This window comes from Mangifera indica, chromosome 2, assembly GCF_011075055.1.
Source record: "Mangifera indica cultivar Alphonso chromosome 2, CATAS_Mindica_2.1, whole genome shotgun sequence".
NCBI classification, from domain to species: Eukaryota; Viridiplantae; Streptophyta; class Magnoliopsida; order Sapindales; family Anacardiaceae; genus Mangifera; species Mangifera indica.
In genome coordinates this window covers 14,313,187-14,384,273 of record NC_058138.1, presented here as the reverse complement: position 1 = coordinate 14,384,273, position 71,087 = coordinate 14,313,187, and the positions used below count along the sequence as shown (strand labels likewise).

General features: G+C 33.1%; 10 protein-coding genes across 13 annotated transcripts in view; 4 read left to right on the top strand and 6 right to left on the bottom strand.

Moving 5' to 3' along the window:
* The window catches only part of LOC123204072 (disease resistance protein RPP13-like), a 2,654-nt gene extending 939 nt beyond the window's left edge, over nt 1–1,715 (bottom strand). The window contains exon 1 of the mRNA XM_044620622.1: nt 1–1,715. This exon is cut by the window's left edge and continues 939 nt beyond it. Within this exon, the coding sequence (XP_044476557.1) occupies nt 1–1,684 (1,684 nt within the window). The 5' untranslated portion in view covers nt 1,685–1,715.
* A 4,100-nt stretch (nt 1,716–5,815) lies between these two features.
* Nucleotides 5,816–8,396, top strand: LOC123208576 (disease resistance protein RPP13-like). The gene is made up of 3 exons (XM_044626111.1): nt 5,816–7,608; nt 7,695–7,969; nt 8,119–8,396. The coding sequence occupies exons 1-3, from the start codon at nt 5,816–5,818 to the stop codon at nt 8,394–8,396; spliced, it is 2,346 nt and encodes a 781-aa protein (XP_044482046.1).
* A 4,650-nt stretch (nt 8,397–13,046) lies between these two features.
* LOC123204063 (disease resistance protein RPP13-like) lies at nt 13,047–15,975 on the top strand. The gene has a single exon (XM_044620611.1). It carries the CDS (start codon nt 13,197–13,199, stop codon nt 15,828–15,830), a length of 2,634 nt encoding a protein of 877 aa, XP_044476546.1. The 5' UTR covers nt 13,047–13,196; the 3' UTR covers nt 15,831–15,975.
* Nucleotides 15,976–22,752: 6,777 nt separating this feature from the next.
* LOC123208376 (ABC transporter G family member 15-like) lies at nt 22,753–26,949 on the top strand. The gene is made up of 10 exons (XM_044625848.1): nt 22,753–22,851; nt 22,942–23,244; nt 24,266–24,345; nt 24,544–25,005; nt 25,083–25,205; nt 25,295–25,426; nt 25,503–25,787; nt 25,863–26,135; nt 26,243–26,350; nt 26,473–26,949. The coding sequence occupies exons 2-10, from the start codon at nt 22,971–22,973 to the stop codon at nt 26,827–26,829; spliced, it is 2,094 nt and encodes a 697-aa protein (XP_044481783.1). The 5' UTR covers nt 22,753–22,851; nt 22,942–22,970; the 3' UTR covers nt 26,830–26,949.
* Nucleotides 26,950–29,983: 3,034 nt separating this feature from the next.
* LOC123208377 (protein TRAUCO) lies at nt 29,984–32,785 on the bottom strand. The gene is made up of 4 exons (XM_044625849.1): nt 31,644–32,785; nt 31,435–31,557; nt 30,654–30,963; nt 29,984–30,423 (listed from the first exon to the last, which is right to left on the bottom strand). Exons 1-4 carry the CDS (start codon nt 32,637–32,639, stop codon nt 30,158–30,160), a joined length of 1,695 nt encoding a protein of 564 aa, XP_044481784.1. The 5' UTR covers nt 32,640–32,785; the 3' UTR covers nt 29,984–30,157.
* A 2,984-nt stretch (nt 32,786–35,769) lies between these two features.
* On the bottom strand, nt 35,770–36,615 carry LOC123208574 (B3 domain-containing protein At5g24050-like). The gene has a single exon (XM_044626110.1). It carries the CDS (start codon nt 36,613–36,615, stop codon nt 35,770–35,772), a length of 846 nt encoding a protein of 281 aa, XP_044482045.1.
* Nucleotides 36,616–40,206: 3,591 nt separating this feature from the next.
* LOC123208573 lies at nt 40,207–40,920 on the bottom strand. Its single transcript, XM_044626109.1, has one exon. The coding sequence runs from the start codon at nt 40,918–40,920 to the stop codon at nt 40,207–40,209; it is 714 nt and encodes a 237-aa protein (XP_044482044.1).
* Nucleotides 40,921–42,846: 1,926 nt separating this feature from the next.
* On the bottom strand, nt 42,847–47,718 carry LOC123198219 (exosome complex component RRP45A-like). Of its 4 annotated transcripts, none has more exons than XM_044612895.1 (10): nt 47,515–47,717; nt 47,266–47,412; nt 46,481–46,690; nt 45,933–46,028; nt 45,704–45,818; nt 45,089–45,169; nt 44,789–44,977; nt 44,197–44,480; nt 43,959–44,017; nt 42,847–43,323 (listed from the first exon to the last, which is right to left on the bottom strand). In XM_044612895.1, the coding sequence occupies exons 2-10, from the start codon at nt 47,400–47,402 to the stop codon at nt 43,103–43,105; spliced, it is 1,392 nt and encodes a 463-aa protein (XP_044468830.1). In that variant the 5' UTR covers nt 47,403–47,412; nt 47,515–47,717; the 3' UTR covers nt 42,847–43,102. The 4 variants fall into 4 exon arrangements, 3 of the variants coding, with proteins under 3 accessions (XP_044468830.1, XP_044468822.1, XP_044468838.1); XM_044612887.1 differs by having other exon boundaries at nt 47,266–47,415; nt 47,515–47,716; XR_006497988.1 differs by having other exon boundaries at nt 43,146–43,323; nt 43,959–44,045; nt 47,266–47,415; nt 47,515–47,718.
* A 13,431-nt stretch (nt 47,719–61,149) lies between these two features.
* On the top strand, nt 61,150–66,086 carry LOC123198210. Its single transcript, XM_044612878.1, has 10 exons — nt 61,150–62,162; nt 62,232–62,353; nt 62,509–62,571; nt 62,700–62,789; nt 62,864–63,029; nt 63,203–63,389; nt 63,558–64,393; nt 64,853–65,461; nt 65,539–65,604; nt 65,718–66,086. Exons 1-10 carry the CDS (start codon nt 61,596–61,598, stop codon nt 65,823–65,825), a joined length of 2,814 nt encoding a protein of 937 aa, XP_044468813.1. The 5' UTR covers nt 61,150–61,595; the 3' UTR covers nt 65,826–66,086.
* A 3,052-nt stretch (nt 66,087–69,138) lies between these two features.
* The window catches only part of LOC123198202 (RNA-binding protein Y14), a 2,799-nt gene continuing 850 nt past the window's right edge, over nt 69,139–71,087 (bottom strand). Inside the window, exons 2-4 of the mRNA XM_044612865.1 lie at nt 70,612–70,748; nt 69,839–69,990; nt 69,139–69,532 (exon numbers count right to left, since the gene is read on the bottom strand). Coding sequence (XP_044468800.1) covers nt 69,487–69,532; nt 69,839–69,990; nt 70,612–70,748 — 335 coding nt within the window. The 3' untranslated portion in view covers nt 69,139–69,486. The remainder of the gene's footprint in view (nt 69,533–69,838; nt 69,991–70,611; nt 70,749–71,087) is intronic.

Here is a 71,087-nt window from a genome sequence, read left to right as displayed (position 1 = left end):
ACCTAAAACCTCTGCAATTTGCTCCGATGAGAAAATCAAATCCTCCAGCAGACAGAAAAATTGAACGCAGACTGGGGAGTCGAATAAACAAAACTGGCAAATTTTGACAATATAGTCGCCGGCATGATGTTGAAAAGACATTTGAATGAGCACTGTCAATGTAATTGTGAACAAAATTTAGCTCTTTGGCCTTTTCAATGGCAAGATCCCGTAAAAGATCATGGACTCGACATGTTTCAACTTTTCCATGATATATTCTCTCTATTTGAATCAAGCTTCTGTCAATCAACTCATCCAGATGATTTTTAGCCACATCTTCCATTACTTGATCTTTCTCTTGCGTTATGAAACCTTCTGCCACAAATAGCCGGATTAGTTCCTCCACCAAAATTTCAGTGTCCTCGGGGTAGATAGATAGGTAAAGAAAGCACAACTTCAATTGATAAGACAAATTACTGAAACTCAAATCTAATAGATAAGAAATATGAATCGAATCATTTCTCATATGTCGCCATATCTGATCACGTACCATATGCCATTCCTGTGGTTTCTTCGTAGACAAAAGCCCGCTTAATACAACTATAGCAAGCGGCAGCCCAACGCATTTTTGCACCATCTCTCTTCCCAACTCTTCCAATCCTTCATCTCTAGTAACATTTCGAAAGGCTTTGTCAGAAAACAGCTTCCAACTCTCATCTTGGCTTAGGAATCGAAGTTTGTGAACATGGGTTCTCTCGTCTGAACGCTCAGCAACATCTTTGATGCGAGTGGTGATAATTACTCTGCTTCCATTATTGCTGTCTGGAAAGGATCTTTTCAAGCTCTCCCATGCTTCCCTTTGCCACACATCATCAATCACCACCAAGTATGAGTGTTCCAGCAATGAATCATGAAGATGTCTCTCCAGATCTTCTGTATTCATCTTTTCTAACTCAATTGTCGAATAGCTAATCCGAAATGATTTTATAATTCTCCGAAGAAGATCTTCTGTTTTGTAATCTTGAGAAACGGAAACCCAAGCGCGACGATGGAATTTATTCACGACTGCACTGTTGTGGTAAAGCTTTTTAGCCAGAGTGGTTTTGCCCAAACCGCCCATGCCGTAGATTGAAATCACAAAACGCCTTGGCTCATCCTCAACAAGTTTACCCAACAATACTTTAGCATCATCCTCAAAGCCAATAACATTCTCTTCAACTACAAAGGAAGTGACTCTTCTTAGTTCTTTCAATTTCCCAAGATCATTGCTCGTTCCTTCTCCCTTGTTACAAATGTCCTCAAGGCGGTAGAATTCTCGTTTGCGTTTTAGATCAGTGATTCTCTTCTTAAGTGTTTCAATCTTCTTGCCGATGCCATACAAATCAATCTTTTCCTGATGGAATATGCAAGAATTTTTCTTGATTGAAGCGAGAAATCCACGGTTGTGACCTCGACTGCAATTGAGTAAATATGAATCCAAGACATCTTCAGTATCATAAGCAATGTCGCGGATATCAGACACCCATTTGCGAATCATAGCATCTTCAACTTGTTTTTGTTCAGCATCCTTGATGAAACATTGCATCCATTCAAGCTCATTCTTTAGCATCAGCACTTCATCTTTCACTTCTCTTAAGAACCCTGCTTCTTGGATGATGTAGTCTCCAAGCCTTTCTACCACAAATGAAACTACGGCATCAACCATGGTTCACGAATTTTGTTAATTTTTTGATAATGGATCTGTTCTGATCTCTGAGTTTGTGTGGACTGAACTTTTGTTGATCTGATAAGGCAGAAGTATGTCAAGTAACAAATGTTGTATGGCACTTTGGAAACTGCCAAGATATATCCTTCATGTTTTAATTTCTCTTGGATCTAAAGAGGCTGACCACTGAACACCCACTTGGAAATTGCAGATAATTTTCACAATATTTCACCATTGACTAGAAATTAATTAACATCAAGTTTTCGGTATAATAGTTGTAAAATTATTAAAATAAAGCAGAGACGAAAACATTGAAAACCTTATCTTCTTCTACACCTTTTGGAGATGAAGAAATCCAATGACAAAGAGATCTCCAGATTGTGATAAAGAGATCTATTCTAGATTGTTTTTCGTACGTCAACTAACAATTTAGGGTGAAGAGCGGAGGTCGTTGAAGAAAAAATTCGGGATAAAAAATATGACTTTTTAAAATTAGAAAACTTTAGACAGGTTAAAGTTATTAGTTTTTAAAACTTTAAGGATATTTTTTAATATTATTAATAAAATAATGATTTTACTCCTGTTTCAAACAAAAAATTTTAACGGCAATTGACTCATAGGTGAAACTTTAGATTTTTCAAATTTCGTAGGTGTGACTTTGAGAACGCAATTAAACTTGAATGGGAAACAACCCTTTGGCCTTATAAAAACATGGTTCTTACTCTCCTAATTCCATAAGAAGAAACTATAAAATTTCGTCTTTTTCTCCAAAATTCACTATTCTTTCTCGGATATGATTCAGTAAATTAGAAAGTAACTTCATATAAATTTGTATTCACTTTTGAGAGTATTCCATCAATTAACTAAAAGATGAGACATTTAATAATAAAATTACGTAGGGCACGCAGAATAATCAACAAGTGCCGCTCCTTTGCCAGAAAAACTTAGCACCAAAAAGATGAAGCTTGTCTTCCGCTTATATGTACCAACAGCTGCATTGTCTCTGCTCTCTTTCGTTTTGAATCTTTCTTGCAGCAAATTTTTGTTTTCATTTATTGCAGACAAGAAATTAAATGCATTCCTAAAAATGAAACAAAAAATAAAAATAAAATCCTCCCCCAATTTGAACGCTTTATCTCTTTTTTATACTTTTATGCGCGAGCCTTGTGATTATTATTTTTAAATACGGTTGACGCTCAGTTTGACTGTAAATAGGTAATGCAACACAATGCATACATAAAATCAATGCATCCATGAAGTTGTGCCAAATCTTGAATGCCTTTGTTAAAAGAACACAGGTTTAGAGGATGATCCAATGCCTAAGTTGGAGAAGTTGCAGAGTGTCATCTTTCTTGAATTACCATCCAAATCTTATGGTGGAAAGAAGATGGTATGCACATCAACGGGTTTTCATCGCTTTGAAAATGTGGAGGTTGATTTGGATGGGTTGGAGGAGTGGCAAGTAGAAGAAGGAGCTATGCGTATGCTTAAAAGTGTGGTGATAAGCAAGGCAAAGAATTCCAAGCAAAGAATCCCAGAGAGATTAAGATCAATCTCTTTCACAACCGGGAGATAATTGATTCAATGCTTGCAACCTAGGTAACACAGAAACAGAAACATCAAAACACATTTTTTAAAAAATATGGGAAACGGAAAGTGGAAAACATATAAATAATAAAAATACTAAGAATTTTTTTTATAAATAGCAATTTTTTAAATAAAAAATACAGTAACATGCATTTAAAAAAACACAACAATTGCATACTTTTTCCACTTCTTTCAACTTAGTTATTCTTTACAAATTCTTTTGGCATCCCTCCATTATAGGCCGGATTCTACAGAAGACTAGCAAACTCAATTTGATATAAGTTACTTGCCAAGATAGGAAAGCTCACAGATGCACAAGAGGTGGGTTGTTTCCACAGTGGCTTAAAGGAGCAACTTAAAGCTGATGTTGGTGGGATTATTTATTTAATTCTAATATTGAACCTACATATTAACAACGATACACATTGTATACTGTCAACGGTTTGGGTATTGTCGTTAGACCCCATTTTGTTGTAATCAAATAAAATTATAAAGTTTTTTGGGATTTAGATACATCTCATTGATATTGTTTTGATATAACTTTTGTAATGTGTAGAAATTATATTATTATATTTTATTATTTATGATGAGTTAATATAAAATATTATAATTTTAATATAAATGAGTTGAGGTTTCTATTTTATGCCGTAAATTTTTTACTTACATGTTTCGAGATGATTTCTCTGCAAATAGGTTTTAGACGTGGAAGACAATCAATCACATGACTTTGCACTACTATGGATTTAGGTATGCTTACGAAACTAAACCTTTCTTTATTGATTTGACGTAAAATTCTGGTTTGGTGAAATGGTTTAATCTCTCCATTAAAGATTCTAACAAATGTGGCTCAAAGACTGGCCACCCTCAATGATGCAATAGAACTTTCCAAGGTTGGGCTCCTTAGGTTAGAAAGGACTTCCATTGACAACCAGGGCCTGATTTTTTTGTAACTAACAATAAGTTTTAACTTTTAACATAAATTGGATGAGGGGTGACTATTTTCATTTTAAAAGTTAGCAAATATTACTTTGACAATCGGCTAAACTTTGTGTGGGAATAAGTCTTTTGGCCTTTAATTTACTCTAAAATTCAGAAGATAGTATCTTGAAATCATTGCAATTTCATTTCTCATTAGCTATGAACCCATCACATGGTTTTTTTTCCCCCTTTTTTATTTGTATTTGCATGAGTCCCAACAAATGGGCAGGACCAACATTTTTTTCATATGAACTTCCCATTTGAGTGCAACCTCTTTCCAATGTCATCGATGGTATTAATTGCATATGTTAATTTTTGAAGTTAAAAAAAGAAATTGCATATTGAAATATTTAAATTGCTCCATAATGAACTATATTCTATTGTTATCAATAAGCATGAAGTCACGACCAAGTGTGAACAAATGAAAGTTATCTAGGTTCTTGTTGTGAATAAAATAAATTTAGAATAAATTAAGTTAAAAATTCAAAGATAACAATGAAAATAGATGCTTTATTTCAATATTTTATTACTATAATACCAAATAATTGGTATTAATTAATTTCTAGTCAATGATTGCATATATTAATTCTTGAAGTTTAAAAAAAAAAAAAAACTAATGCATATTGAAATATTTAATTACTCCATAATGGACTATATTCAACTGTTATCAATCAACACGAAATCGCGGCAAAGTGTGAACAAATGAAAGTTCCTATTTGGGTTCTTGTTGTGAATAAAATAAACGTAGAATAAATTAAATATAAAATTTAAAGATGACAAAGGAAACATATGCTTTATTTCAATATGTTATCACTATAATACCAAATATTTGGCATTAATTAAAATCTAGTCAATGATTGCATATATTAATTCTTGAAGTTAAAAAAAAAAAAAGTATATTGAAATATTTAAATTACTCCATAATGGAATATATTCAACTGATATCAATAAACAGGAAATCTTGACAAAGTGTGAACAAATGAAAGTTTCTATCTGGCGTTTTGTTGTGAATAAATTAAGTAAAAAATGTAAAAATGACAATGGAAACACATGCTTTATTTCAATATCTTATCACTATAATACCAAATACTTGGTATTAATTAATTTCTAGTCAATGATTGTATAAATTAATTCTTGAAGTTAAACAAAAAAAAAAAAGACTAAAGCACATTGAAATATTTAAATTATTCTATGATAAAACTATATTCAAAAATCAAGACAAAATGGGAAGAAATGAAGGTTTCCAGCTAGGTTCTCATTATGAATAAAATAAACTTAAGAATAAATTAAGTGTAAGAATTTAAAAATGATAGTGGAAACACAAAATTTATTTCAATATTTTATTTCTATAATACCAAAAACTTGGAATTAATTAATTTCTAGTCAATAATGAAAATGATGTGAAAAGTATCGGCAATTTTCCAAGCGGGTATTCAGATCCGGGCAGTTTCCAAGGTCAAAAATTCAACATTTGTTACTGCTGCCTTATAAGACCAACAAAAGTTCAGTCCACAGTCCGCGCAAACTCAAAGATCAGAACAGATCCATTATCAAAATTTTTGAAGCATGGTTGATGCCGTAGTTTCATTTGTGGTACGAAGGCTTGGAGACTACATCATCCAAGAAGCAGGGTTCTTAAGAGAAGTGAAAGATGAAGTGCTGTTGCTAAAGAATGAACTTGAATGGATGCAATGTTTCATCAAGGATGCTGAAGAGAAACAAGTTGAAGATCCTATGATTCGCAAGTGGGTGTCTGATATCAGAGACATTGCTTATGACACTGAAGATGTCTTGGATTCATGTTTGCTCAAACTTGGTCGAGGACAAACTCTAAATCACAACCAAGGATTTCTCGCTTCAATCACGAAATGTTCCTGCATATTCGATCAGGAAATGATTGATTTGTATGACACTAACAAGAAGATTGAAACTCTCAGAAAGAGAATCAGCGATCTATCGCGCAAACGAAAATTCTACCACCTTGAGGACAATGGCAGCAGGAGAGAAGGAACAAGCAACGGTCTTGGCAAACTGAAAGAACTAAGAAGAGTCATTTCCTTTGTAGTTGAAGAGAATGTTATTGGCTTTGAGGATGATGCTGAAGTATTGTTGGGTAAACTTCTTGAGGATGAGCCAAAGCGTTTTGTGATTTCAATCTTGGGTATGGGAGGTTTAGGCAAAACCACTCTTGCTAAAAAGCTGTACCACGACAGTGTAGTAGTGAAAAAATTCCGTCGTCGGGCTTGGGTTTCTGTTTCCCAAGATTACAAAACAGAAGATCTTCTTCGGAGAATTATAAAATCATTTGGGATTAACCATTCGACAATGGACTTAGAAAAGAAGAATACAGAAGATTTGGAGAGATATCTTCACAATTCATTGCTGAAACAGTCATACTTGGTGGTGATTGATGATGTGTGGCAAAAGGAAGCATGGGAGAGCTTGAAAAGATCCTTTCCAGACAGCAATAATGGAAGCAGAGTAATTATCACCACTCGCATCAAAGACGTAGCTGAGCGCTCAGATGAGAGAAACCATGTCCACAAACTTCGATTCCTTAGACCAGATGAGAGTTGGAAGCTGTTTTCTGAAAAAGCCTTTCGAAATTCAACAAGAGATGAAAAATTGGAAGAGTTGGGAAGAGAGATGGTGCAAAAATGCGGTGGGCTGCCACTTGCTATAGTTGTATTAAGCGGGCTTTTGTCTACCAAGAAACCACAGGAATGGCATTTGGTACGTGATCAAATTTGGCGACATCTAAGAAATGATTCGATTCATGTTTCTTATCTATTAGATTTGAGTTTCAGTAATTTGTCTTATCAATTGAAGTTGTGCTTTCTTTACCTATCGATCTATCCCGAGGACTCTGAAATTTTGATGGAGGAACTAATCCGGCTATTGGTGGCAGAAGGTTTCATTTGGCAAGAAGAAGATCAAATAATGGAAGAAGTGCCTAAAACCCACCAGGATGAATTGCTTAACAGAAGCTTGATTCAAATAGAAAGAGTATATCGTGGAAGAGTTGAAACATGTCGAGTCCATGATCTTTTACGGGATCTCGCCTTTGAAAAGGCGAAAGAGCTAAACTTTGTTCACAATTACCTTGAAATTGCTCATTCAAATCACTTTTCAACCAGTTCATCATGTCGGCGACTGTCTTGTCAAGATTTGCAGATTTTGTCTTATCGACCCTCCAATTTGCGTTCAATTTTTCTGTTTTCTAGAGGATTTCGTTTTCTCACTGAAGCAGATTGCAGGGGTTTTAGGTTGTTAAGAGTGCTGTACATTCAGTATTACCGAGCAACGCCAATTGATTACAATAGCTTTCCTCAAGAGATAACAAAAATGATTCACTTGAAGTATTTGGGCGTCAGGAATTCTCGTATAACTTGTCTTCCACCATCAATCTCACATTTGCGAGCCTACAAACCCTGGATTTTTACAGTTCTAATTCTTGCGTCGACCTGCCAACTGAAATTTCTAAGTTACAAGATTTGAGACATCTGATCGGAAAATTCGAAGGTCGTCTACCGATTGAGAACTTGACAAACCTTCTGACTCTGAAGTTCGCAAGTTACGAGAGCTGGGCTAAAGTTAATCCTGAAAAATTGATTAATCTTCGAGAGCTGCACATTAATTCTTATTCCGTGAAAGATGAAAAGGAGTTCAGCTTCGATTCTATTGCCAAACTTAAAAGCATACGAATTTTATGCATAAATTGTACAATCGAGATTTTTTTGATTCACTAGAGCAACTGTCTCATTGTCCATCTCTGTTGGAGCTGAAATTAGATGGAAAGATGAAGAGATTACCAAAAGACATGTATGAACTTTTGCCAAATCTTGAACGCCTTTGTTTGCGGAATACAGGTTTAGAGGATGATCCAATGCCTCAGTTGGAGAAGTTGGAGAGTCTAGTATTTCTTGAATTACTATCCAAATCTTATGGTGGAAAGAAGATGGTATGCACATCAAGGGGTTTTCGTCGCCTTGAAAATTTAAAAGTTGATTTGGATGGATTGGAGGAGTGGCAAGTAGAAGAAGGAGCTATGGGGGTGCTTAAAAGTGTGGTCATAAGCAAGGCAAAGAATTCCAAGCTGAGAGTTCCAGAGAGACTCGGATCACTCTCTGTCACAACTAGGAGATAATCGATTCAATACTAGCAACACTCTTTTGAGATGTCATTGTGGATTATTGTTGTATCTGTTTGTTTCATTAATTTGTTACTAAAATCAATTGATTCATAATTGTTTACAATTTACTGTATTCTTACTGTTGGATTAAAGTCTACTTAAAAATTAATCATATATTTCAGTCGTCTTGATACAGTTTTTTAAAGAAATCGTGTTGAGAATCATATAGTTTTGTAAAATATTTTATGATAATAATCTGACTAGTTGTCTGTTGGGAGATGACTATAACAAAACTTGTTGGGAATTCAGTGCACTTTTCACTGCAAGATTCTTAACTATACTTGACGGGGAATCTAGCTATTCAAAAGTGAAACCAACTTTGCTTCTTTCTCCGGCCTTAACCAATGCCATTGCAGCTTAAAATGTATGGTTGATGCAGTAGTATCATATGCAGTGCAAAGGCTTGGAGACAGCAAGATTTCTACTCAACGAGCTCAGCAACGCGCAAAAGGATTGATAAAATACAGAGAAAGTAAAGAATTCACTGGAATTGGAGGTATGATGCTCAGCTAAAAACTCGCATGCTATTTCAGTAATTGTGAAGGTTATATATACACATTTCATAGTTATACATTAGGTGAATTTCTCGGCAACTTCCTCTTCTTGCTTCCCAATGTTGGCATATTTCCAAAGCTTGTTGCAGTCTTACCACTTGCCTAAGTTTGAGTCCTCTTTCACATTCCCCCCCAAACCAAAGTTTTTGGGACAAACTTTGAATTTGCTTCTAAGATAATCAAACTGTTCCCTAGATATTGATTTGGTGAGGATGTCTTCAATCTGTTCCTTAGATGGGTTATATTGTATATTGAAACTAGACTCTTAAGTGCTTGCTTTAGTCCATAGACTGCCTTATGAAGTTGCACACATAACAAGAATGGTAATCCATGAAAACATCCTCTAATAATTCCCTATTTAGGAAGGCAATATTGATATCAACTTGCCTTATTTCCCACTATAGTCATATTGTTTGACTTTGAAATGAACATGATAATATTAAACTTCATTGCAGAGTCGAAAGTTTTAAAACAATTTGCTCCAACAACAATTTACAAGCTCTTGGCTACTAGTCTAACTTTGTGTCTAACAATACAAATTCACCTACACACTACTGGTTTGATGTTTGATTCCGTAGGAACTAGAATATTCCAGGTCTGCTTTTTGAGTAATGTAGTATGCTAGTGAAATTGGGAGCATTATGTATTTCGGTCTATACACCAAACTGGATAAACATTAGTTGATAGTATCGTGAACAGTTATTTAGTGAATCCAGACCAACAACACTAGGAAGTTGTTAGGCGGATCCTGAAATACATGATAGACCCCATGGATTTACGCTTGGAGTATGGTAGGAATAGTGATACCTGGATAGATTTCGTTGAATCAGGTTATGCATGATATCGAGATAAAAGAAGATTTTTGATAGAATATGTGTTCATCTTAGGAGGACGTGCAATCAGTTAGAAGGTCACTCTTCAATCCATTGTTGCTCAGTCTACTATAGAGGCAGAATGCATTTCCATGCAAAGGTTGTTAAGGAGACAATTTGGCTAAAAAATTTAGTGAGCTAGTTTAGTTTTATGCTGACTTCTATTGATGTTTTTGTATAACAGTCGAGGTGCAAATTACTTGACCAATGACTAGCCGTATCATGAGAGAGTCCAACATATAAATATCAAATACACTATTGTGTTTGCCGAGGGGGATGTTTCCATAAAAAAGATTAGTACTACAAAAACAATCTAGCTGACATACCCACCCGGCTTTTGTCTATTGGTAAGTTCAAACATTACTTGAGCTCGACTGATATTCGTCATTGAGGTATGCTCTCCGAGTCTTTTGTGGAAGATATGGAGAATTATATTAAAGATTGAAGTTGATTCAGTTTGTATTTGCCAAAAATTCCAAATGAAAAACAGAAGTTTCAATATCAAAATGTGAGTTTTGGTGAGGTGAGTAGGTGTTCCACCTCAAACACCAATTTTGTGTAGAATTTTGGAACAGGGGTTTCATCAAATTGGATGGTTGTTTCATCTTGAACGGGTATTCAATCAAATGGAACGATTGTTTCATCACGTAAATAAATATGTTTTGTTTGCAAATTTAAGTTTTCGAAAGAAAGGTTTGAACGAGTTATTAGGGTATGATCGACCGTTTCTACAACATTCAAGATAACAATCAACCTCTTCCATTCTTTTCGCAATAAAATTCATGAATTTTTCTGTCCCCCTGCCCATAATTATTCGAATTTTGGGTTTTTATATAAATTTCTCGTGTTTTCTTTTGTTGTTCCATTATTTGTGGTTTATTCGCGTGCATTACTCTTTTCTAGGTAACAAGCAACATACTTATTAATATCCTATATAATATATAATACGTATCCTATGATACAATACGATACAAATGAAAAATAATATATATTATGAGGTGTATCAAATTAATATAATATAATAATATATCATATGATACGATACGTATTTTATAATATAATATATATTATTGATACAAATCGATATATTTTATAAAGAAAATAATAATATAATAAAAATATATATAAAAAATTTAAAATTTTCGAGGGTTTGTAATATTTTTTAAAATAAAGAAGTTTCAATTAAATTTGTTTATTATTTTTATTATTATTTTATTTTTTAAAAATTATATCATATAATATAATATAATATAATATTTAATATATAATATAAAATTTTTAATTTTTAATATATGATACAAAACACTACTAGAGTACCATAGCACGTAGGTTTATTCATTATTTTGGTAGTATTATCCAAGTTGTTTTGCGTTATAAATCTTTGGGACCACAATTATTTAGTGCATTATCGTCGCCTCTTTATTGTCAAAAATTTCTGGCCAAGTCTATGCCCACACAAGGTTTGCTAAAATCTCATATTAGCATTATTAAATAGGCCAAACGACTATTTCCCACCCAAGGTTTAGCGTTTTCTCAAAAGTCCCCCCTTTAACTATGGAAACACCAAATACCCACCCATGGCCGGTTAGATTTAACCAAACCCTAACGGCTGAAAATTTTATCTCCTTTTACCCCCCTAAACTTTAAAAACTGAAAATTTTCCCCCGCCTAAGTTTTAAAAAATGGCAGTTTCACCCTAGGGTTTGGTTTTGAAATCTCCGGCGACCTCTCCGGCTCCGTTGTCGACGGCCGCTCCCTCCCGAAGCAACCTCTCCTTCCGGCGATCTCTTTTCTCCCATTTGGAGGTCCGATCGACGCCCGGAGACGTCGTGGGAGACGAAGACTTCGTCGGGAAGACGAAGACGACGGCGTCGGCTTCGTCTGGGAAGACGAAGAACTTCGTCTTCCCGATGAAGTCTTCGTCTCCCACGGCGTCTCCGGGCGCCGATCGGACCTCCAAATGGGAGGAAAGAGATCGCCGGAAGGAGAGGTTGCTTCGGGAGGGAGCGGCCATCGGCAACGGAGCCGGAGAGGTCGCCGGAGATTTCAAAACCAAACCCTAGGGTGAAACTGTGATTTTTTAAAACTTAGGGTGGGGGAAAATTTTAGTTTTTAAAGTTTAGGGGGGCAAAATTAGATTCTATTTTAGTTTATTTTTAATATTATAGCCAAAATGACAATTTTACCCCTACCACCGTTAGGGTTTGGTTAAATCTAACCGGCCATGGGTGGGTGTTTGGTGTTTCCATAGTTAAAGGGGGGACTTTTGAGAAAACGCTAAACCTTGGGTGGGAAATAGTCGTTTGGCCTATTAAATATTAAAAACTCAAAGTCTTATATATAATGATTAAACTTGATTAAATCAATTATATTCAAGGGTAATATTATTATTTAACTAATAATATATTAAAATAATAATTTCTTAAAAAAAATTAAGTTTTAAAATGTCTTTTTTTTTTAAGATTTCATTTTTAATCTATTTTTCTTTAGCGATCAAAATCCAATCGTGATCTCTTTTCTCTACCGTCGACCTCTCTCTAGTGTCCTCGTCTTTGTAATGAAGACAAAGACATAGATGTTGATGATAAAGACGAGTCATCTGGACAAAAAATACAAACATCAACAACGAATTGGATGAAGATGATTCGTCTTTTGTCAAACATAAAGACAGTAAAGGGAGTCACAATCATGAGAGGATAAATATGATTTTTTTAAAACTTAATCCAAAAAAATTTATTAGTTTTTTAAGCAATGAGAGAAATGATGTAAAATTTTATTATTTTTAATATATTACTAATTCAATAATAATTTAACCTTTAGAATTAATTGATTCAATTACTTTTAACGGTTTATAAGTAAGTGTTTGGGTTTTAATACCCCATAGGTACTAATTCAGCAAACCTTGGGAAGGAATGGTCGCTTCGCCAACATTTGTTAAACAATCGTCCCAGCAATTTCATCTTCATCACTCGTCAGCATGTTGACTTCGAATATTGTGGGCCAGGTTCGAGAAGCCAAGTCCATTTTTGTACGCAATAAAGAAATAGTCCCCTCACCTCCCCTCCTACGGACAGGTATGGCTCCTCCTACTTGTGTGGAAACTGCATAGTAGTCAACGATGCAATTCAATGAATATTGACTGCTTCTTTCCCACTAAACTCGCGGCAATTTCCCAATGGAAACATTATCTATTTAATTTACTCGAAAATTCAAAAGTCGGTGCCTTGAAATCCTTGCAATTTCATTTCACATTAGTTATTGCTAAAAATTTGGATCACTCCTACTCAAAGATCAGATCCATTATCATCAAAGAAGAAAAACTGTGAAGCATGGTTGATGCAGTAGTTTCATTTGTGATACAAAAGCTTGGAGATTATATCATCCAAGAAGCAGTGTTCTTACGAGAAGTAAGAGATGAAGTGCAGTTGCTAAAGAATGAGTTGGAATGGATGCAGTGTTTCATCAAGGATGCTGAAGAAAAACAAGTTGAAGATGTTATGATTCGCAAGTGGGTGTCTGATATCAGAGAAATTGCTTATGATACCGAGGATGTCTTGGATAAATTTATGCTCAAAATCGATAAGGAAAAGACTCTGAGTCAAAAGCAATCGGATCTCTTTACTTCGATCAGGAAGAATTTCTGCATATTTTATATAGGCAAGAAGATCCATTTGTATGGTATAGGCAAGGAGATTGAATCACTTCAAAAGAGGATCACTGATCTATCTCGTAAACGGGAATTTTATCGCCTTGAAGATATTGGCAACAGAAGGGAAGGAAAGAGCAAGAATCTTGAGAGGTTGAAAGATTTAAGAAGAGTAACTTCTTTTGCACTTGATGAGAACATTGTTGGCCTTGAGGATGATGCTAAAATGTTGTTGGGTAAACTTCTTCAAGATGAGCCACGGCGTTTGGTAGTTTCCATCTTTGGCATGGGGGGTTTGGGCAAAACCACTCTCGCTAAAAAACTTTACCACAACATTGATGTCTTGAATAAATTCAAATTTCGAGCTTGGGTGTCTGTCTCTCAAGATTACAAAACTGAAGATCTTCTCCGACGAATTATAAAGTCTTTTGAAATCAAAATTAATGGAATGGAATTAGAGAAGATGACCGGAGAGGATTTGGAGAGGTGTCTTTATAAATCTTTACAAGGATGCTCATATTTGGCGGTGATTGATGATGTATGGCAAAGAGAAGCATGGGAGAGTTTGAAAAGAGCCTTTCCTGATGACAATAGTGGAAGCAGAGTAATAATCACAACTCGCATCAAAGCAGTAGCCGAGCGTTCGGATGAGAGAATTTATGTTCATAAACTTCGTTTTCTTAGGCCCGATGAGTCTTGGAAGCTATTTTGTGAGAAAGTCTTCCGAAAATCAGATGTGAACAAAGAATTGGGGAAGCTAGGAAGAGAAATGGTTGAAAAATGCCGCGGTCTGCCCCTTGCCGTAGTTGTATTAGGTGGGCTTTTGTCTACAAAGAAACCACGAGAGTGGCAGGCGGTGCGTGATCACATTTGGCAACATTTGAGGAATGATTCGATTCATATATCTTATTTATTAACTTTAAGTTTCAATGATTTGTCTTATCAATTGAAGCTATGCTTTCTTTATCTTGGAATCTTCCAAGAGGATTCTGAGTTTTTCATAGAGAAAGCAATCCGATTATTAGTGGCAGAAGGTTTTATTCGAGAAGCCGATGATCGAGTAATGGAAGAAGTAGCGAAAGGTAACGTGGATGAGTTAATCAATAGAAGCTTGATTCAAATAGAAAGCATACATCGGGGGAGAGTTGAGACTTGCAGAATCCATGATCTTTTGCGTGATCTTGCAATTCAAAAAGCAAAAGAGGTCAATTTCATTGACATTTACGATGGAATTCACCATCCAACTTGCTCTCCAACTCCATCAGCATCTCGCCGACTTGTTTTTTATCCTAAAGCAAGTTTTTGGTTCCCACATTGTAATTTTCTATCACGTTCCCTCTTGTTATACCATCGAGATAAGAACTCGTTCCATGAAATATCAATAGCTGTTTGCACAAGACTCAGGTTGCTAAGAGTTCTTTATGTTGAAAACTACGGAGGATCAGTTCAACTTTATAGCTTACCGGAGGAGATAGGCCAGTTGGTCCACTTGAAATATTTGACGATAAGGATTACAAAAATAAGTAATCTTCCATCATCCATTGTTAACTTGCGGAGACTGCAAACTCTGGACTTGTACACTCATTATCGCTCGCTCGAGTTACCAAATGGAATTGGCGAATTACAAGAGTTGAGGCATCTAATTGGAAAGTTTGGAGGGCCTCTGCCAATAGACAGTTTGACAAACCTCCAGACTTTAAAATTCATAAGCTATGAAAAGTGGATTAAAGTTCATCCAGAAAAGCTGGTTAATCTTCGAGAGCTACACATTCATCATTATGACGCTGAACGACGTGAAGCATTCATATTCGACTCTATTGCCAAGCTGAAAAACATCAGAATTTTATCTGTTGAACTGTCCAGTGTCCATTCTTTCACTTCACTGCAACCACTTTCTCATTGTCCTCGTCTCCAGGATATGACTTTGGATGGGAAGATAGAGGAACTACTACCAGACATGTACACAATCTTGCCAAATCTCGAATCCTTATCGTTAAGGAATTCAAATCTTGAGGAGGACCCCATGCCTAAGTTAGAGAAGTTACCAAACCTGGTAAGTCTTGAATTGCTGGTTAATTCTTACCATGGAAAGAAAATGGTATGCAGCAAAATGGGTTTTTCTCAGCTTGATAATTTAGATATTCTTGAACTGGATGAATTGGAGGAGTGGCGAGTAGAGGAAGGCGCTATGCCTATGCTTAAGAATCTGGAGATCAAGCCAGGAAACTCCAAGTTGAGAATTCCAGAAAGATTGATGTCAATGGCTGCACCAAACAGTAGATATCTTACTCGATGCTACTTTCCGTTTGTTTTTTAATATATAATTGTCAATGCTTTGTTTTTTTTTTTAAATTGGTATTAAGTTGTTTACTAAATATGAACAATAGTGAACTGTGGATGAGGTTTAAGTCACTTATTCTGCAGTTGTCACACATATAATACTAACCTTCAATTACTATCCTTGTTCATGTATCCTCTTTGCATCACCGATAGAAAAGTTCATTCTACATGCATGCAAGCAATATTATATGCATCTAGTTTTCAGCAATGAATTGTGAAGATATCTCTCCAAACCTTCTATATTCATCTTTTCTAACTCAATTGTCGAATAGCTAATCTGAAATCATTTCATTATTCTCCCAGGAAGATCTTGAGGTTTTTAATCTTGAGAAACATAAACCCAAGCTCCACGATGGAATTTATTCAGGACTACACTGTTGTGATAAAGCTTTTTGGCAAGAGTGGTTTTGCCTAAGCCTCCCATACCCAAGATTGAAATCACAAAACGCTTTGCTCATCCTCAGCAAGTTTACCCAAAAATACTTTAGCATCATCCTCAAAGCTAATAACAGCCTCTTCAACTACAGAGGAAATGACCCTTCTTAATTCTTTCAATTTGCCAAGACCATTGCTTGTTCCTTCTCTCTTGCTACCAATGTCCTCAAGGCGCTGGAATTCTCGTTTGCGAGATGGATCACTAATTCTCTTTCTGAGTGTTTCAATCTTATTGCCTATGCCATGCAAATCAATCTTTTCCCGATAGAATATACAACCATACTTGTTGATTGAAGCGAAAAATCCTCCGTTTTGATTCGGAGTTTCTCTTCGACCCCATTTGAGCAAATATGAATCCAGGACATCCTCGATATCATAAGCAATGTCTCTGACACCCTCTTGCGACTCATAGCATCTTCAACTTGTTTTTGTTCAGCATCCTTGATGAAACATTGCATCCATTCAAGCTCATTCTTTAGCAACAGCACTTCATCTTTCACTTCTCTTAAGAACACTGCTTCTTGGATGATGTAGTCTCCAAGCTTTTCTACCACCAATGAAACTACCGCATCAACCATGCTTCACGAATTTTGTTAATTTTTTTATGATAGATTTGTTCTGATCTTTAAGTTTGTGTGGAATGAAATTTTATTGATCTGATAAGGCGGACGTAACAAATGTTGAATTTTCGACCTTTGGAAATTGCCAAGATATTTCCTTCAGGTTTTAATCTCTCTTTGACCTCAAGATGCTGACTACTGAATACCCACTTGGAAATTGCAGAAATTTTTCACAAAATTTCACCGTTGACAAGAAATTAATTAACACCAAGTTTTTCTTCGTATTATAGTAAAAATATTGAAATAAAGATATTTCGTATTATAGTCAAACCAAAGTCCATTACAATGTGAGTCTTCTGGGCCGAGCCAACCCACCAAATAATAAAGGTATGTGACACAACCGACATTATAGTAGTCTGCAGTGTTGACTTTTAATAAGTCAATTCATATTTTTTAATAATAAAATAATTTTTTAAAATAAATTATTAAATATTACTAATTTATAATCGCTTTTAAATTAGTATAACTAATATCAGTACTTAAAAAATGGTGGATTGACCCTCTAAATTACATTTTTTTATTTATTTTCAAATAATGTAAATTATTTGAATATTTCTATTATTTATATTCATATTCTAATTAAAGAAAATTTTAAAATTTTACTCAAAAAAATCCAACTTTCTAATAATTTCAAACTTTCTTTAATATCTCAATCTCAAAGTCTCTCAAACAAATTTTAATTATGACTAACAATCCATTTTCTATTTTGTTTTTACTATTTTGTTAATTATTTATTTCCTTTTAAATATTTTGATAACAAAGAAACTTGTTATATTTTAAACCCGAAAAAGGTGTTTAAACAATTAAAATGAATTTATTTTTGTAAGCTCAAATGAAAATAAATGAGTTCAGAATAAACACGATAAAATAAACCTCATGAAAACAAGTAAAACTAAAATTAAACATCTCATTTACATATATAATTACAAAGGCATTCTAAGTTGTTAAATTCAAGTGAAGCAGTAGATAAAACAAAAGCGAGAATTGTCACTAGTCTAAGCACAAATTGTAATGCCTAATTATTCATTTACTGCAACTTGTAGCCCAAGTTTATTTTGTAATGCCTGGTAATTGTCTATTTATTGTCACTTTACTTTCATATGCTGTCTCTTAGCTATCAGTCAATATATTATAAGAAGAATCAATAAAATTTTGTACCAGCAGCTGCATTGTCCCTACTCTCTATCCTTGAATCCCTCATGCAATAAATTTTTGTTTTCATTTTTGCAGACACAAATTAATTGCATACATAAAAATGTGAAGGAAGCCAAAAACATAAAGAATAATACTACACATATCTATTTTTAATGTATAAATAAATATATATTTATATGTATCATCATATGATTGATTATTATATTATACTTAATTTAAAATTATTTAATTATAAAATAACATATATAAAGATATATTTGTTTGTATACTTAAAATAGGTACGTATAATTTTATTGAAAAATAAAATCCTCTCCTAATTAATTTGAACGCTCTGTCTCCTTTTATATGCTTTTAAACGTGATCCTTGTGATTATTGTTTTTAAATACGGTTGACGCTTAATTAACCGTGAACCTGTGATGCAACACAATGAATACAAAAAAAAATCAAGGTTAAATTACGAGACCAACAAAAAAAATCCTCTCTTAATGTAAATGATTTTTTTTTTAAAATCAATGTAGATGTTGTGATCAGTAATTTTTAAAAAATATCTAATGATTTTGTTTAGTGCCACAAACCTTAAACTCTAATTGTGCGAATTAATTAAGTCAATCAATCATATGAAATATCAATCGAGTGTAAGAAATAAAACAAATCTATCACAAACAAAAATAATTATGTGAAAAACCCTCTAGTGTAAAAGGAAACGACTATAAGCTAAATTTCAAATAAAATCAAATATAATTAATCTCAAGTTATTTATAAACTTGACATCAACTTTCAAGAAATACTTGAATTATTTTTCTAATCAAAACCTTACAATATTCTGTAATTATAAATTAATATAAGAAAAATAATTTATTTTAATAATTATTGAAATAAACTCCGATAATCTTGATAATACTCAATGATGAATCGAAGACCAAAAAAAAAATTTGACTTTTTATATCTTTGATTTCCGTAGGTAAAAAAGACAAACTCTCAAATATGTTATTCTTGCTTCGTCTCTATGTCACACTGTGTTAATCTCATAAATCTAAAATAAATATTTTTGTATCACTTTATAACAAGAACGCTAATGTAAATTTGTTATTATTATTGTTTAATATTATGGATTGAACCTTGACCATTAGAGCAACATAATTATAATGAGTTTGATTTTACAACTTAAAATTTGGATTTTTTTTTTTTTTTTTACATTGATTTTTAACCGCACTAATGATTTAAGAGTTGATGATGGAGTAAGAGGCAGCTAGTGGGGAGATTAAAATATGAATAAATGAAAGCTCAAAATCTTCAAGCAACCAAAGAGGCATTTATCTTCAGTATCCTCTAATCTTAATGGATGTTTTATCACATGATACCAAGTTTTGCAATAGTAATGCTATTTAATAGGAGAACAGCTCCTCATCATATCACGTAGTTGAAAGTTGCAATCGATAAATATTAAATTATTTTGACTGATATCATTAGATCTAAGGAAAATATCACGTTATCCCCTGGGGCCAAGATGTTCCCACGAATTTAAGAGGTTTATGTTTAGTTTTCTAAATATCAGTAAAGGACACTGATGAAAGAATATATAAAATATCAATAGAATTATCTGTATAAATAATATGTATAATTTTATATATAAATAATTATTATTTTATTTTTAATTTAAAATTATCTAATTATATAATAAAATATCATTATTTATACATATTATTTATATATATAACGTTCCTCATAATATATTATAAAAATAATAATCAATCATATTTTAATGTATGTATTGGTTTGTAGTATAATTAATGCAACTATAGACTTTCACAATAGGAAAAGCAGTCTAAACTTTTTTCATATTTAGTTACGAATAATACTATATATATTTATTTTGAGTATATAAATATTATATACTAGTGTGTTATCAGTGAGTGGGTATTGTTTAACTGTAATTCAAAATCATATAATCATTATAATACATATAGGTATGTATTCATTTATATACTTAAAATAGATCTGCGTAATTTTATTATTTAATTTTTAATGTTTAATATTTTTTATCGATGTTATGTATACACACTTTAAATACACACATAATACGTTATCATGTAATTAAATATTATTTTATCAATTATTCATAATCACTAAAATAATATTTACTCATATAATGATATATATATATATATATATATATATATATATATATATATATATATATATATATATATATATATATATATATATATATATATATATATATATATATATATATATATATATATATATATACCTACATAATTTTATTGATATTTTGTCTGAAATTAAACTTTTGAATGAAATTAATAATTACCGAGCATAATATTGAAGATAAAGAATTTGGGTTTGAATTATTTTCCATAAATTGAGTTCTCTTTTATCACATGAAAAGTATCGATTAAGCCTAATCCTAGTTGACATATTTAAGTACCCTTCGTCCTAGGCTCTAATTAAATGTAATAAAGAGTATTAAGGAATTAAAAATATTCTCGTAAGAATGTTTGGTATGCTCATATGTATTGTTCTTGTATTCATACACTTTGTGATCATAACTTAAAAAATATATTCTTACATTGAACTTTTCCGTCGCTGGATGATTTTTTTTTTTTTTGAAATGAAAGGTCTAATATTATAATAGGAACATGTGTCATAATCAGGTTTGCCAGAATTTAGTATTTAAAGCTGTCTAATTCTTCATTTTGTTCAACTTGAGCATTGTAAATTATTGTATGGTGTTTTGTCATTCTCGTTCTCTGCTACTTCTCTATAAGCTTGGTTGATCAGAACCTGTGGTACGATTCCTGGTTTCAAGAATTAGGGATTGAAGAGCTTTAAATCTTAAAAGTTTAAGGGCAGCTCAAACGATTCCAAATGGAAAGCTTAGATTGGTACACTACATATTTAATCATATACTTTAAAAAAACCTAATATTAAAAGCAAAATAATTTATGATTTTAACAAAGAGAAAATGATCGTTCAAAGTTTATTTTTCGTTGTTAAAAAATTTTAACTATGTTGCGAACGTTGTTGCCGAACTAAACACTGCCAGCTATCTTCCGACCTTTCCGTAGCAAACCCAAGGTAACTTAACATTGCTATTGCTTATTTTTCTGCACACTGCTCCATTGTTGTGGTCTTCTTGCTTGGGATAGTTGCTTACGTTGTGGTGGAGTATACTAGTTCTACTGCAGGTTGGTGGCCAGTTTGCAGGGTAAACTGACTGACGTCTTGTTGTGAGAGGATTCGGCCCAGGTATCCATTATACTTATCAACTTTGATTCATATAAAATTTGTTGCATATAATGACACTGAGCTTTCTGTTTAAGAACCTCACACTATATCTATTTGTTGCAATATGTTTTTTACTTTGTTTATCCTTATTCTGCTTATGGAAACTGAGCATGCTATGTCTGTTCTTCGTGCGAGTTGAATTATTCAACTTGAATTTTAAAAAGTTTTAGAGATTTTGTTGATGATGAATACAGGGAACATAATTTTGCATGATTATAATTATATTTTATTATAATTCCCCAAGTCATGTCCAATTAAATTTTATTATATGATTTAAATTATGCATGATTATCATCCATCAATTATCATTAAAAATATAGTGAATGATTTAAATTAATACAGACCTTCATATTAATTATCATATGAATTATCGACATATAATAGTTATCATATAATTATGTGTCTGTACGATTCGATCTTCTTTATTAATTATACATTATATGATAGTGATTATACGATTTTAAATTATTGCATGAATGTGATGAATTTCCTACATATAATATGATTATGTCTTTATATGATTCGATCTTCTTTAATAATTATGCATTATATGATTTTAAATTATTGCATGAATTATCTATATATGATAGTTATTATATAATTATGTCTCTATACGATTCGATTTTCTTTATTAATTATACATTATATAATACAACATTGACACTCTTATATAATAAAATAGATTAAGAGTGACATTACTCATTATTTAAGGGGTAGGCAGAAATTTTATGTCACGGAAGTGTGGAACTTCTATTTCATTATTTATTTTCTTAATTTTCTATTAAATTTTTGTGCATTTTTGTGGTCCATGCACTAATGGCATAATCAACATATGGACGACAACCATAATTTTGTAAATTTTATTTTTTCATTTGTAAGTATATATATATAAATATTTACCATTAAATATATATAATTATATATATTATAATTGATCTGTAATAATATTTTAACAAGTGTTTTATAAGGTTTAAATTGAAAATTTTGTATAACATAAGATTTAGTGTATAAAGCACATATAATCGGACATAACTTTTATAGATTTTTATATAAAACTAAAAATCCAATTAAATTGATTGGCCAAAATGATTCAATTAGAACCAATATTCAAAACAGATTATGCTCCGATCGGTTCTTAAAACCTTCTTACAACTTCCCTAACTCAAAATCTTGTCTCTGCCGCTGTATGGCATTGACTTTTGTAATAATATTAAATTAATCTAACGGTTGAGAACGACCCAATAACCTCTATCAGAAACTTGCTTACCAGTCTAATTACAGCATTAAAATAAAGGCTATATATGAAAACTGACAGGCTTCTTCATGACAGCGCCATGAATGTGTAGTTGGTACTGCCATCTCATTCATATTACATTTATTTCCTTCACTTGCCACCCATATCACTCTGATTTGTGTTTAAAGCCCTCTCTCTTTCAACCTCTACCACATGCCGGTAATATGACCCTCCCGCATTGATGGTTAGTTGTTTGTTTATTGTTGATCATCATAATCATCATCATCTACTCCACAGAAAGAAAACCATAATCTTCACCTTCAATATCTTTCAGTTTCAGCAGCTGCTCATCAAGTTGTGAAAATGGAGATAGAAGTGGCGAGTAGCAGCAGCGGTAATAATAATAATCTCAACAAGCAGAGAAATGTAGGTGGAGACGATGGCGGTTTGCATAGAGAGTTTCGGAGAGGAACTTACCTCGTTTGGGAAGATCTAAATGTTGTGCTTCCGAATTTCGGAAATAAACCAACCAAAAGGTTGCTTCAGGGCCTCTATGGCTACGCTAAGCCTGGAAGAATCATGGCCATTATGGGTCCTTCTGGTTCAGGAAAATCAACCCTTCTTGATTCTCTCGCAGGTTTGTCTCGCACTCCCACTGACGATGTTACCAGATTGATATTTACATTTAGACTCATTTCGGTTTATAATAAGTTGTCTTAATTGATTCAAAATTGGCTTTTGTTCTTTGTGGAGCGAAGAAACAAATATCGGATTTTAAAAAAAATATATATGTATTTATTTTAAATATATAAATAAATACATATTTTATATATAACATTAAGTGATTGATAATATTAAATTAATTATAAAATAACATTGAATGTTATAATAATATTATTTATATATTTACTTAAATAAGTATATATAATATTATTTTTTTAAGAGTTTCCAACCTGCGTATTGTCAGCTTTTCTTTGTATTTAAAGAAACTTTTAACTTTAACAAAGTCCTTAGCGAATCTATTGTTTTTCCTTTCTGATTTAAACTCCCATTGTGCTAATTTTCTAACTGATACAACTTTCATAAGTTAAGATCTAAGCTCTCTAAAGAATATATCAACAAGATATGCACTAGTTGTTCTTAAAAATTGTCAAGTACTGATGAGAAAAGTGATGGAAAATAAATAAGAAAAGATCCCTTTGTAGTCTTGTGATTTTCTTTTTATTCTGGAGCTGCGTTTGAGTCTTTTTAGTGGCTGTAATCTCGCTGCATCGTTGATTAAATTATTGTCCTGTTATGAACATAAAAATTAAATTAAATTTTCTTCTTTGAGAAGGCACTTACCTAACAAAGGATTATTGTTATCTGCAACATTATATTTATTTTTGATTTGATAGCCAACCAGAAACTGTGCCTGGAAGATGGCCCAGCAAATTTATGGTATTTGTACAGCTTAGCTGACAAGACAGATGAATCTGAGTACATCAATTATTTTAATTTATTAATATCGTTAGTAAAAAATAAATTATCAAAATAACTTTTGATAATTTGATCCAAACCCTTTTGAGATTGTGGGAAGAAAATGGCCTAATGATGTTAAAGATTAAACTTTTATTTCTCTCCTGTCTCCAATAATATTTGTTAATATCTTTCTACAGGTAGGCTCTCTAGAAATGTGATAATGACTGGGAATGTTCTTTTCAATGGAAAGAAAAGAAGACCAGAGAGCGGTGTTTGTGTAAGTTTGAATTAATTTTTATCGAATTGACCATAAATTATTGTTCAAAGGCATTCTGAATCCTGGAAGATAAAGTTTTTCTCAACTGGGTTATCGGATTGTAGTGCAAGAGTCGACTGAATTATATTCAAATGAAAAAGTTGCTTTTTTTTCCCTGTAGCTTGTAACTATGTTAAATGTGTATGTATAATATTTCAGGCTTATGTGACCCAAGAGGATGTGTTGCTTGGGACTCTGACAGTCAGAGAAACCTTAACATATTCAGCCCATCTGAGGCTTCCAAGTAACATGAGCAAAGAAGAGATTAGCAACTATGTAGAAGGCACAATCATGGAGCTGGGTCTCCAGGATTGTGCCGATAGGATGATTGGAAACTGGCACTTGAGAGGCATAAGTGGTGGCGAGAAAAAGAGACTAAGCATCGCTCTTGAGATCCTGACTAGGCCTCTCTTATTGTTCCTTGATGAACCTACAAGTGGCCTTGACAGTGCCTCAGCTTTCTTTGTGATTCAAACTCTCCGAAACATCGCTCGCGATGGAAGAACTGTTATCTCTTCGATTCACCAGCCGAGTAGTGAAGTTTTCGCCCTCTTTGATGATCTTTTCTTACTATCTAGCGGTGAAACCGTCTACTTTGGAGAAGTTAAGTCAGCTGTTGAGGTAAAATGTTATAAGAATTATTATGCTTCATTCTGTTTAGTGTTTTTGGAATCTAATGTTGTCATTGATTTCTGCAGTTCTTTGCTGAAGCTGGATTTCCATGCCCGAGTCGCAGGAACCCTTCGGATCACTTCCTACGCTGTGTAAATTCCGATTTCGATGCTGTAACAGCAACATTGAGAGGATCTCAAAGAATTCAAGTAAGTGCACATTTAGAAAATAAAATTCCAAAGATTATCAAACCATCAAACTCGAAATTAATTCACATTTTCTTATCATGTGATTCCAGGATGCCCCAACTTCTGCAGACCCTTTCTTGAACATGGCAACAGCAGATATCAAAGCAAGGCTCGTCGAAAAATACAGGCGCTCAACATATGTCAAAAGCGCAAGAGCTGGGATTCAGGAAATATCAGCAATTGTAAGCACTTTTAAATTGGCAACATGAACGAATCCTGAAGGAGTTTAATATTTATGAAGGAGTTTGATGATTGCAGGAAGGGCTCGAAATTGACGCAAAAACAACAAGTGAAGCAAGCTGGTGGAAGCAACTTAAAACGCTGACTAGAAGATCATTGGTGAACATGTCTAGAGATGTAGGATATTATTGGGCAAGAATAGCAATCTATTTAATCGTTTCCATTTGTGTTGGCACAATATTTTTCGATGTTGGCTTTAGCTACACAGCAATCTTGGCCAGGGTATCCTGTGGAGCATTTATCACAGGATTTATGACATTTATGTCTATTGGTGGCTTCCCATCCTTCATTGAAGAAATGAAGGCAAGTGATATATATGGACCATAATGTTGCTGCAGAATTTCCGGCTTCTGATTCCTTTGTTTTCTTATGAAACAGGTTTTCAATAAAGAAAGACTTAATGGGTATTATGGAGTGGCTGTTTTTATACTATCAAACTTCCTCTCTTCTTTCCCCTTTTTGGTATCAATTGCACTTATGAGTGGGTCAATAACTTACTTCATGGTGAAATTTCGATCCGGATTTTCTCATTTTGCTTTTTTCACTCTCAATATTTTCTTCTGCATTACTGTTATAGAGAGCCTAATGATGGTAGTGGCTTCATTGGTTCCTAATTTCTTGATGGGAGTTGTCGTTGGTGCCGGAATCATGGTAAGAAAATTCTAGCTTCACCTTACATGATCTTTTTTCCATATTTTCAGTTTTCATCAGCAGTTTAAGCTACACATTGTGGCTAAAATTTGAAAACATTTCTGCAGGGAATCCTGATGATGACCTCTGGTTTCTTCAGGCTGCTGCCAGATATACCCAAGCCCTTTTGGCGTTACCCCATTTCATATCTCAGCTATGGTGCCTGGGCAATTCAGGTACTTCTGTGAATCTTCTTATACATTCTGATAGTTTCTTGCGAAGAAAGATATGTCTGTCAGAAAACAAAATGTTTTTCAGGAAAGAAAAATCATTAGTCCCTTTATTCTTTGAAATACAGGGTGCATACAAGAATGATTTCATTGGCCTCGAGTTCGAACCATTGATCCCTGGTAGCCCAAAACTGAAGGGAGAAGAAGTCATCAGAACGATTTTCGGAGTAACAGTCACTCGTTCCAAGTGGTGGGATTTATCTGCCATTGTGCTGATTCTCGTATGCTATCGAGTTCTCTTCTTTATCATCCTTAAGTTCAAGGAAAGAGCCTCGCCATTGTTTCAAAATCTTTATGCCAAGAAATCTCTTCAACAACTCCGTGAAAGACCTTCCTTCAGGTCGCCGCCATCTTTCTCATCGAAGAGGCATCAAACCCCCCATTCACTTTCTTCTCAAGAGGGTCTGAACTCTCCTCTCAACTAATACTTTTTATGCGCTGTGATTGTCATTGTAGTTTTGTGTTACTTATGTGGCTTGATATTCTTGCTTATACAGTACAGAACACAATACAAAGTTTCTAAATAAGTTTTGTACACCGGGAAATCTTTAATTGTTCCTTTTTTCCCTAGTATAAATGAGATGACACAGATCATACTGAATACTCACAGTTCAGGAAAAAACACAAAACAGATCCCATTACTATCAAATCTACAGGTCTCGGACAATGACCAAATGGCTGCAAAGAAATCAAAGATTGATCAGGCCCCAACTAAACTGAGAACATTTGCAGGCTTTGTTGTGGTAATGGAGTCTTAACTGATGACCTTCTCTTTTCCCAGCTCAACTCAATTTGCTGCACTCAAATATTGACCAACTTTTAGGATTAAGTCTAGCCCTGCTTACAAAACAAGAATACTTGATAGTAGATTTTTCAGTATGGCTATGGACAAAGACCCTGCAACGAATCCAGTTAGTTTCAAGTAATGCAATTTTAAAATATCAGTTGGCAGAGAAACATACAGATTAAAGTTGTTCAACTCCAAAGTTTGTAGCTTCAGTAAGTTGACGATGGATGGTGGCAAGTCATACAAATTTGCACCCCATTAACCCTAGATATGTTAGCTGAATCAACTTCCCTATCTCTTTGGGCAAGCTATTCACAAATACCTCAACTTCCAGTGCTTTTAGGCACCTGAATTTGCTGCACAATGGTGTCAAGAGGCCACTTCACTGATTTTAAGTTATGCTTGATGATTTTGTTGATTACTTCTATCTATCCATTTGTTTACGGTCTGGAACCAATGAAAACTTTGTGTAGATACCAAGGTCATCACAGAAATTTTGGAATTCATTGTTGTCGAAGTGTTTTTAATTTCATTATCTTAAACGATTGGATGCCATATCCCAAAGGGACAATTTATCAACTTAAATACAAAGTCTTTTAGTCTCTTTGTGGTAATGGTAGTCAAGGCATCAAATTCCACTTGGTGAAGTAGTTGACTACCACAACTGTATATTTAAATCCACACTTAACTAGAATCTGTTTGGATCTCGGATATGAAAGGAAGGAAAAATATCTGAAAAAAGATATAATTGTTTTGTACACCACTCAATAAGAGATGCACTGTGTCTCATACAATTCAGAACCATCAAAAGGTTCTATTGCTCTCTAAAACCAGAAAATATTTACTTTACACTATACTAACTTAAGTGTTTACTTAATTGCTCACCTAATACATTGCCAACTGAAGTGGTATTTTAAAAAATATCTTCCACCGTTTGAGTCCTAGTAAACTCTTACACATCAACAATGCAGAACAATTTTGCATCCTGCATGGAGCATTTCCCTAACTTGAATAAAGAGCAACAAGTTTCCAGTTGTTGATGAGGTAGTGTTAGGATAAACTGCAGTGCTAGAAAGAACATAACCTACCAGTAACCTCAACAGATTGGAAACAAATCACAACCAGCTTGCAAAATAAATTAGTTGAAAACCAGTTTATCAGACCAAATTTTTCCATGAGCACTATTTTCCATTTGTAGACTGCAAACAACCAGTGAAAAAATTAGCTTGAAAAATGAAAGATCAAGCAACAAAGTGCAAGGTGTTCAAAGTTAATCAACATGCTTATGTTGTAGCCCGTATGAACATCAATATTTGATATATAACACAAGCCAATCTGATCAAAGGTAGTATTCTAAAAGCCTATTTCCCTAATAGCTTGGCTTCCCAAAAAACCAATCATAAAAGTTGCAAATGCATCCGAAGATGTTAGATGAACTGAAATTTAACCAAATTTGACTCTCAGAGAAAGCTTGTTAGTTGCATTCTTATTCCTAATAGGAAATAATCTGCGGTTGTGTAGTCTAAATCCAAAGCTTAACTGTTTTATTTTACTTTCAATAACAAAGTTAGAACCATCATATGCCAAAAAAAAGAATTTTCCTTTATAAACAGAAGCTTAATCAAACAAATACATACAGAAATTATGATGATTCAGAACATTAAAAATGCTTGTTCTCAAAACTTTGAAACTCTGCACCCAAGACAAAATTTAATATATACCAATTTGAGAATTCAATACACAATTAGGAAGGTGAAAAATCAGCCACTACCATACAATTCCAAAATCTTTACTGTCACTGCAACACAGTTGATTTATACTAATTCCAGCAAAGTAGCTGCAGCTGATATTGAAACCTGCACATTACCAGCCAACAATAATAGAATGAATGTGTTTCAACTAGATAAAATTTTAGGTGACTGTAAAGCTATCTATGCCCTCTCAAGTGAATGCAAATGATTGACCCAGATGCAGCAAATTAGAGCTTGGATTGTGCGTTAGTCAAAGAGGACCATGTTTTTACTCGCATCTCTTGCTGCCTGGTGGAACTCCAGTGCAGAAACAAGGGATGCCAGTTGTGAGATTATCATCTCTGATTGATTCAATGCTAAGAAAGAAACACAGAAACATTTATGAATAAATCACCAGTTAAAAGCGCTGATCAGCATAAAGTGAGAATGTATCTTTGTATAGAGACAAAAATGAAGCTAATGAAATTATATAGAGTAAGAACCAGCAAATTAATACACCTTTCTTTTCCCCCTTTGACCTGGTTGGACTGCAGAGTAATCCAAGGAAATTACAGTATGTATATATATTTTTGTGTGTGTTTAAGTGCGAGAGAGATTGGTCGAGGAAGAGAAGAGAAAAAGCAGATTAAACCAATAATGACACATGCATGTTTGATCCTCAAGATCCAGGTTAGCAAAACTAGAGCACAAGAGCAACTCATATAAAATTGCCCCCTTTTGTCAACCAAAGAGAAAAAACAACAGACAATCTAAAACATTCATTTCAGAAGAAAGGCATAAACAATCTGAAAGTTAACTTAAACTTTCTATTTCTAAAGCAAGATAAAAAATTGAAGCAAACTATATGCCAGCAAAAATTAACTTTAACCCATCTCTACACGATCAGTGCAGCTATTTTAAAGCATAATAATGAATTTGTATCTCTTAACAATGCGTATACAAAAAAAAAAAATGTATATATCAATAGCATAAAAACTAGGAATTACATTAGCTATATTGAAGAAACATATCAAACAAATCATACTTAACAACTCACAAGAAGAAAATCAACTACCTCTTTCCCTTCTTTCAAATAAAATCAAGTTTGCGGGTCTCATCAATAAATTTGTTAGTCCTAATTTAACAGTAATCAAATTACAATAGAATGCTGAACTTGGACCAATCTCCCAATTCAGATTCTCAATGTCAGATAAGGCTGAAAGGTACTGTTGGTGGCTAATTTTTCTTCTCATCAGACACACCATTTTCAGCTCGGCTGTCAAAACCATGATAAGGAACTTCAATCATCGGCCTGGGCAGTGGACGCTCACCAAAGTTCTCAGGAAAGCATTCAAAATCAGGGCCAAAGTTGAATTTGACTGAACAATTTGGTTGGTTGGGAAGAGTATACATTGAAGCAGCAGGGTAGTATCGACCACCATATAAATCCTTGAAAGCAACACCTTGGCATACCCCATTTTTGAAGAAAGATATCTCACTTCCTGCAAGGCAAAAACAATATTTGTGCACAATATAGATAATGAATTAATACAATTAAATGTCATAAAGCACACACTTGTTTTCTAAATATAAAGCATCAACAAATAAATGAATAGTGACATGATATATTCAGTGCATAAATATGCAGTTCATAATCCACAAACTTGATGACAACATCCAAACAACATACACAAGCAATCACCCATTAAAATCAGATAAACCAACAACTCACCAGGAACAACTTTTGGTGGATCCTCCTTGACATCGGGAGAACAAACATATCTCTGTCCCTTATACCAAACAAAATGAGGTGGTTTTGGTGCATATTGACCTCCCTCTGGCAAATTAATATAAAATCCAATGACATCACCTTCCTTGTACCCTTCCTCTCCATACTTCTCCCGCAAGGCCTTATGAATCTTACTTCCATCTATATCCCGATAGCCAAAACTATTACCATCATACCCAACAGGCGCCTGCAAGTCGCCCTTCTCCGTAGACCACCCTAACCGTGTGTGCCCTGTCTCACCTAATTGCACAACCTTCATTCAAAAGAACTTCTTATAAGACAATTTATTTTGACAACCAAACAGAAGAAAAAGTTTCAAACAGAGAGGTGGGATTGAATACACAAATGATAAAGTTGAACAACACAAGTTAAGGAAACCTTCATCTCCATCATATTAAAGAAAATTAAAGTCTTTTATATCATCACTTAAGTCATAATGGTTTCTTCATTAACCTTGTGATTAAATAATTTTATATAGATTTGGGATATTAATCTTTCAAAGTTTCATTTTAAAGTAAGGAGACATGATCAAATTCTAATCATAGTTGTACCTAATATGCACACAACTGCACTCAGACAGTCATAAGGAAGTCAATTAAGAAACTCTATAAGACCCATCATAACATAAAAGAGCACCTAAAGTTAGTGGATCATGAAACAAACTGTTCAAAACGTCACCATTATAAAGCTATCGGATCAAGAAACAAACTGTTCAAAATATTACCTTAATTTCATAGTACCAAGCTCCCTCTGCAACCCCTCGAGTAGCTCTCACCATTCTATACCCTTTTGTGCTCCCTGCACTCATCCTATCTTCACTTAACTCCACTTTCTCAGCTTTATAAACCTTAAACCACAAACAAAAAGTCAGCAACATAATACTCAACAAAAACACAAAGCCACACCAAAAAATCACATAAAGTAAGACCAAACCTTTGATAAACAAATCTTCATTTCTGGGTTATCATCTCCTTTATCAGGAAATCTTGGAACCGGCGTTATCAACACAGTATCCTCATTCGAGGCTTGGTTCTGTGTGTTCGCTTTGCTTTTCTTTTTACCTTTCCTCGTCGTCTTTGAAACCCACACATTGTTATTCTTCTTCTTCGATTTCTTAGCAGTTGTAGTAGTTGTAGCCGCCATGGATGGACTTGCATTTGTCTTAGAAGCTACACCATTATCCCCAACTGGAATTTTTAGCTCCTTTCGTTTCTGCGTTTGTTGGTGTTGTGTCTCAGTCGTCGTAGTTAAAGACGAGAGCTGTTTCTGCTTCTTTGGTGGTGGGTCCTCCTCATCTTCTTCCTCCTCTTCATCCTCGTTTTGAGAAGCGCCATTGATACGTTTCGGCGACTTCTGTGTATCGTCAGAGGCAGTGTGATCATCTTCCGATACAGAGTCTGACACCATGGGATCGGTCTGAGTTTCTCGTTCAGCTTCAATTGCGCTGTTGTTTCGCGGTTCATTTACTACTTCTTTATCGGATTCAATTGCTGCTCCGTTTTCGGGTTCAATTGCAGCGTCAGTTTGAGGTTCTTCTACAGCGTCATTGTCACAGACCATCAGTTCGGGTTGAGTTTCACGTTCACGTCCAATTATGTCGTCGTTCTGGGGTTCCGGTACGGCTTTGTTCTCGGTTTTTTCTGCAGTATACTTTTTCCTGTGGGGCGCTGAAACGATGTCCTTCTTAGGTTCTTTAGCGGTATCGTCATCGTTCTGGGTTTCTGCTATTGCGTCGTTCTCGGCCTCTCGTGCAGCATCGTCACCTTTGTCGGTTGCCGGCGCCGCGTCGTTCTGGGGTTCTTGTGTGGTGTCGCTTTGGGGTTCAGCAGGCGGATTTGTGGTGGGCGAGGGGAATTTGCTATGGGGCTTTAGGGTTTGCGCTGAATCTTCGTCTTCTGCATCTTTGTAATTGGATTGGAGAGAATTCATTGTGAAGAGAAGAGAAAGGCTTTTGATTATTTGAAGAGTAAATGGTTTAAGTAGGGTTTCGAACTGGCACTTTGAATGGGGAAATAAAGACAGGAATTCCGGGTTTTGGAGAGCAGGGAGGAGAGGAGAGACTGAGCGGTGGCTTCAGAAGATCTGTTTGGTTAATACTCATGAAGCCCTCAACTTTTTTGTGATGTACCTGAAGATCCTATGGTCACTTCCCTGAATTATTTTGCAATTACATATATATCCCATACATTATATGGTCCGTCTGTTATCATCCTTACCATCGGCCGGCCACTAGCTTACGAGTGCATAACAATTATATTTATAATAATTAATATTGATATTATATATATTAAAAAAAAACTTACCATAAAGATATTTAGTTTATATTTTTTTTAAAGTATTTTCTATTATAATAAAATTTATTTATTTATTTTAAATATATAAATAAATATAATGTTGATATATGTTATCAAATATTAGTTATTTTATATTAAAAATAAAATAATATTTAATCATATGATAACATATATCAAATATGTACTCAAAATAAGTATATATAATAATTTGTTTATTATATTAATGTTAGATGTAAGTATAATAAATTTCATCTCATTTGTATGGATTTTTTTATTTAAAAGATAGTATAATAGAGTTCTCGTTTAAGATTCGGAGACTCATAAATTCTCACCTTTTGAGTTTTTAAACTATAAGTTTTAATCTAAAACTTAACTCTGTTATGACCCAAAAAAATAATAATTGGAGGGTATAAACGCATTTTTTCCTTCCAAAATTTTGTAAAATTAAAAAAAATAAATAATTTCAACTGTCAAATTACACAATTTTAATATGATTCTAACTATCATATTCATCTTGATTGTCAACTACTATAATTAGGGACAAGTGACAATTTTAAGAAAGTTAAACAGGTAGAAATGAAATGGTTCTTTACCTTGTGATGGACTGATACTATATCATAGAATATTTTTTTAACAAACTAAGATTTTGGGTAAAAACATAATTTAACAATTTAATGGGTGGAAATTTTGACTAAAATTTTGGTGAGAATAATAATTTACTCTTAAAAAATTACCTTACCTCCACGGTATTTCTGTTGAGTAAATATCAAATTACCTCCTGTGTCATTCTTTGCCGCAGCGGGGAGTTTTTGATTTTGATGACTGCAAGTTTGTAAGTGTGTTGTGCATACATCCTGTCCATTGGCCTCTGCATGTTGTTTTTTTTGTAAATCCGGCATAAAACCCAATCGTCCAATTGGATATATATAATTAAAAAGAAATTAAAATAATGCATCGATCACAGAATATCTTCAAGAAGATGAAGATGAATTCATTACATATTCTTAAGAAAGCTTTCTTGTTCATGAATATTGGTTGGATGCTCACTCGTAAATTTTGAAGAATATTCAATTTTATCTGTTAGGATAGTTTGAGTAGCAAAAAATGAAATTTCATGTGTAAGAGAGCATGGGTTAAAGGTCAATCTCTTCACTTCTCTGATTCAATGATTATAAAGTTAGTTGTTAGACTCAGAGTTTGTCTTACTTGAATTGATTGGTTTTAGTCTAATGTAATGAATGATCTGACTTGGATAGGATTTCTCATTACCCAAAAAAATAATATTCAATTTTTATCTCATTAACGTGCTTCTTCACTCGAACAAGCAAGGAGTAATCTTCATCCCTCATCGCTTGACGAGTGAGTGCCATCACCATCAATCACCAAAATGTGAACTACTTTTGTTTGAAACGCAAATGGCTTCACAAACTTTAGTGATAATTGTCTAGTGTTATGAGTATTTGATGAAATAACTTGATTCATTCTAAAAGGAACAAAATAGAAAAACACCAGAAATGGAGTAAAGAACAGAGTTTCGAGAGAGAAAGCAAAGGTGATAAGTATTTTTTGGGTAAAGTCCAAGAACAAACAACCTAAGCTCATCCTCGACGAACAAACAGGATAGCGAAAACTCTAATGATACATAGGCCGTCCCATGAAAACAACTAGGTACAATGTCCAACAATTTAAATTAAGCCCAATTCCAATCAAAAGCAACAGAAGGCCCAGATTATAAAAGCCGAAAAGGTGGAACATGCAACATCTGCAGCCCATCTATATGCAAGGACAACAACCCAATTTAGCTCTACGAGAAACAAAAGACCAAGAATGGCATTTTTATAGGAGATTTATAAAGAGCAATGTAACACATATATTTTTAACATATAATTTAAATATATAAATAATATATTATTATTTGATTGAGTATTATTTTATATTTAATTTAAAAATATCAAATTATATAATAATATATCATCTGTGTATCCAATTTGTGTATTAAATATGTATACTTATAGTTTTATTATTTGTAAATATATAAAAGAACAATAAAACTATATGTATATATTTTATATACATAAATTATATATTAATTAATTTTAAATTAAAAATAAAATAACATCAAATCATATAATAATATATATAAGTGTATACTTATTTATATATTCAACATCGCAAAATATTACTCATAAAAATACTGTTAATTTAATCAATTGAAATATTTAATAAATGGGTATTTGAGTTTTTCAAACTCAACTAACCTTAGGTGGTAAATAACTTTTGCCCTGACATTTTTATCCAAAGTCTATTATACATACTATGACCATTAACTATAAGTTCCTGATCAGTAAATTTTTCGAAATAAATATTATATAAATCCTTTAATCATGTTAAAATAGATATAGATCCGAAAGAATTTAATTATGATTTGAATACTAACAAATAATTCTACTTCGATAACGTATATCATCATATGATAAAATATTACTTTATTTATCATTTAAAACCACTAAATCATATAATGATATATTATTGTTCGTGCATATTATTTTTGGTATATCACTGCTCTTAACACAAGATGCTGATTTAAACTCAAAAACGAATAATTGTTTACACAGAAATCTAACTCTTTAACAATAACCTATTGTAATCGAACATATGACATTAATGTCTTAATACAAATAAAAAATATACTAACAATAACAGACAAGCCTAAAAATTTTTTAAGTAGAAAATTAAAATGGATTACAACACCAGCTTATGATGAGTTAGCTTCTCCGAAGAATGACAAGGGCAAAACAAAGCTTTTCCGGGGTCCTGAACGACCAGATTTGAACTTCATCACCTGCTTTCAGCTTACTCCGATTTTTGACATTATTCCATTCTTTTATTAGCACATACGAGTTATTCCATTTGGCCAAAACGATTTCACAAAAATTAAGTGAAGGCTCAACTAAAAGCACTTCCAGTTTGCCTCCTTTCTCAACCATCTCCTTTTCTTCTTGAGTCAAGAACTCTTGCTCTACTTGTCTCAATGGAATGGACAACCTGTTATGATAATTCGAAACATCGGAAGAGTACAAAGATTTCTGTATTACCCGCATAATACTCGTACCTTCCCAGAACTGTTGGATATATTTCTTCAAACTTTCTGAAATATCAATCTTTAAGTTTGATTCACCTTTCACATTCTCCTGCAGCTGCTGATGATTTACCAACTCCTCGCAGTCGAAAACTCTCTGGCTTGTCATGGCATCGGCAAGAAGTTTCCGACCGTTTCCAGACGAAGCACTTGGATTTTCCTTCTCTTCTTTCGTGGGGTTTTCGCCGGCTTCTTCTTTGAGCAATCCTGCTCTCTTTTCATCAGCCATGCTAGTTCCTGGAACATTCTTGTTTATGTTTTTTCCTTCTTCAACTTTCAAAAACCCATTACGTTCCGCAGGCGGCTGTAGCTTCTTCTTCTTCTCCAAGTGATCTTCCTCTAATTTAGAAAAAGCTACACTTGCAGCCACCAATAAAGCTTGAAGGGCAGTCCACCTTCTATCAATCTCGATGCACCTTTTCTCAAAATCTTTCACGCTCAAGTATGAATTGTCATCTTCCTTCTTTCCCATCTTCTGTAGGGTTTTTTTTTTTCCTTATTTTTTTGAAAGACCAGTAATATTTAATTGTACAAGGACTTCGTATCCTCTTCGGACACTGGGTTTCCTGATGGTATACAGATTAATATCCTTTCCAGGGACTTGCTTTCCTGATCATTTACAACTCCTTGATTGGTATCGGCTAAAACCTGAAAAGGACAGGAAAATTTAAAGATAAAAATCAATTTTGTGAGTTTACTAGCTTATCAAAACTAACTTAATATAGTGACATCTTCCATCGGCTAAAGACGTGAAGAATTTAATGTCAGAAAAGCTTTTATGTGATTAAATAAAAATTGTTTCGGCAGAAAGCTCAACCCATAAAGCAAGTGTACGTAATTTTGACTTCAATAACATTATATGTACAATTTTTATACATAATTTTATATATAAATAACAATATATTATCATATAATTAAGTATTATTTTATCGTTAATTTTTAACTGTCTAATTACAAAATAATAAGTTATTATTTATACATAAAATTATACATATAGCATTACCCTTTTTACTTTACCATATCTTTTGTTAAAATCAAATTTATGTAATAAACTAAAATTTTAAAACTTTTTATTTTTATAGAGGAACAACTTTTTTTTTTTTTAGGTTATTAAAAAATCTCAATAATTTGAGAGAGTTAATAGTTAATGACCAACTCTTAAAAGACTAAACTTTTCTGACTAATAGATTGCAAACTAACAAGTTGAATGCCTCTATTAAACCTTGTTTTCTGTCATCCATCAACCATTTTCAAAATACTAGCCAAGTTTCTGCCAAAAAAAAAAAAAAAAGCAGCCACATTCACCCTCCAAACTTTAGAACGCATTTTCCGCAAGGTTTTTTTTATACATTTTCCATCGTCATTGAAGTTAGTCATAGACGTTGCCTCCTGACATTGCTGTCGAGTTTCTTCCCCTCATTTCAGCAATATTTTAGCAAAGACGTGGAAAGATGTCAAATTTTACAACTTTGTGCAATAATGTTACATTTTAATCATGATCATACGTAAAAGTGTTAATCTTGATTGCTTTGTGTTTGGAAGTTTTTGTTTTAGAATTTTGCATCGAATTTACTCTTTTTGGGATTTTTTTAAGAACAATATTAGATGTATCCACTTTGAATACATAAATAGATATATATTTATATGTGTTATTACGTAATTAAATATTATTTTATCTTTAATTTAAAATTATTTAATCACATAAAGATTCACTAAATATATATTAATTTGTATACTCAAATGAGGCACACATAATTTTATTGTTTTTTAGTTGGTTAAGATTTGAATTTGTAAGTGATTAATTGAGTATGGAGTTTATTATGTCAAATTATTGGCCAAAAAACCAAGTTAGTGTTAACGCTAGGAGAGTTTAGCATGAACGTCAAACTTTAAAATGACGAGATATTTAAAAACAAAAGCTAAAGGACTTTACAGTTGTTTACCATGTAACGATATATAATAAGAATTGGGGATGCATGTGTAAATATTAAAGGCTAAGAGGGTCAAACAATCTGTTACTATGATGTTTAGGGCTCGAAGCGAGATTTAATGATATAAAGTTTGGTGTTCATGACAAACTTGCTATTTGGGGTTAATTGATATATGTAGAAGATATGAGGTCATATTGTCAATTTCCTTTGCAGTGTTAGTCAGTTTCATTTGAGGGTATAGATGTAAACTTGAAAAAGCTAAGGGACAACCCATCTAATGCTACTAGGGGAAAATTATAGGGAAACCTTGTAGCTTATTATTATCCCCATATCCAAAGTTTGACGTGGGTGCAACCCCGTATTAAAGTACGGCATAATGGGTATATGTGCAAATTTGAAAAATCAGGTGGCAAAACACTAGTGCTACCCGGGGAATTTACGGGAAAATACCATAGCATATATATTTATTCCCCTGTATTCAAAGTTTGGCATGGGGTGTATGTGAAAATTTTAAAACCTAAAGGGGTCATAATTAGTGCTCAGAGTAAAATTATCATAAGATCTCAGAGCTTATATATCTATTAATTACCCCACACTCGGAGTTTGATGTTGGAGTATATTTGTGATTTACAAAAAGTAAGGGGGCAAGAAAATTTCGTCAAACCAAACTATTAAAAGCCCAAGAGTCAACATTGATAACGTAATTTATGAAAAAGTTTAGCGTGAGGAGAAATGTAAGAAATAGGTGGGTTGATGAAGTTTTTTAGGATGCATGTGGAAGATTTTAATCTTTTATGGGTTTATTGATGGTAATCATAAAGTCAAAATTTCTTGATTGTAGCATGTCATTAACGGAAATGTAAATACTTTTCTAAATTTTTAATAATTTTGCACACAGATTTTTTAATTGAATTTGAATTTGTTTAGTTTTATGTGATAATCGAATTATTTTTATGTTTTTTTTTTAAATATAACTTCTAGGTGAAAGAGAAGATTTGATAGCTATTTTTCACAATCAAATCACTCTTGTGAAACTTATCATGATGCTTACCATTTCAAAATGTAGGTGACGGTTCAGGCTTAAAAGGTTATCACAGAGCTACATTTGAGAGTGAGTCACATTCAACAAAGGTTGTTCATGCCAAAATGCCTTGGACATTTTCTTGATTGTGACCTCAACCAATTCCGCAATATTCAAATACAATCAGTCCAACTGAGGGAAAGTGAGAAAGGAATCTTAAGGGATGAGTTTCCATTCCAAATTAGCAAGGTAGACATTGGATTCAATCGATATTAGTTTGCCCTAATAACATAATTGTGGTTTAGTCAGATGACATACATTCCATCCTCATTGAGAAAGAGGTTAAGGAATTTCTTTTTAACAAAAAGGAAGCAAGTCAGGTACAACGACTTGATAAAGGTCTTTGCAGCACAGGCATAAGGTGATGATGAAGAAGATGCAGTGAAGCTATCAATCCTTTATTGTCTGCATGTTTTAATGTTTATTGTAGACAATCAAAAGGTTATCAACCGGGATGTGCTTCAGCTAGCCGATGACCTTCCATGTTTTAATGAATACCTGTGGGGTGTTTTCATTTGGAACCTTACCATTGAGCCATTGAGCAAGGCAATAGGCCCTTGTTACGGTGAGGTGGTGCAGATGCATGCATAGAGATGGAATGTCATCCCTTTGATAAAGTACATTCTCATGGGTTTTTCATTGGATTTCCAAGTATGAACTTGTCTTATGGATTACACTTTTTCATGACTTCATGTTTTTTTCAAAATACTTAGCCATATTTAATTTTGATGTAGAAGCTTGGATTTAGGAGACAATGGACAACTCGGAAAGATTTGGTGAAGCTAAAGATGTCTCTAATACTAACAAACTCAAAAACGAATAATGGCAGCACTCTGATCAGCAAACACAACAACTATGTAAAATAGATTTAATATTTACACAAATTTAAAAAGAAAAAGAAAAATTACATATGGAATTTGTATTTATTTATAGCATTACTCATTACACAAATAAAAAATATACTAACAATAACAGCCAAGGCTAAAATTTTCTAAGTAGAAAATTAAAATTGGTATGATCGTACATCGTCAGCAATATACCTTCTAATGAGCTAGCTTCTCCGAAGAATGACAAGGGCTAGACAAAGCTTTTCCAGTGTCCTGAATGACCATATTTGAACTTCATCACCTGCTTTCAGCTTACTCCGATCTTTAACATTATTCCATTCTTTTATCAGCACATACGAGCTATTCCACTTTGCCAAGGTGATTCCACAAATATTAAGTGAAGGCTCAACTAAAAGCACTTCCAGTTTGCCTGCTTTCTCAATAAACTCCTTCTCTTCTTGAGTCAAGAACTCTTGCTCTACTTGCTTCAATGGAATGGACAACCTGTTATGATAATCTGACACATCTGAAAAGTACAAAGATTTCTGTATTACCCGCATAATACTAGTACCATTCCGGACCTTTTCGATGTGTTCCTTCAAACTGTCTGAAATATCAATCTTCTTCTGCAGCTGATGATGATTTACCAACTCCTCGCAGTCGAAAACTGTGTGGCTTGTCATGGCATCGGCAAGAAGTTTCCGACCGTTTCCAGACGAAGCACTTGGATTTTCCTTCTCTTCTTTCATGGGGTTTTTGTCGGCTTTTTCTTTCGGCTTCTTCTTTTTCTTCAAGTGATTTCCCACTAATTTGGAAAAGGCTATACTTGCAGCCACCAACAAAGCTCGGAAAGTAGTCCAGTTTGGATCAATCTTGATGCCCCTTTCCTCAAAATCTTTCATGCTCAAGTATGATTTGTCGTCTTCTTTCTCCTCCATCTTCTGTAGTTTTTTTTTTTTTTTCCTTATCTATTCAGGTGATGGATTATTAATAACTGTGAACGAAAGAGCTTCATATTATAAGGGCTAGTTTCCTATTTGTAAAATGAATTAGTATCCTCTTAGGATTAGGTTTCCTGACGGTTTACAAATTAGAATCCTCTTCCAAGTACTAGCTTTCCTGATAATTTACTTATTAATTGATTGGTTGATTAGAATCCTCTTAGGACAGAGAAGAATGTAAGAATTTGAAAGAAGTGAAGTCCTGGCGGAAACAGAATCATCCAAGCATTGTGAAACTCAAAAGAACTGGTGAAGGAAAACGATGTTGTACACTTTATGTTTGAACGCAAGGATTGCAATCTTTACGAATTTACGAAACAACGAAAGAATCTCTTCTCTGAAGCCAAAGTTCAGAGGTTGTGTTTTCAAGTTTTTCAGGGTTTGAATTACTTACAGACGGGATATTTCCACCGAGACCTGAAGCCTGAGAACTTGTTTGTTCTGAAGAATTAAATCAAGATAGCTGATTTTGGTCTACAGATTTCCAGAGTTAACTGGTGTTAATCTGTGTGTGTTGATGCCTTGGGTCAGTGATGACGCGGTCAGCCTTATGGCTTCGCTTTGTATCTGGGATCCTTGCAAGAGGCCAGCCATTGCAGAGGCCTTACAGCATCCTTTCTTCCAGGGATGCTTTCATATTCAGTCTCCGCTTCATTGGAGAGCAGTTGACAGGGAATTATTCTTTGCCTTCTCAAGAGCTGAATGCTCCTTTTTAGGATAGGTGTGCAACAAAAGCTGAAAACAACTAATCAGATTCAAAACTCTGATAAGAATGAAAACTTCATGAACAGATGTGCCAAGCAACCAAAATATTCAATTAACAATTATAGAGCAGCAATTGGAATTCCGGATACGGCGGAGGAAGTAGCAAACATAACTATTGCTGCATTTTCAGACTTTTGGCTGTTTCTCATATGCCAGAAGTAGGTTTCTTTTATTGTGAAGTGGCTGGGAAGCTTGGCTTACAGGTTCTGATCTACGAGTTTTTGCAGCTTGTTCATGCTTGCATGAAACCTCGTAATCATAAGTTCAATTGGTCCTTTCAGTGGCCATCCCTGTAACTTTTATTCTTTTTCTCTTATTTAGAAGGGACAAAAACCCACTTAATCAATGTTTAATTTCACATCGGATAGAAATAAATTGACCCTCGAGTAATAGACAGGTCTTGTATCTAATTGACAAATGTTTTGTCCAAGGGAAACAGCCTGTCCAAATTCATCCTTCTTCGACTTCTATAAACTAGACATCGTCAAGTCACTTGACGCAAGTCAAAAGATCAACAATACATTTCCTGCTGACAATCAATAAACCCATCTGGAAAATCTTGTATAGCACTAATAATGACCAACATTACTTCAAGGAATTCACCGGAAACTACATTCGTAGATCCATACACGTCCCAGATAAGATAATGCTTCCGTGATATCACACTTAAATGGAAACTTTCTCAGATTCTGCATCAAAACAACCTGATATAAAGTAACATCAACAGTTCTTACAAATAAATATGGAAACAGCCAACAAAACAGCCATTAAAAGGTTGGTACAACAGGCCTAGGGTGACAACTGCCAAACCTCAAGTCTCTCTTTGTGGTTTCTTTTCGGCACACTGACTAATAATTGATCCTTTCATTTCATCTGAAATTAATATGTATGAAATCTCAACTTCAATTGCCCCCAAGAAAGGATGAGCATCCACCAAGAAACCGCAAATGGGTTCTAATTGCTATCCCTTCCAAATGAACAATGCTAACCTAATTCAATCAAATAATTAAGAACCAGTCAAAATAATAGGTATACTGTTAATCCTTATGAAAATTGGGAAAGCCGCATCATCCCTTGACTACATTAAAATTCCCAAGATAACACAGAATAAATATGGTACAACTGTTATATCTAGTTTCAGGTATCCTGATCACCAATAACACAATCGTCATCTATGTCATGCTTCTGATAAAGATATTCAGAAAATCGGCTCAAAATTGATGACTGATTTCAGCAATTCCAAGATAATTATACAACTAAATGTTCAAAAATAATAAAAAATAGAAAAACTTAAATCACATTAACATGCATGCAAGGAGAAACATTTCTACTGATTCCATTGGCCAAAATTCATCTAAGTTGCACCAGCAGTGGAGGATGCCCTCTTTTTTCTCTTATGCTTTGGCTTCACAGCATCTTTCAAAGTCTTCTCTCTATCTTTTTGAATTCCAGTTCCAGACGCATCAATAGCCGAAGAAGCTGAATTAATGTCTTCAGGTGGTTCCTCTGGCTTGACTTCACTAGGCTTTTTATCACCTGCTAAGGCTTGTTGCTTCTTCTTGGGTGTTAATGTTCCTGCATAGTTCAATGTGTTACTGGTCAGTTTGTAGATCCTTAGAATCCTAAAATAAACTCACCAAATTAGACTGTCTATGCTCCAATGCCCCTTGTGATATCACTTCTCCCGAAAAGGAAGAGGATGAGTTTGCATGTCCATTTCTCCTTGAGTGCATGCATGTACTTAAATGAAAAATGTAGATAAAGTTTGCATGTTTGCATGACAGTCATGCATGACATCAGGGGCAGACCCAGGGGGTCAACTGACCACCCTTGACTTTGAAACCTTTAGTTTAGTATATGTAAAATATCAATATAACCCCTAAAATTTTACATTGACCTCCCTAGATTTCATTATTTTTTCATTGACTCCCCTTATGTTTTACTTTATTCAATGATGATCTTCTTAAGTTTTATTTCTGAATCCGCCAATGCATGACATTCATGCATATGCTGTTATCCCTGCATTTATTTCCAGTCCCCCAACGTCAAACATCACTTTCCTTCAAATTCCAACACCTAACTCCACTAAACACAACCACATAAACCCAATGATATGGAAGTTTACACTTCAAAGAAAACAACTTTAAAAACTGAAAATTAGAAAACTACATAAAACAGCCAAACAAAAAGGTATTTAAATAGGTGAGTACCATGCGAAGCTAAAGACACTTTCAGGAAGTCCAGATCAACACCCTTTGAGTAAGGATCCCTATCAGGAGAAAGTCAAAATATCTAAGCTGAAAGGAAAACAATTCCATAAATTCAAGCAAAAAGTAAAAGACATGCCTTGTAAGGTCTTCCTTTTGTGCAGAAAGCTAAGGTTTTACAAGTCATATGCCTAAAATAGGACACAATTACATCTAGAACTTAGAAAGTAAAGCACCATACCAACTTGCAGGCTGCCCAACAAAATTTGCAGTGCTATCATTTCTTCTGCTATTTCCACCTAGTCCAGATGATTTGCTTTCACCATCACCATCATTACTTTGACTGGAACTTTTCCCGGACACAAGTCTTGAGCTTTCCATATGGTTTCTGGGCAACTCATTTGCACCCTTATGGCCAATAGATCCCTCTTGTTTTACTTTCACGTTAGCACTACCGTCTAAGGTAATGGAAGTAGGGTGACGCTTGATCTTACGTAATGCCCTTTCTGTGTTGTATGCTTCAACCTGCATCAATTTTATCATTGAAACATTTTTCAAGTTTTAGAATGTAAAATTTTGTGGACAAGATGCTACTATGTGTGAGCTACCAGGAGAAAAAATAAAAACTATTTCACATTATAATAAATAAATCATCAAGGCCACAATAGTACAGTAAAACCAGCCTCTTTGGGTTCCTGAAAGACTGGAAGTATTTAAAAGCAAAGGTTGTATCAAACATGTGATCCTCAGTGTCTAAAAATGTAATTGCATAAAATCAACATGGTGTACCCTGTAATAATTTATTCCCTATGAAAAGGGACCAGGGAACTCACTGCGTCTTTTATCTTCTTTGTTATATCACTAGCCGTCCGGGAAGCAATTCGCAAACACTGCATGATAGCACTTTGCAATAGCCCCTCCCCTCCAGGTTTCTGAATAGCACAAACATCTCCATTTGCATTAAGTGTGGCTGTCATTCTTCCTGTCATAACAGCTTCTTCATGGTGGGTTGGATCTATTACCTACAGGACATTTTACCACATTAGAATGAGTGTCGGTAATGAACTTTACTTCTGCATGAATTTGCATAATTGAAGATTACAGAAAAGCTTCATAGGACAGTATTTGCCAACCATGATACTCTCACTACTGAAAAATCCAAAAGTAACTGCTACAGGAAGATGATGTACAATCAAGGGCAGCGGTTCTCTTTCCTGCAAAAATGTTAACACTAGTAAACATGTGTCATAATACATTGTCAAAAGCTATTAAAAGGAATAGCCTCTCGAAGCCAAGAACAACATAATAGCATACATGGAGACAATTAAAACAGATTAGAACTTTTCATCTTCATAAGTGTATCACAAAATGGCCAATTCAAATAGCTAGTTTAGGAGTGGAGGAACTACTGGAAAGAAAATTTGGTCGCTTCATTTTTCACCTTATTTTGTTCTACCATATTGAAAAACAACTGTGAGATGACTTGATTTGGATTTCTAAAGTATTTTACCACTTTATATTACCAATCAATATCCTCAAATCTCATTTTTAAGGTATAATATCAAGCCAAATTATGTTGTTCAGATAATTAGATGTCAAAGAGATAACATAAGAAAATTGAAAAAAAATAGAAATAGAAACATCAATATATGAGTCCCAAAGCTCACTAAATGGTTACCTAATGTTATAAAGCAAAACAAAGTTGTTTAACAGATACTTAAATTTAAATCCGCAGTTCTGGATCTAACCTCAGGAGAATGTATTATCACTTCCTGGCCATTCTCCCCTCCAAGTGAGCATTCAGGCCTTCGGAATGTCAAGAGAGCAGCCAAAGCTGCAATATTGGCAGCATCAACTAAATTTCTGCTTCCAGTCCACAAGGATAAATGAATGAAACAAAAAATAAACATTAAATACGACTTCAACAAACAAATAATGAGTGTGCATATATTTGTGTGTGTGCGCATAGCACCTTACCCCCCATTATCTAGAATGTGGATATCAATACGGATAGCCCATACTAACTTCCCAGCTAGAACACAGAGTGATTCTGTATCAACTGCCCTGCTTTCCCTGCAAATTTATATAAACATTCAAATACGGTACCTAAATGCAGAACCTACAGGTAAAACTTTGTTTTCCTCTTAAGGGAAAAAGATTTGCTTCAAATGCAATCCCCACTCTTTCTAAGATGCCGCAACTTGATTTCCTCCACATTTCAAGAAAATCGGTTCATCTTAACAATTGCAGAAATCATTAAAACATCATTTTTAATTTAAAGTCTATAAGAGATATGTGGCATGAACACTGTGTAGTGTTCAAGCTCACTGAACAAGTATATATCATAAAACTCAGAAGAAAGTTCCACATCATAAGAGAACAAGTATATTTCATAAGACATTTACACTTTTAGATTATCAAAACAACTGAAAAACTAAAACTATATTAAAAGCAAAAAAATGTTGGTCAAGACAATTTTTCTTTCTTTCAATATAGATTTGAAGGGATAAGTTCATCACTATCACCTTAAACCACGATCTATTATTCGTCCCAATTCAACTGCAAATTCTCCAGGGCGACCTGGCTCAAATGAGGGATCAGCCATTGGAGAGAACTCAGTAAAAATTGAAAGTGACCCTTCGTTAGGTCGGTCCCGATAAGGTTGAACCAGTTGACCAGTGACAAAACCCATTACATGAGTATGTCCTAGCTGCACTTCTGAAGAGCCATCTTCTCTGAACATTCATCAAAACATTAACAGTAAAAACCAAAATCAGAAACAAAAGACATTAAATACTGATATCTATTGACAAGCCACTAAAAGAACATTGCACATAACACAAATCATAATATCTATTAGATTAAGCTCAACTGCACATACTTAACGAAAGAAACCAAGCACTTACAGAACAATACCATATCAACAGGGAAAAAAGATGAAAATGAAACCTTCTAGTAAAGTCAATATATGGCATGGACAATTATAGTACAGTTAAGTATACGGGAGCCAAAATTAAGGTTTAGCATAATATGCTGAAGCTTTATTGAACCATGTTGATTTGCAGCAGTGCTATTTAAGCCCAAGAAAAGCTCACATGAAACACACCCCGCTGCTCTCCATCTCACCATCATTAGAATCAACAATTTCCAGAAAGTCACAACATCATATGGTAACCCATAACTCCACATTTGTAACATTTAAAGTCAAATTAATAGAAGCCAGAGTAACTTCAGTATTTGGCCATATAGTAATACACTATCATCTATATCAAGAAACAAGAAACCCATCAGATTACATGTGCAAGCTTGCCTGCCAAACTTGATGGAAAGTTTACGAAACTCGTAAGGGTTGCGGCCATCAACTCTAATACCAGAAAGCAATGCAGACTCTATAAATTTCTTCTCATTAACAGTTAACCTCCACGTATTTGCTAATCTTGCATCCATGTTGCGACTCCTTCTAAAATAAAACGAAAGAAGAAATCTGATTGGGCTCTCTAGGCATTTCAACAAACATGTGGTTAATAAGCAATTAAGAAACTAAAAATCAAACCCTTACTGTCATGAAATGTTCTTCTCCAAAAATGAGTTGTGGGAAATCAAAAGAAACGTTAAATTGAAGCCAATGTTGTTTGAATTCACCAATTAAACAAGAAGAACAAACAGCAGCTGGAAGATGATAATCCAAAACCCTAGGGTTTTGTTTTATTATAAGAGCAAGCTTAAAAATATAAATAAAATTCCGTCCAGTATGGTAAGGCAGGGTTTGCGTCTTATGGTTTTATTTTAGGTAGTTAATTAAAAGCCTAATGTCTATTTCTCACCTGAACCTTGATAAAATTACCTTTCTACCCTCTTAGTTTGAGAAGTACATTTTCCCATCTGACTTTTAATTTGTTAATAAAATTGATTTTGTTGCAGAAGGTGGATTTTCCACCACGTGAGAAGACTTTGGCTAAAAGGCAATGGGAATGCATTAAATTAGCTTGGAAAATTGGCTATGTTTACAGCCATATTTGTTGACTAATGGGGCAGCCAAATGTCTATAAATACTGCCCCCTTACTCTTCATGAAATATATACAATTCTTCTTCTTCTTCTCTTCATCCGGATATGAAATAAAATTCTCTCAGTTGTTTTCTCTCCTTCTCAATTCTTCTTTATTCATTTTATGTTTGTGTATTAAATTTATAACACGTTATCAGCACGATCAGCTCAGGTATATTATATCTTTATATTATACCGTTATGCTGTTTAAATATTATAAATATGGATATCCCAGTTGTGATGTCCTAGTTGACTTTTAATTTCTGTTATATTTCTGCTTAATTTTTCTTTATAATTATACAATATTTGCAACCCGAAGTTTGCAAAATTGTAAATCTAGACCTGAAGTCCTGAAATTCTTGAATCTAGACCTGAAGTCTGGAATATCATAAATCTGAACCTGAAGTTCTGAATCCTATTTGTAACTTGAAGTTTACAAAATTATGAATCTGGACCTGCAGTCCTGAATATCATGAATCTGGATTTAAAATCCTGAATATCATTCGTATCCTGAAGTTTACGAAATTATAAATTTGTGACCTGAAGTCATAAATATTACTTGTAACCTGAAGTTTACAAAACCAAGAATCTAGACCAGAAGTCTTGATATTATTTAAATGTTTATTTTTATTGTATTCTATTTATTTGAATATTTATTTATTCGCATCTTTATTTATTTGAATATTTATTTATTCGCATCTTTATTTATTTGAATATTTATTTTTATTTATATCCGATTTACAACCTGAAGCTTCTAAAATCGTGAGAAAATCATATATATGGGCCCGAAGTCCCGAGTTTTACGATTTACAACTTGAAGTTTGTAAAATCATAAGAATACATGTTTATGGGCCGGAAGTTTCCAATTTCATAAATATGGGCTGGAAGTCCCCAGTTTCATCAAAGTCTTTATTTTAATAATGATATCACCTTTGCAACCTGAAGTTTGCATAAAGTGTGAAAATTATGGACTTGAAGTCCAAAACATAATCAGAATATATATTATAATATTGTAAATATTAATTACAAAACCAGAAGTTTTGTATATATGGGATAATATATGGACCTGAAGCTTCCAAAATTAATCCCAATATTTCTCCTATAAAATCAGCTATTTTGTACATATGAGATAATATTTGAACCTGAAGTTTCAAAGATTAACTCATATATATTATACAAAACCAGAAGTTTTGTAAATATGACAATAATTGAACCTGAAATTCCCAAATTTAGATGGATAATATTAAATGGGCTTTTTACATGAGTCTCCACCTAAAATTTGTGAGCCTTGAAAAACTAACTAAATAAAATATCCCAGAAGGATAAATACAAGGCTATTATTTTTCGGCATCATATCCCTGAAGGATTGCAAGCCGAAATATGGATATAATAATAAATCCATTAAATTTGTGGAGCAATTTAGTACTATTCAGAATCTTTTCTTGAATGTGGAAAATAAAATATTCCCCACATTTTATTTTTGCTCATGTAGTAGCAATATCAGAAAAGAAATTCTGAATTAATATTTTCTTGTTATACATCGTTCCCTGAAGTGAACGCAACTACCAGAAGTAGTTATTATGAGTATGAAATGCCCAAAATTTTTATAATTAAATCCATCATATATATTTATTTTGGAGTCATGCATATTATTTTATATTTTATGGTCATGTTCTCTTCCTTTCAATATTTTGTGTACGTTATAACTAACGTAATTTTTAAATGAAAGGAAATGGACTCCAAAATTGAAGCGTTGACTTCAAAAGCTGATGTGGGAGACATATGTTTGGTGGACAGTGCAACAACGCACACAATTCTTAATGAAAAGAAATTTTTCTTATCTTTAGCATTAATTGAAGCTAAAGTAACCACCATATCAGGATCAATTGATCTGATAGAAGGCTCCGGAAGAGCCACAATTATGTTAAACAATGAGACCAAATTAAGCATCAATGATGCATTATATTCAAGTAGATCCAGAAGAAATCTACTAAGTTTTAAAGATATAAGAAAAAATGGTTATCATCTTGAAACCATGAGTGAAAATGGTGCAGAATTCATCTGTATAACTAGTAATGCCTCCGGAAGAAGGCTTATACTAGAAAAATTGTCTGCTTTATCATCTGGATTGTATTATACAACCATAAAGGCAATTGAGACCTACGCAGTATCGAACCAGAAGTTCGTTGATCCAAAAGCATTTATGCTTTGGCATGATCGTTTAGGCCACCCAGGATCTACAATGATGCGTAGGATTGTTGAAAATTCACATGGACATACATTACAGAATCATAAAATTTTATTGTCTAGTGAACAATTCTGCACCGCCTGTACTCAAGGCAAATTAGTAATAAGACCATCTCCCTCCAAAATTGGAGGTGAATCCCCATCATTCCTGCAAAGGATTCAAGGGGATATATGTGGACCCATTCATCCACCAAGTGGGCCATTTCGTTATTTTATGGTCTTAATTGATGCATCTGCACGATGGTCTCATGTTTGTTTATTGCCTACTCGAAATGTTGCATTTGCTAAACTGTTAGCACAAATTATCAAATTAAAGGCGCATTTCGCAGATCATTCGATCAAGTCAATACGGTTAGATAATGCTGGTGAATTTACATCTAAAACATTTGATGATTATTGCATGTCTATGGGGATTGAGGTTGAACATCCAGTCCCGCATGTCCACACACAGAATGGATTAGCTGAGTCTCTTATCAAACGACTCCAGGTAATTGCACGTACTTTATTATTAAAAAGTCAATTACCTACTTCTATGTGGGGACATGCTATATTACATGCTGCAGCGTTAATTCGCTTGCGACCTTCTTCTTATCATCAATATTCTCCCCTACAATTGGTTCTTGGTCACCAACCTGATGTATCTCATTTGAGAATTTTTGGTTGTGCTGTATATGTCCCTATTGCGTCCCCTCAACGCACAAAAATGGGACCCCAACGTCGTTTGGGAATATATGTTGGATATAATTCACCATCCATTATCAGATACCTGGAACCATTAACAGGTGATCTTTTTACTGCACGATTTGCAGATTGTCACTTTGATGAGACAACTTTCCCATCTTTAGGGGAAAAGAAAATGCCTCCTGAAGTTAGGCATGAACTTACTTGGTATGTACCTACCATGTCTCATTTAGATCCTCGCACATCCCAAAGTGAAACTGAAGTGCAAAGGATAGTGCGATTACAAATTATTGCCAACCAAATGCCCGATGCATTTGTGGATACGGCAAAAGTGACAAGATCACATGTTCCAGCTGCTAATGCACCAGCAAGAATCAATGTGACTGCTGAACAGTCCATTCGAGCCGTGACTGATCCATCTACCTCACGCCAGAAGCGTGGTAGACCTGTTGGATCGAAGGACACTGTTCCTCGAAAAAGAAAGGCAAATAATCAAACAAATATTCCTCCAGAAGAGGTTATAGTCCCTGAAGAGACTCAAGCCCCTGAAGTGGCACAAGCCCCTGAAGTGGCACAAACCCCTGAAGTGGTACAAAATCCTGAAGAACAGGAAAATGAGAATATTGAAATATCTTTAAATTATGTTCATACACAAGAAATGTGGAATCGTGAAACAATTATAGTTGATGATATATTCTCATTTGCAGTAGCTACTGAAATTCTGAATGATGATGATTTTGAACCACGTACTGTGGCTGAATGTAAACAAAGACATGATTGGCCTAAATGGGAAGAAGCAATTCAAACAGAATTAGCTTCCCTAGCAAAACGTCAAGTGTTTGGGCCTGTAGTTCCAACACCTCAAGACGTACAACCCGTTGGATATAAATGGGTATTTGTGAGAAAAAGAAATGAGAAAAATGAAATTGCTAGATATAAAGCCAGGCTTGTAGCCCAAGGCTTTTCCCAAAGGCCCGGTATAGACTTTGATGAAACATATGCACCTGTGATGGATATAATTACATTCAGATATTTAATTAGTTTAACAGTCTCTGAAGGACTGGATATGCGTCTAATGGACGTAGTTACTGCTTATTTGTATGGAAATTTAGACGCTGAAATTTACATGAAACTCCCTGAAGGATACAAATTGCCTGAAGCAAAAAGTGTCAATTCAAGAGGCTTGTACTCAATTAAATTACAACGATCATTGTACGGATTAAAACAATCCGGACGTATGTGGTACAATCGCCTTAGTGAATATTTGAAAAATGAGGGTTATGTGAATGACCCTATATGCCCATGTGTCTTTATAAGAAGGTCAGAATCGGGATTTGCTATTGTAGCAGTTTATGTTGATGATATGAATTTAATTGGGACTCCTGAAGAGCTCTTAAAAACTGCTGAATATCTTAAAAAAGAATTTGAGATGAAGGATTTGGGGAAAACAAAATATTGTCTCGGCCTGCAGATCGAGCACAATTCAAATGGAATACTTATCCATCAAGCAGCGTATATTGAAAAATTATTAAAACGCTTTAATATGGATATCGCTTATCCTTTAAGCACCCCAATGGTTGTTCGGTCTCTTGATCCAAAAAAGGACCCATTTCGTCCTAAAGAAGAAGATGAAAAGATACTTGGTCCTGAAGTACCATATCTTAATGCCATTGGAGCCTTATTATATTTGGCCCAATGCACGAGACCGGATATATCCTTCGCAGTTAATTTATTGGCTCGATTTAGCTCTGCACCAACTCGTCGCCATTGGAACGGAATCAAACATATACTCCGTTATCTTTGTGGAACTAGAGATTTGGGATTATTATATTCTGTCAAATCCCCTAAAAATCCTAGTTTGGTTGGGTATGCAGATGCTGGTTATCTTTCTGACCCCCATAAGGCCCGTTCACAAACAGGATATGTTTTCACTTATAATGACACAGCTATATCATGGCGTTCCACCAAGCAGACCTTGGTTGCAACTTCTTCAAATCATTCAGAAATTTTAGCTCTCCATGAAGCCAGCCGAGAATGTATATGGTTACGGTCTGTCATCCATCATATTCAGAATGCATGCAGTCTTCCTTCTACAATAGACATTCCTTCCATATTATATGAAGACAATGCAGCATGTATAGCCCAAATTAGAGGTGGGTACATCAAAGGAGACAGAACCAAACATATCTCACCGAAGTTCTTTTACACTCATGAGCTCCAGCAGAGTAAAAAGATTGATGTCAAGCAAATCAGATCCAGTGAGAATCTTGCAGATTTGTTCACTAAGACACTACCGACATCAACATTTGAGAAGTTAGTGTATAACATCGGTATGCGGCGGCTCAACAAGCAACCAAGTTAATCCTACTACAAAGAGGGGGAGCGTTCATCAGGGGGAGCGTTCATCAGGAAAAATTTTGAAGCTTATCCAATATTGGACAAAAGGTGCACTGTACTCTTTTTTCCTTCACTAGGTTTTGTCCCACTGGGTTTTCCTAGTAAGGTTTTTAATGAGGCAGTTTAAGCACGTCCAACGCCAACTTACAGGACATTTTATAATTATGTTCATTTGCTTTGGTTTTTATCCCACTGGGTTTTTTCTTAGCAAAGTTAATATAATTATCTGTAAGTGGTGAAAATCCAAGGGGGAGTGTTGCAGAAGGTGGATTTTCCACCACGTGAGAAGACTTTGGCTAAAAGGCAATGGGAATGCATTAAATTAGCTTGGAAAATTGGCTATGTTTACAGCCATATTTGTTGACTAATGGGGCAGCCAAATGTCTATAAATACTGCCCCCTTACTCTTCATGAAATATATACAATTCTTCTTCTTCTTCTTCTCTTCATCCGGATATGAAATAAAATTCTCTCAGTTGTTTTCTCTCCTTCTCAATTCTTCTTTATTCATTTTATGTTTGTGTATTAAATTTATAACAGATTTAACATTTTCGTAAAAATGGTAAAAAAAACAAAAATACTCTATATGTACTAAAGTTGAATAACAGTTTACCCTGAAAAGCTATAAAATTTCTCTCCATCCCTACTTCTCTTGAGATTCTAATTTACGTGTAAATATGAGTACACACTTATACATGTCTAGTTTTTTATAAGGTTGTTTATATTGGAACGATTGGTCTTTTTTCTTTTTGCGGGATTGATTGGGAACTACTGAAATTGTTACATTATTTGATCTCGAATTAATTAGTCTAAGTTTTTTCACATTAAAAAGAAAATATACTAATCAAACCCTAAACTTTTATGAGAGGATCATTTTATTTAATCATTTAATCTAATCCTTGAAGTCAAGTGCATTGTGGATTGCCTAGAACAAATTGTCTATACAACCTCTAGCCGACAACTCCCATTTCTAGATCCATTGCTCCTCTAGTATTTTCCTACTTGTAAAAACTAGAAAAGAGAAGTTAAAAAAAAGGTGAGAGAGATTGGAAGAGAAAAACAAAATATAAAATAGTTATGATAAAAATATAATTTATTTATAATATTATAATGTAAGTAGTATATATATATATATTATAAAATGATAAAAATATCTTCAAATTGATATTAATGAACTAGTGAAAAGTGTATTTTTCAATCTTAAAGGGTTGAAATTTGTCATTTAATCAAAGTTCAAGTGGAATATAGTCATTCAACCTTAATTAAATTACTTTTATTTGAAGTGTTACACAATTTTAGTTGACACTTCACACGATTATTTCATAATAAGTAAATATGTTAAATAATAATAAGTCTACCCTTATCTTTAAACTTTCAACACTTCTAAATACTTTGCACTCTTCATCATTTGACCCTCACTTTCAACAAACTTATTTCAAATTCTCATCCCAAAAACACGTAATCAAGCAATAAACTTTTTTAAATCTAGGTCTTTAAATCACTCTATAAGACTCTTGGGTTGAATATATTAATGTTGACTTTAAAAAAAAAGACCCTTTTATATATTGGGGTAAATTTGGTTAACCCTAGTCTAATAGTTATATCTACATAACCTCTAGATTATTGACAAAAATTGTATAAACCCCTCAAATAAAGTTAATTTTATTAATTACCGTATATTTTATAATATAAGATACTAATTATATTAGAGTGGATTTGTGAATATAACATAATAATTTATTTAAATAAATATGATATTTTTATTCTAAGTTTTAATAAGATTATTTAATTATTTTGAATTTTTTTTCGTACTTAAATATTTTTTCTTCTTTTCTTCAACTCAATTTAGTTGTATAAATGAAAGAGTTATTAGATACTTCCCCAAAGTGTACTTTTTCTTTCTTTAATCTAAAATCTAGTTTATTCGAATTCGAATCACGGATAACGTTCATGTTCCCTTCTAAATGTATTATTAATAAATAAAAATACCTTTATAATTATCTATTCCAATCAAAAGTTAACAAAGTACTTTTGGCGAATATAATATCATTTTTACAATTATTATTTGTAGGTAATATGTTCAAATTAAAAAGAAATAAGACTTAACTCAAATAAGGTTCTTCATTAACAAAACAAAATAAAAAATTATCCCAAAGTCACAAAATATTTCTTTTATACAATTTCTTACTAAAAAATATTATACATATCTACTTTAAATATATAAATAAATGTACGTTTATATATGTTATCATATAATTGAATATTATTTTATTTTAATTTAAAATAAATTAATTATATAATAATTTACATTATATATATATTTATATACTAAAAATAAATATGTATAGTTTTTTTTTCTTGTTAAAATAAATAAGATGATTATGTATTATGTCATTGCTTCCCAAAAATGAAAACCTAATCCTATTTTCAGCCTCATTAATGGGCCTAATTTGGGCTCCTATGGGCTAGGCAGGTATGGTCCTAACCAAATAATTAATACAATTAAATCTATCTTATACAAAAAGTCAAGCCGATTTGTTCGATATAATTGTCAACATTAGCTCACCATATATACATACGTGTGTATACATACATACATATATATATAATAAAAAATATTAAATATTAAATCATGGTGGGGACAAGAATAAATCATTTTGGCAGAGAAATTTTTTATTTTTAGTGGGCAATTTGACACACGATGAATTTTGGAATTTGTATACTCTATACAGGATCATAAAATAATTTTATCTATAATTTATAATAATTCTTTTTTTTTTTTGGGATTTTAATGGTAAAATTACAGAAATAACCTCCTTGATGAAATAACATCACCTTCCAAAGGGTTGGAGATATTAACGTTGAAATTATTGGACATTTATGTCATAAAATACTTTTATATGGTTGACATTAATGCAACAAGAAACTACTTGAACACATTCTAACCATGTTCTTGACTTGAAAGATCTACATATATATTAAATTAAATTAAATTAAACAAAAAGTATTTAATTCACATTTTAAGCATGCGGATGCCTCGACCTTTGGTCGCTTGATCAACAAACAAAAATAAACAAAAAGTCAAATTAAATCTACCCTTTTCACGAGGATAAATCTATTTCAAAATAATGATATATCTTTTTTATTTATGGGAGTAATTTTCTATATATAAATTAAAAATTGCGTTGGAATGACCACCCACTTTTTATTATTTGTTTAACTTATTTTTCATATTGGTCGTTGGTCGACAATGATATCTTTAAATTTTTAATTAATATCAAATATATAATCCATTTAAAAGATTTCACAAATTTATAATTTTTCTGGTTGCTCTAAAATCCACAATAATGACAATTAAATATAATTAAGACTAAAGCGACCTTGTATCTTCCAACAAGTCATAATATTTAAACAATATTTATTGTAATTAATAATAAAATTATATATATTTAATTTTGAATATTATACTCAGAAAATAAATTATTATGTTATTAAATAATTTTAAATTAAAATAAATTAATTCTTAAAATTTTATTACTCGAGATTTATTTTTAAATTTTTTTAAATAATAAATATCCAAAGATTAAAATAGTATTTTAGTTTTTTCCTATGAGATTGCTTAATATTAAAGCCATCCACTTTATCACTAAGTATTAAACACCTCTCTTTCTAGTGTTTTACTTTTTTTTAATTTATTCAATATTTTGATACTTTTGCTAGGGTTTTAATATTTTTAGTGAACATATGAACTAATTTTTATTTTTCTTTTTCTCATTTTGATTTTTATATTACCCATAGATATAATCTCGAATAGATATTTATTTGATATGTGTGATCATATAACTAAATAATTTTGAATTAAAAATAAAATAATACATACGCTAACACTTGTTGTCAAATTCAAATATAAAGTGAAAAGGAAATAGCTATTTATAATATATATATATATATATATATATATATATATATATATATATATATATATATATATATATTTTTTTTTTTTTTTTTTAATTTTAATCAAAATTGTCATCTTCTGACTTTTAATCGCTTCTTCAATTTTATTTTATTTTCCCAACTCATCATGCCCAATTTGCTTCTAAATGGCAACAATTTTCCAAAAATTTGTGTTAGAAAATTTATGATTTAGGGTGAGAAAAAAATAAAACCAGAACCACAACTTTGGGTATTCGACTTTTGGTTCCAATTTTTATTTGAAATCGACTTACTATGGGTAAGTTTCTGTTCTAGTACCTATTTTAATTTCATCTTATAAAAATTTGAAATTAAAATCGAAACCGAAATCTTAATATTAAATAAGTTGTAGGGTTAATGAATTAATGACATCGAGAAGAGAGGGTTTTGATCAAAATATTCCTTCTCTTGAAGTTGATGTAGATATTGCCGATCTTGCCAAACCAGATAAGAATTAGAATCTATAAAATCGATTTTGGATATGAATCAACTTTATAAGTTATAGATTCTTATTCATGTTCCAATTTCAATTTCACAAATTTTTATAAAATACCCAAATCACCCCTAATTATAGGATGGCTTCAGCTATAACCACCAACAGGCAAAAAATTTGATTATTTTGATATATATTTTTAATTTTCATCGTCCCTAAAGTGTGACATCGGGAAATACTAAGTATATGCTTTTAAAAGCGGATTTTCTTCTCAAAAAACAAATTAAAATGATAAATATTAATGTGGCCCTAATAAATAATTTAAAGCCAATTTAATTTTTTAATATTATTAAAGATTTTTTAGAATCTTTATGAGAGAACCACACAAAACGGTCAAGATTCCCTGGGAAATCCACGTGGGCGGCCCAAGATTCTGTTTTCAACAAGGACCCACCACCCTTCGATTCGGAAGGGAATTCTGATGAGGGTGATAATCATGGTTCTGATTTCAAAAGGCTATCATGATCATCGGTGGGCCATGCCGGTGACAACGAAACAACTTTATAACAAAAGGATGTACGTACATTCAATCCACCAAATCACCCAACTTGTCTCAGCAATAAATGAACGTGACATCTGATGCAAGAAAGATTCTGTCGAATCAAAGAATCAACATAATATTTAATTTTTTTAATCTTAATTTATTAGTATAATTATGGTCGAGTCGGCAAATTAATATATTTTTAATTTTTAAATTAAAATAATATATAAAGAAGGTTCATTTTAAAATTTAGAATGTGTCGGACGAATTCAGTCTTTTCAGAATTGAAATTTTGGTTAATTAACGTACAGGCAATCAATTATCCTAGTCGTATTGGAGACGCAACAAGTCAAGTTTGGAAAAACTACTTTGAAATTGAATTTTTTTTATTGGGTATATTAATATATAAGCATTGACTCAAGGGTATGATTAGTCTAATTTGGTATAGTTTATGAATTTTTTCATACCAAACTAAAAAATAAACAATAAAATTATATCCCATCAATCAATAAAAATTATTTGAAAATCTAAACGATTTGTTTGAACATCATTGTCCAAATAATTTTTGTTAATCAGTAGTCGAAGAGAGACTAAGAGGTAAAGATAAAACGGAAGAAAGGACGGTTGACGATTGGAGACAATGGATCCCACCAGAGAAAAGAAGAAAAAATTTTAGGAGAAAATTGTCATTTTTCAAACTTTTAAAAAAAATTTGGGAGAAATCGTGAGATTTTCAATTTAAGAGAGGAAAATGTGATAAAAAAAAGTTTACTTTTTTAAATTTTTGTTAAATAATAGTTTTACCTTTAACTTTAACTAAAAATTTTAACATAAATTATCTTATTAATGGATATTTAAGTTTTTAAAAATTAGAGAGTATGAATTTGAAATTTCACTATACCTAGGGTGGGAATAAGTCTTTTGGCCAGAAAAACCAATAAAACTATGTACCTAACTTTATATACAAATAATCATATAACACCTTATGATTGGGTATTAATTTATTTTTAATTTTTAACTATCTAATTATATAATAACACATTGTTATTTGTACACCTAACATTACAAAAAAAAAATATTTTAAAATTTTTTCAAACAAAACCAAATTATTTTTAATTTTAAACTAAAATTAAAAAAATATAATTTGAATTACAATTTGAATCTATTAAGAATCATTCATTTTCTAATGTTTTATATTTAATAAATAACAATTAAATTATAGTTGTTTAAATATGAAATAAACATATAAAATAAATATGAAATTTATATAATAAACATATTAAAGATGATAGAATATATATAAAAACAAGTTATATATTTAATTACTTATTGCAAATTTTTTTCTCATACAGTTATATATATATATATATATATATATATATATATTTAAAAATATATGTTTTACAATTTAGAAATTATCTAAACCATAAATTATTTTTTAAAATTTATCAATCCATAAATTCTAAACTAAACAGTTTTATAAACTAAATCAAACTAAACTGTAATTTTTTAAAAGTTTTATTTATTTTTATAGTTTGAATAAAATTACGTGTGTTCTTCCATTAACTTAGAAGTCTATTATTATTATTTTTTAATTTGTGTGTTTATAAATTAAAAAAATTAAAATTTGTTAGGTTTTAGTCCCGATCTTAACCTAAAATCCCTTTTTAGAGCAAAAAATTTTGTCAATTCACTATAATATATTTTTAGCGATGTTATCATAGTGATGGTGGGATACCAAAATTTGGGGTCAAATAATTAGCCCTAGTGATGTATGTGAAATCAAAATCAATACGTGTAGATAAATTGTGCCTACTTGACTAGACCTAGTCAAAATTAGATAGAATTACAATTAAATCCCTATGGCGCTTGTAGCATAAGGGCAAAAATGTAATATCAACACTAATTATTTAAGGCCATGAAATAGAAAAAGTAGAACATAGTGTGTGTCATGAATTGAAATTGTTGCATTGCATGCTCCATACGGAATCAAATCAGCGCGCACTTGCAGCACGTAGGGTAGAGCCCACAATAACTTTTGATCATATTGGTCAGGTGAGACGGAGACTCCCGCTCAGCTCAACTTTCCAATTACTCGTAGCGGGCAATCTAACATTTCGTTTGAGTATTTAAAGATTACTTACTTAATTTATTTTTTATTGTTAATATTATTTTGTTTAAACTATTAAATGATAATTTTTTTTGATAATTTATTAAATAATAAAACATTTTAATAATTTTTTATTATTAATACCAATATATCAAATAATAAAAAAATTAATTTTATTATAATTTATAATATTAATTTTATTATGATTTTAATTTTTTATTTAGATAAAATAATATATTATATATTATTATTTTTATTATGTATTATTATATATAATAATTATTTATATTTACAAATTTTTCTCAAACAAAAAAGATAATTTATACTTAATAATATTTTAGGTAATTTTTTATTTTTTGTATCATGACATATTATTTAAATTAAACTTATCTTGAAAGATAGTTTAAATGATAAATATAAGATGTTCAAACGAGAGAGCATATATTAAAACCTTATTTGTGATATATTAATAATACATTTTTGATTTATTTGATATATTAATTTTTAAAATAATTATTAATTCAAGATTTAATCTTTTTAATGGGATCATTCAATCTTGGAGAGACGATTCGGCTAACTAAGAGTCCTTGGATTACAAAAATACTATATTTGGTAACCATAAATTGGAGCCGTCCTTTTCATTATCATATCTTTGTGTAGCACAAGATTCACAAAAAGTCATCACAGGGCGGTAAGAAAAAATGCACCTAGTACCAGAGAGATGAAAGCACTTTAACCGAGTTTTTAAAAAAAAAAAAAGTCGAGCAACTCAGTCAACAGGAAATACACAAACAAATTGCACTGCAACTTGTTTATGTTGTCAAGACTCAGGAGGGTTGACACTATGCAAAAATTCCTGCAACAAAAGGGGTAGTTAGGATCCAACAAACTAGAATTTTTCACCAATCTGTAACAAATCCACCATCTTCCCCACCTGATGGACCTGAAACCCTGCTTTTCTTTCTCTTTCATGCCCCTGGTTTAGTTTAGACCACCAAACCAGCTTTGCGTTTTGCTACAAATGAAAATTTATTAGTCTTTTGAGTACTTCTCCATAACTTTTTCTAAGCTATGGTCCATCTGGGTCACCATGAATGGAACAATACCAACCAAAAAACTTGTTACTGACACCATCTGGAATATCTTAGTTTTCAAGTGTTCCTTAATATCCAGCCTTTTACTTTTATAGGTTCTGCACCTACTCATCACCATGTCCATGTTCCATTTAATATTCTTCAACTGGGTCCTTTTGTCTCTAGGTTATTCTGTTTTTCTTGGCTCGGGCTCTTCGTGGTGCCTACAACAGGTTTTCCAGCAAACTGAGAGAACGTTTGAGCAGAAAACTGATAGGTTCTGGGAATTCAGAGAGCAAACCAACACTTGGGTTGAAGTAGAACTCCCTTATGATCTTGTTTCTTGTGTTAATGAAAACTGTTCTAAAGTGGGAATTATTGATCACAGAATAACAAATTCCAAAGAAGAAGAGATGGAAAGTTTGAGAAACAAAGATGGTGATGGTGCTGGTGCTGGTGCTGGAGTTGTTGAGGACAGTTCTGATGCTGTTTTGCCTCTAAGAAAAAGAATTTCTTTGACAAGAATGTCAGAAACATCCATCTGGGTCACAGGTGTGAGTGGTTCCATATATGAAAGGTTTTGGAATGGAGTTCAGTGGGTATTTGCTCCCCATGATTTGCCAATTTCAGCAGGCCCTGCAGTTGCTGTGTTCATTGTCAATCAAACAATTCTTGCTCTTTCAGAAGCAGGAATTCTTTATCAGGTACCATTTGTTTCAGAATTCTGAAAAATTGCGCCAACTGTTCATATCTGATCTTATTCAGTCTTTCAGATGCAACTGAGTGAGAACTCACAGCCACTTTGGGTAGAGTTCATACCTGCAATTTATCAAACCACAAATAAAGAATCAGAGACGATCCAAATAAAGTCTGGTGTTGTTTCGTATGATGGGGAGTGAGTAATTCCATTAGCTACGAAGTTTCAGAATTTTTTGTTAGTAGTTTAATCAGTACAACTGATTATTTTCCAATGATGAAGTCATTGGTTCGAATCAAGGGGATGCTAAATTTTTAGTATCTTCTTGCTGATTGTTATGCACTGCCTTGCAGGAGGGTTTATTTCTGCACAAAAAATGGATTGTTGTTAGAACTTTCTGAGGTTGAGCCTCCCAGGTAAAACTCTAATACAAGTTAGAGCTATTATACTAATTCTAGTTCTCCAAATTTGAATTCCAGTCTCTATTTATTCTGTAGATCCCAATGAGGAGACTCTAATGTTCACTGCTATAAACATAGAACAGATGGGTAAATCACGGTCGACCACCTGGCGCAAACGTTGCTGCAATAGCTGATGCTGCCAGTATTAGACCAGAAGTTGTTTATACTATAAGGTAATCTCTCAGACAAACTGTTTGGGGACATAAGTGATACTAATTTAGCTGAACATGAGCCTGTGAAAGTGCAGTTCTACTGGTGATCTGTATGAATATGATAGAACCTCGAAGCCTTCCTGGAAGAAGCATATATGGAACAAAGCAACAGCAGGCAACACTTCTTTGACACCATCACTAGGGTGTACTGTGTATGGCTTGATTGGGGATCACTCTATCTCCCTGTTTCTTCTAACTAAGGTAATCTGCAGACAGTTGTTCAGATAATATCAGTATCCATAAGAATTCAGAAACAAAAAACATTTACAGTTGCCACATGAGTTACATATTATCATCCACTTTCCAAGCACAGAAACTTTTGCACTTGAGTAAGCTCAAAATTCTTTTTTCTTTCCATGATTGTGAATTTACAGGGGGGTAAATTGGTAGAGAGACGGATACAGCAAAGGAAGTGGAAATGGATAGTCCATGGAAGTCCAAAGGATCATCTTCTGACATCGATAACACCAATTCTGCAAGATGAATCAAATGAGAAGTTTTCATTACTTTTCGCTTCATCTGTGGGAACTGTATTTGAGTATCAAATATCAAAAATTTCAGGTGAGTTAAGTTGGTATTATAAGAAAAGAATGACTAAATTTTACTTATCTTTTTAACTGCTCAATGAAAATGAAATGAAATTAAATACCTTAACTTTGAGTGATGCAACCTCTAGGCGGCAGTAATATATGCGATATCCTTAATGTGTAAATTTTTATCTGAAGGCAGGTAGTTCTCAAGAGAGGCAAATTCTTGAAGGATGGATATCTCATATGCATCCGCCACAAGCGAAAGTTGCAAGAGGTGTTACTGGGCTGCCATTTCAAGTTGGCAGGATACTGTTTCCACTGGATGATGGTAGACTTGGAGAATTGCATCTATCAGGACTCGGTGGAGAAAACTCAGGGCCAAATAATCAATTTAATGTCAGAAGAAAGGCACCAATTAAGTATGTCTGGTCTATTTTAGATGCCCCAGAGACTGAAGGATGGAATGCAGAGTACTGCACAGAAGAACGTGGGCCTATGAATTGCATTACAGGCATTAAAGATGAACCAAATGAGTCAGGACTTACTAGAATGACTAGAAGGCGAAAGGGTAGCCAAGCACAACATGATTACTTACTTCCAAGTTCATCAGTTGCGAGGCCAGAGAACACTATGGAAGAGTATAGTTTACCAGATAATTGGATCAACACTAACTTTCGATTGAGAGTGATGCATGGAGGCATATCATTTTTCCTCATAACAGATACTGGTTTTACTTTTGAGTATCTTTTCGCTGAAAATATATGGCTTTGGCTAAGGCATGACCACTCAACTCCTATGAAGGGGGTGCTGGGAAACTACAATGGAAGCTTATATTTGGTCGACATATACGGTAGTTTGCTTATCAGAGAAAGGAGCAGCACTGAGCTAACGTGGATAAATTGTACTTCAATGAGGAAAGGAAAGCAAGTTATAGGAGGTCCTCCCTGGGATGGAATGACAGGTAAAGCTATGAAAGTTACAGCAGAAGATGCACTCTTCTTTGTGAGCAGAAATGGAAGATTACTACAATTCACAGTAAGTCACAAAAACCATATAAAATAAGCATGTCGATTAGCTCAAGTACTGCAAATATGTAACAAGTAAGATATATTGTGGTTCAGATTCTTAGAAAAATACATACACATTGGTTAACGTTAAGCTGTTAGAATTTATATATTTTCTTCCATTATAGTTCATTACACATAATAGAAAAAAATTTTCAAGGCAATCCACAGCAAGCTTTCATATATTCATTACCATCATCAATGTCAAAATTGTGAGCAAAAGCATGTCACTATCTCTATTCACATATAACAAAGCTGAATGTGATCAGGGCAAATAAGAAATTACAGAGTTCTACAGAAAATATAGGTAGATAAAAACATTTTGCAACAGTTTCAAACTCCAACATAGAGCCAATGAAAACAGAGAATGTGAAACTTGCCAAAAGTGATAAATCAGAATAATTCTGAACACACCACAACTGTTTTGTAGGTAGCCTTGAGGAAGTTCAAATGGAAAGATTGTCAGCACCCTCCACTGACTAAAGTTGCCTGCATAGTAGATCAAGAACTTTTCCGGGACAATATAGTGTTTGTTGTTGGAAGAAATGGCCGGCTGTATCAGTACAACAAAGTCACTGGATTATGGCACCAGCACTATCAGTCTCAGCATTTGATTTTATCAATAGTGCCTGGAACTGCAATGAGGCCATCATCAGCATCACTAACAGGCTCGCTCTTTATGCTTTCACAAGATGGGGGACTAGTTGAATATCACTGGAATTCCTGGGATGGGTGGAATTGGGTGGAACATGGCACACCTGATAAAGGTGTGACCCTGGTTGGCTCACCTGGCCCATGTTTCAAAGGAAATCAACTGTTCCTGATTGGTTCTGATGGAAAGGTATACCTCAGGTATATGGCTCAAATGACATGGAGATGGAAAAACTATGGTTTTCCAAATATGGAAAAAATGAATGCTGATGATCATGGACAAGCTGGGGCCAAATATACAACAGAAGAAGTTTGCAATGATAAAGATTTTGCAGCTAGATTGGAGGCTGAAGAACTTAGTGATCAGAACAAAAACTGTGACCCAAGGGTATTTATGCAGTAATTATACTGACTTGCAGAATACCACTGATATGAAACTGATCATAAGTGTTCAACTACATGCAGGTAGCAACCACAAGACCGGTTTCATTCTCTGAAGATTCGATGATTTTTGAGCTAAGAGATGGCAGAGTAAGTAACATTATCTCAAACAACTGGTATATATGACTTCATAACAAACCGGATTCCATTTCTTTCTAGTTCATACAGTTATAAGACATTGCTAACATTCTACTTAATGGCAGTTGGCAGAAATGCAACTAGTAGAGGACACAAATTGGGTATGGCTGCGTATCATTGCCACACCAACAAGTGAATGCTTCTCCAATTATTGGACTGCTTTGGCATCATGAAATCATACACCAATTTTCGATCAGGAAGCACACATCTACAAATTACAAATCTACACGCACTGTACAGTTAACAAAGAATGCAACAGTTAGGAAGGTTCATACCCTGTATCTGCCTAGCCACAGGTAGGAGGCAGAACCTATAACTGAAAACATAAGGTAAAGAATCAGTTTCTCAAATGCCTGTACAATGCAAGAATCCAACCAAACAAAAAAGTTGCATAGATGTAAATAATTACCAATCAATAGAAGAAATTAAAGGCACCATGTTCCAAAAATATTGATTTCTGAATTTTACCCTCTTCCTGGTAGGACTGATCAGGACTGATCCTTGATATTGGAAAATGGATGAATGTTTTTTTTTTTTTTTACCAGTGATATAGATAGACACTGATCATCAGTTTTTACTTCCAAAAGGGTTGATCAGCCAGATCATCTGGAACTATAATGGTGAGTTAAAGAGGTCAGCCGATCAAAGGAATCAGATTACTACAAACCCTTTAGTCTCTAGAGAGTGTTGGGTACATTGCAAACACAACAAATGAAATCATTTGTTTGGTTGATGAAATTCATATTTAATATTGATTTTAGAAACAACTAGTAATAATGTAAAGAAGAAAAAGTTACCATATTATTCAACATTTTACACCTGAATATTACAAGTTTTTTCAATATATTTTTGAGTCTTTAACTTACAAAATTTTAAAGTGCATATACAGGAAACCTCGGAGGGCTTAGAACTATTACACCTTTTAGGCTTTTCTGGAGCTCTCTAAAAAATTTGTCAAAAACTATGCAAACAAAACAATACCCAAATTTGTATTATCCAACTTAGCTAATGGTTAATTATTTAAAATTCTCTATCCATTCCATAAAAAGATAGTTTATCTAGGAGGCTATGTAAGGAATTTTCAGATTAATATGTTTCAATTACTTTAATTTAAAAGGGTAATATTAAAAAAAAAAAAAAAAAAAAAAAAGGGCCTCAAATGGCTCCTTCGACCTCAAAGACCAAGGTCTAATAGTGATTTCATGGTGGAACCTCCTGTACAATCTAAAAAATCCTAGCAATTGAACTAGTGAGATCAATGTCTACAAATTTTATGATTTATAAAAAATGGACCCCGCAAATGTTTAATATTCTATAAAGTTGAGTTGTAGCTTTCATTAGATAAGTCTTGGTCTATTGCGTGTAAGAAAATCTTGTATACAGTGTCAAAAATTAATGAAATAAGTGTCAAATAATAACCAATTCATTCAATTCTAATTAACCTACAAGTAATGTTGACTAGAAGCAGGTTAAGATACAATCAAGTTGATGCCCTTTTTTTATGGGTTTCTTGGTAGCAGTAAAATATATATATTGTCAAGTAATGCTTCTTTCTACAAATTTGACTACAGAAATTATTTTTTTTTTCTAAGCATCACACATTTTATTAGTGGATGAAAATTTATGAGTTTAAAAACTTCCAGTATCTCTTTTTTTTTTTGTTTTAATGGGTCTAGGTAGTATCAACAAAGGGATCTGCATCATTTTATCAAATTTATACGTGATAGGAGGTCGGCTCATTACCGATCCAAACCCCCCATTTTTGACATGGTCACAATTTTACGAGCAGTGTCAAGGGTTTTAGGGCAAAGCTCACGGGCTAATCTGGTATGATTTATTAAAAAATAACATATATATGTGTGTGTGTGTGTATATATATATATTGAGAGTCAGCATGTGAAAACGCAGTTCATGAACTTGCCTAGCGGGGTGGGCCAACCCCTAAACGCTGTGGGCTATGTTAGAGCTGATCCTCACATGGCCAACTACCATGCAGTGCAGGAGCCTCATAAGTCTTTAGTCAATTGCTTGCAAGAAAATCTTGCATACAATGTCAAAAATATATGAAAAAAGAGTCTAATAATAACCAATTCATTCAATTCTATTTAACCTACAATAACAACATAGGAATCTGTTTAACCCGATAATGAATGCTCTCAATGAGGCTTTGGAGAAGGCTGGTGCTCCCAATTTGGAGATTGTAGCATCAGAAAGTGAGTGGCTATCGGACGGAAATCCTGTAGCCATTGTGAAAAACGCAGGAACTTATTTCAGAAATTGGATTAACCATGTTAAGGCAAGGAAAATAAAGGGACTCCCAGGAGGCCTGGAAAGGCTACTGAAACATATTTGTTTGCGACGTCGATGAGAACCAGATGGGATCGTGCAGCATTTTGGTGTCTTTCTCTCCTAGTAGAGCATGAGTATCAACTTTTGATCGAAAGAGTTGCGACAAATAAGATGCACTCATATTCATCTATTGATGCAGTAATTAAAGGCTTCTACTTAAGATAAATAAACCTTTACAGCAATCTCTACAAAACAGTTTATGAAGGAAAACAACACCAAATGAAACCACAGTTGCACCCTATGCTGCTATGCGCATGCATCGCCTTGCAATTAATCTACAGGAGAAAATGACTTCTGATTTTGATCATATAAATGCCAACAAGATGAATAATGTTATATACTCATACTTTAAATATACATTTAATATATCATCATTTTTTTTGGTAGGTAATTAAATAATGGGTTTTCACCATAGAGGTTTTAATGCTCCACCAAAATTTGATATATCACCATGTTTATCTACAATTCAAAATACCCAATTATGTATTGAAAAAGGTATTTAGATAGTTTTATTGATATTCAAATACCCCTAGTTTTAAATCCAATCAATCATACAAGAAATAAAGCCATTATGCAAGCGCAAAAGAAAACATGCTTTTAAGCTCAATCTTAAGGGGGCATTTGGTTTAAATTTTTTAAAATTACTTTGATAATATATATTTTATTTCCTTATTTAATTTGTCAATAATAAAAAATTATAGTAATTTTTTATTATCGATGCTAACGTGACTAGTAATATAGACGGTAATCTGATTATCACATTCACTTTAGGTATTTAAAGATTACCAATGTAATCTTGATTTTATTATAATTATATTATTATTTATTAATTTTTTGAGACAAAAATAAATTTATTTTTAATTAATATAACAAATAATATAAAAAAATTTAAAAATAATTATATTCAAAGGCATTTAAGTAAAATAATTTATTAGTAATATTTTATTACCTTTAACCAAACACAATAATTATTTATACCTACAAAATTTTATCAAACATAGTAATCATTTATACCTAATAATCTTCTAAGTAATCTATCTTTAAGATAATTTTTCTATTTTGGTAATAAAACATTACCCAAACCAAACGCCCCTAAGGGAATTTCTACGGCCCATCTCAAACAGGAAAATTCAAGCATTTACACACTTCACAACTCTTTACACCCTGAGATTTATCTCTCAAGAGACTCAGAAACAAGAGAGAAACATTACAAAATGAGGTTGCCTAGTTAGAAATTCCCACACTTTCATTCTAAATAAGTTGCAGGTTATCAAATAAAACTAATCACTACTACATTAATGTAAAGTTAGGATAAACCATCACTTAATACACCACAACAATATGGAAATGGCTGGAGTTGTGGGGAACTTTCCGCAAATAAACACAATTCAATAAAACAAAATCATGAGCATCAACTTAAATCTCTTTCATAAAATATCAACTTTCAAAACCCTTCTTGAACTCACATCAAGCCATGATCGAAGATCAGTATCTCCTCCTAGGACTCCTTGAACGATGAGTCCGTGCGGATCTGCAGAAGTTTTTGTAGGTAAGAACAATATTTGATATGTCGTGATAAACGTTTTATACAACTAAAATGGTTTATTCCATGTTCATTTAAAGAAAAACTATTTCCTATTTTAAAGAAGTTTACACAACATCTTAATGGAACATAGTTCTTGCCTGCAGAACAATTTTTATTTAGAAAGATGTTGTGCCTGTTCAAAACTAGCATATTATTTTACATTTTACAGATGTAATACTAAAAAGAGAAGCTTCACTATGCACACAGAAGATTATATCTACATTTCAAAAAAAGAAGAGAATGGTAACAAACCTCAAATTCTTTCTTTTGAATGGTCCAGTGCTAGGACCATTGCTGAAGGCCCAGTCAACATTAATGGTCTGCGTGAGAAGTTCAGTTCCGTTCATTGCAGTTATAGCATTTTGAGCTTCCTCGAAATTTTCATATTCAATCAGTGCATACCCCTAGTACATCAAAGTTTCATGTTAGATTACTTAAAAGAAAAATTATCATAAATGTTCAAAACAGAAAACTAGTTAATGTTATTGTTGAATTCTCAACAAAATAGCTGCAGAGACATAACAAATATATTATAACTTGAAAAAGGATTATGAAATTTCACATTAGTTCTGAACTAGAAAGGACTAATCCAAACCCCAATCACACTCAAACTGATCTCAATCAATCACTTTATTGATAATTTTCACATGCTGTATGCCATATGTGGAATGGAGTAAGTTGATAACCAATCAAGGTTCCAATTAAAGTGGTGTTCCCTGTTCCAGATTTAATCCAGCACAAAAAACAGAATCCATATTTGTCACGTCAAATTTACACAGAATATAAATATTAAAAGCAATGCCTTTACACCAGGAGAAAATAGCATGAGAAGTAGACAAACCAAGAGAGAGAATATAGTCACTATGAAACAAAAATAATCCAAGTTTTTGTAGATGACTCCACTAGAAACTAATTATGTGAATAGTAGTACATTAACATCACTTGCACAACTTTGAGCAAAAAGAAGAATGAAATGACTGATGATACTTTTAGAATTGTGAGAATCAATGAGCAAAAGAAATTACCTTCACAAAGCCAGTACGACGATCAAGATTTAAATGCAGGTTTTTTATCTCCCCAAACTCACCAAACGCATTCTGCAAATCATCCTCCTGTGCCTCCTCGTGTACCCCAGTGACCAAAATGATCCATCCTTCAATGGCTGCAAATAAGTTTTTTACGAGAGACATGAAATAACCAGTGAAACCAAAAAAGAGGAATATAAAAAAAAAAACGAAAATCCTTTAATGGTTGTACACATTGACCATCATGAAGCTTTTTCCATTAGGAAATGTAAAATATACAAGTTGCACCTTGAAACTATGCCTAAAAAAGTCTGAAAGTCACATTAAACAATTATACTTAGGTTATACAATGTAGAAGCTGGATTTAGTAAAATATGAGTTAAAGCTGAAGAAAACTCAAAGATCATTCTAATTTTCATATAAGGAGATGTTAATAATTTCCACACCTAAGAATTATCAACTAGCTCTTAAACTCC

Excerpts from the sequence above, each read along its gene's own strand:
- LOC123208576 (XM_044626111.1), top strand. The coding sequence starts at position 5,816 with ATGGTTGATGCCGTAGTTTCATTTGTGGTACGAAGGCTTGGAGACTAC. Across the intron at positions 7,609-7,694 it reads ACAAAAATGATTCACTTGAA|TTCTAATTCTTGCGTCGACC; the intron begins GTATTTGGGCGT and ends GGATTTTTACAG. Across the intron at positions 7,970-8,118 it reads ACGAATTTTATGCATAAATT|GTTTAGAGGATGATCCAATG; the intron begins GTACAATCGAGA and ends TGCGGAATACAG.
- LOC123204063 (XM_044620611.1), top strand. The coding sequence starts at position 13,197 with ATGGTTGATGCAGTAGTTTCATTTGTGATACAAAAGCTTGGAGATTAT.
- LOC123208376 (XM_044625848.1), top strand. The coding sequence starts at position 22,971 with ATGGAGATAGAAGTGGCGAGTAGCAGCAGCGGTAATAATAATAATCTC. Across the intron at positions 24,346-24,543 it reads GACCAGAGAGCGGTGTTTGT|GCTTATGTGACCCAAGAGGA; the intron begins GTAAGTTTGAAT and ends ATAATATTTCAG. Across the intron at positions 26,136-26,242 it reads TCGTTGGTGCCGGAATCATG|GGAATCCTGATGATGACCTC; the intron begins GTAAGAAAATTC and ends ACATTTCTGCAG.
- LOC123208377 (XM_044625849.1), bottom strand. The coding sequence starts at position 32,639 with ATGAATTCTCTCCAATCCAATTACAAAGATGCAGAAGACGAAGATTCA. Across the intron at positions 30,964-31,434 it reads CTTGGTACTATGAAATTAAG|GTTGTGCAATTAGGTGAGAC; the intron begins GTAATATTTTGA and ends TTTTGAATGAAG. Across the intron at positions 30,424-30,653 it reads TCCACCAAAAGTTGTTCCTG|GAAGTGAGATATCTTTCTTC; the intron begins GTGAGTTGTTGG and ends TTTGCCTTGCAG.
- LOC123208574 (XM_044626110.1), bottom strand. The coding sequence starts at position 36,615 with ATGGGAAAGAAGGAAGATGACAATTCATACTTGAGCGTGAAAGATTTT.
- LOC123208573 (XM_044626109.1), bottom strand. The coding sequence starts at position 40,920 with ATGGAGGAGAAAGAAGACGACAAATCATACTTGAGCATGAAAGATTTT.
- LOC123198219 (XM_044612895.1), bottom strand. The coding sequence starts at position 47,402 with ATGGATGCAAGATTAGCAAATACGTGGAGGTTAACTGTTAATGAGAAG. Across the intron at positions 45,819-45,932 it reads CACATTCTAGATAATGGGGG|AAATTTAGTTGATGCTGCCA; the intron begins GTAAGGTGCTAT and ends GACTGGAAGCAG. Across the intron at positions 44,481-44,788 it reads CAAAGAAGATAAAAGACGCA|GTTGAAGCATACAACACAGA; the intron begins GTGAGTTCCCTG and ends AAATTGATGCAG.
- LOC123198210 (XM_044612878.1), top strand. The coding sequence starts at position 61,596 with ATGTCCATGTTCCATTTAATATTCTTCAACTGGGTCCTTTTGTCTCTA. Across the intron at positions 63,030-63,202 it reads CCCTGTTTCTTCTAACTAAG|GGGGGTAAATTGGTAGAGAG; the intron begins GTAATCTGCAGA and ends GTGAATTTACAG. Across the intron at positions 65,605-65,717 it reads TTGAGCTAAGAGATGGCAGA|TTGGCAGAAATGCAACTAGT; the intron begins GTAAGTAACATT and ends ACTTAATGGCAG.